Below are 72089 nucleotides of genomic sequence, written 5' to 3'. Positions count from 1 at the left end.
CTCCCACAGATCAGCACCCACAGTAGAGAAGTATACAATTTGCAGTGGCTGTTATCAAGATATAACTCTAATTCTCAATATCTAGAGTGCGTCTGCAGCAGGCTTGGATGTCCTGTGCCGGTTTGCCGTGGATGTAGTGTCCATGTGTGCTGGTGGTGGCGGTCTAGGGGCTGTGTGCGACGGTTCAACTTCGCAATCCAAACCATTAAGGTCTTGGCCATTTTTCCACAGATCAGCACCCACAGTAGAGAAGTATACAATTTGCAGTGGCTGTTATCAAGATATAACTCTAATTCTCAATATCTAGAGTGCGTCTGCAGCAGGCTTGGATGTCCTGTGCAGGTTTGCCGTGGATGTAGTGTCCATGTGTGCTGGTGGTGGCGGTCTAGGGGCTGTGTGCGACGGTTCAACTTCGCAATCCAAACCATTAAGGTCTTGGCCATTCTCCCACAGATCAGCACCCACAGTAGAGAAGTATACAATTTTCAGTGGCTGTTATCAAGATATAACTCTAATTCTCAATATCTAGAGTGCGTCTGCAGCAGGCTTGGATGTCCTGTGCAGGTTTGCCGTGGATGTAGTGTCCATGTGTGCTGGTGGTGGCGGTCTAGGGGCTGTGTGCGACGGTTCAACTTCGCAATCCAAACCATTAAGGTCTTGGCCATTTTTCCACAGATCAGCACCCACAGTAGAGAAGTATACAATTTGCAGTGGCTGTTATCAAGATATAACTCTAATTCTCAATATCTAGAGTGCGTCTGCAGCAGGCTTGGATGTCCTGTGCCGGTTTGCCGTGGATGTAGTGTCCATGTGTGCTGGTGGTAGCGGTCTAGGGGCTGTGTGCGACGGTTCAACTTCGCAATCCAAACCATTAAGGTCTTGGCCATCCTCCCACAGATCAGCACCCACAGTAGAGAAGTATACAATTTGCAGTGGCTGTTATCAAGATGTAACTCTAATTCTCAATATCTAGTCAAAAAGCTGAGGGTTCAGCTTTTTCACCAGCAACAAAAGTTTAGCAACATTAATGTTCATGCAGTTGTGCAGACTTTACCTGTAGGGGACGGTTGTGCTTGCTCGAGAAGCGGGGAACTTTTTTGTGCCTTTTGAGGCTGAGGGGCACTTCTCGCCTGTAGCATTTATGCAACTGCAGGCGTAGAAAATAACATTTAATAAATATATGCCAGTAACACTATAAATAAATATAAAGAGCACATAGAATAAGATGTTGTGCTATCCGCGTCAAATAAAGCAAGAACAGCCGCAAGCATTAGAAATGGTATAGTGCACGCCGTCCAGATCATTGACACTTTTTAGAGGTTCTACCAAAGCAGCATTTCACAACAAAGATATAGCAATATAAGAAATGGCAATATACTTACTCATTGAAAGCTTCACGTCTATTCGATCAATTCTTTCATTGATTTTGGCAACCGCTTGTCGCAGTTCACTGCGCTCTTTCAACACACTCTCATAAGGCTCCTGCCAAGTCTCTTTCCTCATTTGCTTGTGTTTGCGTTCTTTGTTTGTGGTGTCTTCATTGAACACCACACGCCTGTTTGAGGATGTCTGTGCACAAGAAAAGAGAGTAAGGAGTTGAAAAGTGCTGAATAAAACCGAGAAGTGTACATTTTAAAGCCCACTTGAGAAGCTCGGGCGGCTTTATTTTTTTCTAGGACAAGGGAGGCATGCTTGCTCAGAATTTCCTCATAAGCAGCACTTTTTTATGCTGCCTGATCCTGTTAGATTTTTTTGTGTGCTTGCAAAAAGAAATGAAAACCAATAAGCAATTTTTGACACAGAAACGTGCCAAAAGTTTAGCGCTATTAAGGTAATACCTCTTTTGCAGTCTGCTTGGTGTTTACTGCTGACAGCTGCAGGTCAATGGGCTCTTCCTTTTGGTCAAAATCTGACTGGTGTATCAGAGGCCGTGGAAGGCGCTTGCTGCCCCTTTGTTCATGTAGCTCTTGTTCCGAGTCTGTTAGGCTCAAGTAAGAAGTCAAAATGCGCCAATATTAGTCTGGAAAAGCTGCTATATAGTATATAAACACTCTGTGTGTGTTTAGCAGTTTTGTGCCAGTCAGAAACGCAACGCAATTCAGCATAGGTATTAAATTTAGGATAAAGGCAACAAGCCATAATTTGTATCAACATTACTGAAAGGACATACTTTGTGATACAATAAAAATGTCCGAATTTTTCCGAACAAGAGTAATGCTGGTTAATTCAACGCGGCCGGCACTGTTCAGCAAGCAACATAATTTAGATGATGATTCCTATATTGATCCTGCAAGCATATACCAATAACGAATAGCGTTAGTTGTAGATCACATGACTGTACGCACGTGGAAGCATATGCCGGCCTCTCGATCGCTCAGGCGCTATCGCGTCAGCGCGGGCACAGGTTGTGGCCAGAGCCCCATGTGATGGGTGATGGGTTTGGCATGCAATGACACTACCTATATAGCATGTGTCGAATCGCAATAAATTTCTAGCTTCATTTACTTACCTGCCAGCAGCAGAATTCAACATGTGTACGATCCTGTGTTTTGCGGGTCTTCATCATCAACCCCCTCTGTCCTGTCGACTTTACTTTTAATGAAGTCCTCCTTTCTTTCTGTGTAAAAGTCCTTAATGTTATTGGCAGGTATTATATACTCCTTCTTATCAAAACTGTTCAAGAACCGCACTAACGCGAACATCCTGACGCTCACACGCCGTGCACCACGAGACAAAAGTGTCCGACCGTCACCAAAGTCAAAACGTGGTGCTTCGTCTTTGGCTTGGCTAGAGATTACTGTTAAAACACGTCATAACCTCAAAATATAAATGGCTATTGATTTAATGAAATGAACAGAATATATAATATAAAGTACTGCTTGCAGGCGCCTAATAGTAATTTGCCTGGCACTGAAAAAATAGTCCACGTATCTACATAAGTGTTCTGTGTATCTACGGTCAAGCCAAGGCCAAGCCGTGTCAAGCAATGTCGGTAATCTTTGCCACTGTCTTTGCACGCGCACGCGTGCGTACGTGGCTAATGATGTTCTTTTATTGTTGACTTTTTTATTATTCATTGGTGACTTGGACGTCTTTAGACCGCTGCAGTGTGCTCACCAGCAAGAATAGACAATCTGTGTCAGGCGTGATGAACGCGAGTAAAAAAAATCCGCAAGCGATATATGGAGCCTAAAGCCTGGAATGACCGCTTGCCAAAATCGACGCAACAAAAAGTAAGGAAGAATGCTCCTGCACAGCCTTCAACGGACGTTTTTTTCGGGAGAACGTACGGTCACAAGCGCTTCTGAATCCTCGGACGATAATGAAGCTGGTGAGTCAGCCGAGGATATTGGACGACAAAACTACGGGAGTTCATTTGTGGGAGATGAGTCGGCTAGTGACTGCGACACTACTGACGATGAGTTCGCACCCGCCGAAGATAATCTGTCTAATGCGACGCAGCCGTGTGATGGACTCCCAAACTCGGACTTCTTCCGATTGGAGTTTGCGCGCCCGCTTGGCAACGCAAACTCCTTGTCTGTTGGGGATGCACTTGTACTTGTTATGACTTCGCCATAAAGCATGGTCTGTCATGGACCTCTGTAGAAGATCTCCTGAGATTGTGTAATAATATTTTAGGCTGAAGTGTGCTTCCAGACAGCAAGTACCTTTTCCAAAATTTCTGTGCAACCTCACCAGAAGACATGAATTTCTACTTTTACTGCCCGTTTTGTAATCGGCTGCTGGCCAAGACGGGCGGCAGCTTAAGTGAGCGCAACATTGTGTCTGGCATGTGCTGTGGAAAGGGCTACACTGGCCGGAAGTTGACAGCAGAAGGCTGCTTTTTTGTTGGCCTGCCATTGAAAAAGCAAATTGCATCTGTGCTCGCAGATGATAATTTGAGAGAAGAGCTCTACAAATTTTTGAGTGAAAGAAAAGACACAGAACACGGTAGTGTGTCAGATTTGACGAACGTTGCCTTCCATCAGAACCAGCGAAAAAAGCTTGGCTGCGAGAAACATGACATCACCTTAACTGTGAGTGCAGATGGTAGTCCGGTATTTAAGTCATCAAACTACTCCATTTGGCCTGTACATGTGACCGTGAATGAGCTGCCACCACACAGACGTTGGAGCAACATCATTTGTGCGCTCTTGTGGTATGGTAATGAACATCCAGACATGACATTGGTCCTCCAGGCATTCGCAGAACAAATGAGCGAACTCTCTACTGAAAGAAACTGCTGGAATGTGAATGGTCCACAAGTGCATTCAAAGGTATGCTGTGTCGCCTTAGAAATATGGTACCTATTCAATTATCTTGTTTTACTTGGTTACATAGATGTCATGTTAGGAACTAAAATGACAGCCTTCCCGCACTTTCTAGGTGTACTGCATAACTGCTGTTGCTGATGCACCAGCCCGGGCTTCCATGCAGAACGTCCTACAATTTAACGGGTACTATGGCTGTTCCTGGTGCCTACATGCCGGGGAATTCATTGAAGGTATATCATACATCATTGCAGGTTATGCAAGTTTATGTGTGTCACCTGCTGTGTGTTTGACCAAAGCTACCTAAATCTCGTGTCAACTTGTGCAGGATGTGTCAAGTACCCTGCAGGTTCACCTGTTGAAGACAAGAGTGCAGCTGGCAGGTTGGCTGACATGCAGATGGCAGCGACATCGAAGCGCACCATCAAAGGGTCAAGGGACCTTCCCCTCTCCTCAACGTCCCTGGATTCGATATTGTCTGGAGCTTTCGGCCTGACTACATGCATGCTGTGTTGCTTGGAGTTGTACGCCAAATCACAGAACTCTGGTTTTCGGACACGGGAAGGGCATGCTATATTGGTGGTCCTCAGACATTAAGGGAAGCATATGAGCGTCTCCTAAGCGAGGGACCTCCCATGTGCTTTAATAGAACACCGAGGTCCCTTAAGCTTCGAAAGTATTGGAAGGCATCGGAGTGGGAGTCTTGGCTCCGCTTCTACAGCCTGCCATGTCTAAAAGGCATTCTATCATGTTTTATCTCCCTTACTCCTTCCCCCAGCACAGGGTAGCCAGCCAGTCTAAGAACTGGCTAACCTCCCTGTCTTTCCGCTTGTTTCTTCCTTCCTTCCTTCCTTCCTTCCTTCCTGCCAGCTAAGTTTCTTGAACACTTTGTTCTCCTGGTGTCGTCAGTGTACACTTTGTTGAAGAGTCATGTGACATTGCAAGAGACTGACGACTGTACTCCAAAAATAACAAAGTTTGTTGTCATCGCCGAGTTCACCTATAGAAAAGCACAGATGACTTCGAATATGCGCACTCTGCTCCATTTGCCGAAGTGTGTGCTCTTGCATGGACCACTTTAGGCTATTTCATGCTTCGAATTCGAAAGTAACATGGGCAACCTTGTAAAACTAGTGTCATCCTCAAATGTCACCCCTTTTTAAATCTTGTCGCGAATTCTTCTAACGAGCAATTTCAACCCGCTTCTTTCAATGGCATCTGCAGACGTTAAGGAGCTGTGCTTACAAACAAAAAGAAAGGAGCGCATGGGAGTACTTCTCGGGAGGCCCCAGGTCCCTTCACACGATTTGATAGACTGTAAAGAGCAAGATCTCTGGTGTGGAAGAGATTGAAGAGTATAGCCGTGTCTGTGTGGATGGATGCATTGTGCACAGTGATAACTACGATCCAGCATTGAAAAAAAGAAACTCAACCGCCGCAAAATTAGGCAATGACTATGTGAAAGTAGAAAATTTGGTGAACGTTTGCAAAGTTGATGGAAGCTCTGACATTTCCATCATCTCTCACATCTACCAAGTGAAAAGTTTTGAAGGAGTAAGCCACTTAAAGGGAGCACGCAAATCTAATTCAAAAGTTATTCATCCAATTTCAAGGTCTCTTCGTCCATGCATATATCTTGAGTTGAATGGGACAACGTTTTTTTTACGGAATTGTGCAACCGCTATGGATCATTTTAGATCTTATGTTAGTCCTCGTCGTGTGCTTTCCTTTGTTTATTTAATCTTGTGATTGTGGAGAGTTTGCTTTCTTGTTGGCTTGGTGCCTTATCTCCAACTTCAATTGCTGCTCCAGAAATCAGTGTAGTTAGTTTCATTCATTCCATCTATGTTGAAAAGAATTATATTTTTTATCTAGGGATGTAGTAACTTTGTTTTTACTCCCTGCTGTATTAAGGGTGACCTGTTTTTTTGTGTGTGTGATTAATATTTCTCTTGTTTTCAAATTCTATCGTGGCCCTATGGCCTCTTGCTTAGCTAAAATGACTGTATCAATTTCTGAGAAACGTCTTGTTCGAAAAATTTGTCAGAATATGTTGCACGATCGCAACATGCATCCACCTTTAATGGTACTCAATTACGCATTTACATAAGCTCTACTGTTGATTATTTTGCTTGGATGAGTGTATATGTAACTAAAAGCTCCATAAGTTCCCTTTTTCACATATACTTATGGCATTACTTGTGTAAATTGCGTAAATATCTGTTTCTGTTCCTTTTTGTACCGAATAAATAAATTTTTTGAAGTACAGCAATGTGTCAATAGTTAATGCAAGTGCATGTGGCATGCGTTTGATGTAGCAAAACTTGAGCATGTTTAACTCGTTCTGTAAAGCATGATTACAGAAGCACGAAATACCAAACCGCTTGGCAGCAAATGGAACCTGTTATGGTCCAAGCTGTAGCGTCTTAATATCCACTTCAAAGCAAGTAGGACCACTTCAGAAACTGCAAGTGGAACAGTCTCACCAATGTAACAAGTGAGACAGAAAACCACGTTGTGGCAAGTGGAACCTGTAATAGGTTAGTCATCTTGCAGAACCTGGAAAGTTTTAACGGGGCAGAAGGCTGTGGTCACTTTCCTCAGGAAAGCTCCGGTCTGCATTGTGAACCACAAGAACAAGTATGTAAGCTTTCAGAATGATGTGGTCTACGAGATCCCCTTGTCGTGTGGTAGAAGTTACGTAGGCCAGACCGAACAATGCCTGAATGACAGGCTAAGACAGCATAATAACAACGTCAGAAATGGCAGAGAGGGCCACCTCGCGATACACTGCCCAGATTGTCATTGCGTGCCTGACTTTAGCGCCTGCGCGGTAGTCGGCCGAAGCCCCGATAAATCAGTACGACTAATTATTGAGGCCAAGAAAATAATCGAATAAGGTGATCTATGCGTCAGCATTGCCTCCATTTCATTATCGCCAAAAGAGTTACGCTACTTGAATGCGACTGCGCATTGAGGCACGTTGACGGCGCGTGTGGTGTATAAATATGTTCTGTGCTCTTTCGAAATAAATCTTTGTTGGAAGTGGCACTCCGTGTGTGTGTTCTTATCTTCGTCCGTGTCTTATTCGCGCCTTAAACTTCAAATACGTTAAACCAACAAGCCCAGTCTGCCATTCTCACAAAGAAATCCTTGCTTGACTCGCTATAGCTGCATCGCATAATCATCGCGTGAAGCTGCTTTTATAAATAGGATGTTAAGCTTTGCGTTAAGCCGTGCGGAGTGTATAGATGCTTCGGCTACCTTGCCGATAAGCTTAGATAAGCTTGGTCGAGACAAGTTATTCATAGCTCATGCTAAATAAGCATTGTCAAAACAATCAGTAGTAATCGATACAAATCAATACAGATTGATACTCATCGATACCAATCAAGCCGCCGGATTAAACCAGGGTAAGCTTAGAAAACGCCTAGTTAAGCCAGTATATCGCAGCCTAATTGAATTTGGACAAGCCAATTTAACGCTAGTCGATACCAATCTATACTGATTGATACCTATCAAGTGGGATTAGGCAAGATTAGTGGAGATTATGTCGGATCACGCTAATCCGGTCCAAGATGAGATGGCATAGCCATGAGGTACATTAGACCCGAGTAGGCTATGTTCTTTCTGATTAAGCATGACTAAATAAATCCGGGTTAAGCTAATCTTGAACAAGTCAATGTTGAGTGAATTGAGAATGACTAGCCGTTTGGATGACTGCGTATGGTCACATTAGGCCGATCCGATTACATTCGATTAAGATGGATCAAGGTAGTCCGAATCTTGAACCATCCAATTTTGAGTAAGTTGAGATTGCCTAGCCAGTTGGATGACAGTGTATGGCCACAATAAGACAATGTGGATTAAGCCGGATTAAGCTAATCTACATTAAGCTAATCACGAGCAAGTGAACTTGGAGTGAGTTGAGATTGTCTAGCCTCTTGGATGCCGGAGCATGGCCACGTTAAGCCCATCCGGATGAAGCCGGATTTAGCTCATCCGAATTAAGCTACTCTTGAGCAAGTCTCTTAAGGTAAGTTGAAATGGCCTAGCCATTTGGATGACTGAGTATGGCCACAATAAGACAGTTGAGATCAAGCCGGATTAATCTAACCTGGTTTAAGCTAATCCGGACTAATGTAATCCCGAACCAGCCATTCTGAGTAAATTCAGTTTGTCTAGTCAGTTGGATGATAGAGTATGGCCCCAAAACAGGGTGGATTAAGCCGGATTAAGCTAATCCGCATTAAGCTAATCACAAACAAGTGAATTTGGAGTGAGATTGTCTTGCCTGTTAGAGCTACAAGACCGGGTCATATTAGAGCATGTTAGAGCTCCATGACCGGGTCATGTATGTCATGACGTACATGACATGATTTTCATGTTATGAGGAGTCATATATATTCATCTTACGCTGTTATCATGCCGTGTCAATATTGGCATACTGAAAGTTAATAAAAAAGCCTTTAGAGCTGTATTACCGAGTAATGTATGTCATGGCCTGCATGACATGATTTATGTGTTATTACTAGTCATTTATGTTAGTACAAACTCTCATACCGTGCCATGTCAGTATTGGTCATCAACAAGTTATTAAATCCGCCATTGAAGCCCCATTACTTGGTAATGCGTGTCATGGCGCACATGACATGCATGACATGATTTTCATGTTAGGACCAGTCAGTTATGGTAGTTATGCCCTCTTATCATGTCGTGTCAATTTTGGTAGACACTAAATTAATAAAGTGGCTATTAGAGCTCTATGACCGGGTAATGTATGTCATGGCCTACATGACATGCATGAGAATTTTTTCGTGTTATGATCAGCTATTTATGTTATTCATAATCTCTTATCATGCCATGTAAACTTTGGTACTCAACAAGGTAATAAAATCGCCATTAGAACTCCATGACCGGGTCATATATGTCATGGCGTACATGACATGCATGACATTTTTTGGTGTTATGACCAGTCAATTTTTTCATCTTACGCTGTTATCATGGCCTGTCAAATTTCATATACATAAAGTTAATACAAGGGCCGTTAGAACATTAGGGCTGTGTCATGTGTGTCATGGTGCACATGACATGCATGACATGATTTTCGTGTTATGACCAGTCATTCATGTTAGCCTTACGCTCCTATCATGCCTTGTCAGTTTTGGTACACATCAGGTTAAAAAGCGGCCGTAAGAGCTCCTGACCGTGTCATGTATGTCATCGCCTATATGACATGCATGACAAGGTTTTCCTGTGATGACGAGTCATGTATGTTTCCCTCATGCTCTTATCATACCATGTCAATTTTGGTATACATGAAGTTGACCAAACGGCCGTTGTAGCTCCTTGACCATGACACGTATGTCATGGCGTACATTAAAGGCATGTCATGATTTTCATGTAATGAGTGGTCATTTATGTTTCTCACATGTTCTTGTCATACCATGTCAATTTTGGTACTCGTGAACTTAATGAATCGGCCGCGAGAGCACGAGGACCTACGCAGCCAGTGAGATAGACCGATAGATACGCTCTAAATGCCTTTATTTCGCCATCAAATGCTTCGTGCGTAATAATTAGTGCCTAATCTATTTGTTACCAACATTATATGTGCAAGCCCTACCGCCAGAAGCGATAAAGTGAGCCAAATTACCGCGCATTTCGCTGAAAGCGTTCAATCTTTGCATGCCAGGCATTGCCACCGAACGCGAACGTTTGACCCAATATGGCGTCCACAAAAGCAGTATATCTACCCTGTTCCGGAGGAGCACATCGAGGCACCCTCATCGAGGAGCCCGTTGGTTTATCTCGAGTGTTCGAGAAGGGTGAAGTGTGAGGTCTCCGCAAGAAGAAGCTGCCCGTCGGACGCGTCAACGGGAATTGTGGCCGGAATGGCCACGACAGCGCCGCTATGATCCAGAAGCCCGCGCAAGAGATGCCGAAGCTAGTGCAAGTGAAGGGCAGAAAATCCAAAGCTTCGAGTGAGAGAAGTTTGGGTTAGATGTGACTGGCTTGCATCGGACCCTGAGTTTAGAACGAGGCAAGACGTAGCGAAGGAGAAGGCTTCAGTGTTTCATCAACCTTCGCGACGTTTTCAGTGGAGCAGGGCTAATTTTTGCTCAGCCGTAAACAGCCAATTATTGTTGCTTTGTAGCTTTTTTTGCCTTACTCTGCTTCGCACAAATCCCGCTTCCTTATTATTCCTCACAAACTAAGCTTTGAAACGATCAATAGGGGATATTCAGAATGATTAGGGTTCCGGCAACACTGGGTGCGTCAGCCATTTTCTTCTGGGCACAGTCGCGACATCGTCTACTAGCGGCTCCATAAGAGAGGCCACGGAGAGGCTGAGCAGCATTCGTTGGTGGAACTTTCAGACCATGAAAATGCGGCTGTTTCTTCCGACATCCAGCTCCGTGCGGTCAGCGGACCTCAGTGTGCTGCCTCAAATCGACGAAAACACAATATCGGAGTTCTGCGCCCCTAAAAACCCATCAGGATGGCAGCTGAAAGAGGTGCACCGCTTCGCAAAGCGGCACTGCTGTTCTCTAGTGGCGTGCGCTTCCGATCTGAGGTAGGCGTCCACGAAAACTCTTCGTTGCAGAGGAGGTGTGACTGTAAAACTTCTATGGTAACATTGCACTAGAATACATCTCCATTGTATTTCTCAGTTATTATAAACACGCGTGACATATCGAAACCACTTTGTTTCTGCGCGACCTGTGAAACGCTGTGCTGCATTCCTCGGCATATTCCTTTAGCAACAGGTATCTCTGCACCCTTCGCAATGGCGTGTTTCATATTTTTTTCCAAAGAAACAAGTCATGGACATGTGCGCGAACGGTGCGCCGCAAATCAAAGAATAATACTGATCACGCGTTTCAGCTATAAACAAAGAAAGCGGTCTGAGTACGTAATGCTCTTTTACTGCGCACTGGTTGTTTATAATGCGTTCTGATAGTATTGTCGTTCTGGTTTTTTGAACGCTATATGTGCGCGTTCCTTGACATATCTTTTTTAAAATATTGGGCTCTTTGCTTTAACATCCCACGGCGGCGTTGCATTACCGTGGGCTATTCGCAATGCCCCCGAACTATAGGTGGCGCACTGTGCGATTCAAGGTGGCGCCCGGAGGAGGGTCGATCCGTCTGCAACAGTAGGTACAGATAGGACGTGCGGACGCACGCCCCGTGCCGCTTTTACTGGATAAAGTCATGAGCTGCATTGAAATGAATATGAGACAAAAATACTTGCCCAAATTGTGGAAAGTACTAAATGCTCGCCGCCTAATTATTTGCCGCGGTATGAAAGGATACATTTTGGCTCCCATACCGCGCATCATCGATGCTTTGCGAAATCTTGTGCGTGCTACAGAAAATTGCATGAACTAGAATTGACGTCTGAATTGAACGGCACTCCGAGGTAGCACTGACGGATTTGCCGCAGTAATTGGCGGTTAGCGAGTAGCGCCATCGCTGCGACACGGGACCGCATTTTTAACGCGACGACGGTTTCCAAACATATTACGCCGTCGTCATTACTTGCGCAGTCAGGAACGCGGCGTGAATTTTTCAACGGAGCACAAGCATTCAAAATCCCATTCAGTTCTGCTTAGGTCACAGACATGCTTCGACTCTGGCCATGCGCAATTCCCTTCTCTCGGATGTTGCAGGTTCGATTATCACCTCGAAACATAAAGAAAAAAGAATGCACACGCATGCTTTTCGCGACGTCGAACATTTGTCGAACAGCAACGCCATTCGGACGGGTGAAGTACAGGTGAAGTTAACACAGTGGCGTGGATTGTGGCCGTGACTTCGCTTCCGCTGGTCGAGCGTGTTGGTGGCATGCGGTGCCCCATAATATCCACGATAAGTTGCGCTACATGCAATGCTAAAGTAAAAATGTGTTTTTATTTTGATCTCACTCAACAGCATTATACATTAAATACAATGAAAGTGGCTGACGAGCGTGAAAAATACATTAACGCAGGAGAGGACGTGAAGTCTCACTGGTTTCTCGAGCGTAAGCAGCTTATCTCCATAGTCGCTATCACTGTTGGTGCTTTCACAGCCTTCTATGTCCAGTGAAAAGTCCTTGTCGTCAAGATGGTTGCTTTCAGCATCACTGTTAAAAGCAGTCTGAAGAATTTTCTCCACCAAGAGCTTTGGACTTCTCCGCGTCACCGTGTTTACAATTCGAGAAACGTCTGGACTCGGACAACATTTTGCTCTCAAAACTGTCAACAACAATATCGCTTGCAGTGTGCTGCCACTTATAAACAAGATAACAAAACAAGCGGCGCAATGCTGGCTATGAAAGCAACACACGGGTGACGGATGACGTTGAGAGCGTTCGCTCCGGGATAGCCGGGAAGCGAACGCAGCCTCGAATGGCTCAATGGTCACTCGCACAATTTATAACAGCGCTTGTCTGACGAGTGATAAACAGCCCAACTTTAAAGTATCGCCTATTTGATATTGCTCAGTTGTAAGAGAGTACATCGCGTGCTCGCGCCACACCCCGCGTACAATGTGATGGGATTACTGCACTACAAAAACACCGACAGATTCTATACTTAAGATGTCAGACAATAACATTTCACTAAGCTACGCGGCTACAGAAAACATCGCGAAGGCGGAATGTGTACTCTGTGTGTTCTCATTGGAAGCGCGACTTGCCCATGGTGCCTTACGACGTACTTTCACGAAAACGTCGCTTGTCGCAAGAAAGAATCAAACTTATCGTGTCACGGAGGACCCCGTTTGTTCACTGATGCAGGAAACATGCAAAGTCGCGGTGTTTCTTACCTGCGAAAGTGTTAACAATCAGGCTAGCACAGCCGAACAAGGGAGCGGCTGCCAGAGCTGCCAGTTTGTCATCTGCTGACCCTCTTCCTTGGGGTTCTCCTGACATCCGCTTGGTGGCGTGACAGTCTATGGGCATTGCGAATTTCGAACAGCATACGCGAGCCCGCGAAAGATGAGTGCGATGATCTACCGAGCAAATAGCTCCATCTACTGTGTGGGCTCCATAACTTTTAGCTCCAACGTGTTCGCCGCGCAAGCTGACTGAAGAAAACAAAAAAAAAAAAAAAAAACGCCAGGCCTGCGCTGAAACCGCAGCACAGTCACAGCGAAAGCTGGAAGAGCTGCGTTTCTTGAGCCCGTTGTAAGCTTTCTTGGGGCCACAATATAAGTACATTGCAAGTACCCACTACCCCATAAATAACAATTTTTGTGAAGTTGGGAAGCACCTACTAAGCCATTATTCGTCATTCTGCAGAGAAACGAGGCACCAGCTACACGTCTGTAAGGCATTATGTGGACTTTGTTGACGCGACGACTGATGACGATGAAGAATTATGGCTCAGCCCTTTGTAATAGGTTGGAAGCTTTAAACGGCCCACCAGGAATGTAATTTGCATTGGGTGACGCCCGGTCGCTATTTCCCTCTCCCGTCATGCTGTATAACATACGTGGAAGTGAGAGAGAGAGGGGGAGGGGGCGAAGAACTTTACTGAGACCCCGAGGAAATGGATCATGCGCTTATGGGCTATGGATCATGCGCTTATGGGCTTCGTTGGCAACCAATACAAGTGCACTTGCGAGGAACCCACTACACTATAAATCATTGTACTTCTACTGAGACCCCGAGGAAATGGATCATGCGCGTATGGGCTATGGATCATGCGCTTATGGGCTTCCTTGGCAACCAATACAAGTGCACTTGCGAGGAACCCACTACGCTCTAAATCATTGTAATTTTACTGAGACCCCGAGGAAATGGATCATGCGCTTATGGGCTTCCTTGGCAACCAATACAATTGCACTTGCGAGGAACCCACTACGCTATAAATCATTGTAGTTTTTGAGAAGTAGGGCAGCAGGCAGTGTGCCATTTTTCGTCATTCTACGGAGAGCCGTGGTACCTGCTAAACGCATGTAAGGCATTATGCGCACTTTGTTGATGCTGTCCCTGATGACGACGAAGAATTATGGCAGAGCCCTTTGTAATGGGTTGGAAGCATTCAACAACCTACTCGTTGCGCAATTCGCATTGTGTGACGCCTGTTTACAGAATTCGCGTTGTGCGACGCTTGGTGCTTATTTTACTCTTCTACCACGCTATATTACATATGCTAATGTGGTTCCTTCCCGACATGAAGCCTGTATAGGACCTTTTTGCAAAGCAGTTTCAAGCACCGGCATGGCCCAGAGGTTGAATACTGGGCTCCCACACAGAGGGCGCAGGTTCGAACCTCGTTCCATCCTGGAACTTTTTCTCATTTCGTTTTTTTTTCTTATTTCGAGCGATACTGGTTACGGACACCGGCGGCTGCGGCGGCGGACAACTACGGCGCCAAAAACAGCCGGTGAAATGATCTCATAACAGCTTTCGCTGTAATAAAAGGGGAGGGGTAAGGAGGTGTAAAGCGAAGGGCAGACGCGGCATGTGGCCTATGTACTTCGGCGCACACTGCTCTGCGAAGCTTGCATAGAGTTGCCTGTTGGGATCTTCGAGCCGACCTCGTCTCGTGTGGCGGCACTTCTTTTAATGTAGACGTGCGCAGCTGCGTGTGTGGCACTGCTTACACTCGTTTATATATGTAAGTCATCGCTTTCGTCGATCAGCAACACCGACAACATAATCGTGATCAATCATGCTCTCTCGCGCAGATGCGACGTCGGCCGTCTGTTTTAAAATGCGTATATCATAAGAATGTTCTGCAAGTCTAGCTTACGTTGCAAGCAAGCAACTAAATACCACGGAGCAATGAGAACTGAGGTTGAAGCGCGCGCCGGTCATTTCAGAACAAAAGCGCAGTGGCGATCTCATTGACGAAGCAAGTTCGCGTCGGTACGTTCTTTTTCTTCGTTAAGGTAACTGATACATTCGATTAAAATTAGTGTTACCTTGTTCCCAGCATTATCCCGGCTCCCTCATAGTCTGAGCAACGCACGAAGCATTGGGAAGTCATCGCAGAACGAAGATAAAAAACCAGCAGCTAGCCCCTGAAAGGCTCCGATATGCTATGGTTTTGTTTTCGCGCCCAACAAAACATGGCGGATCGAGCTTACGGGCTTGTCGACAAGTGGCACTATAAGTTTTGAATATCCCTTTTTGCTTTGTGTCCTGTTAGTTCCTCATTAGGAAAGTCTTGTATGCGTAAGATCGAGAGATCGAGCAGTGCATCAGCGTGCAAGTGAGTCGTGTGACCAGCTCGGGTTTTCTAGACATTTTTCTGATTGATTTGGAAGGTACGCTGTCGAAGATGTTCAAGAGCACAAGCGCTGCAAGCTTCCATGACGGGCGGTCACCAAAAAAAAAGTCACAATATAGCCGCAACGGGGAAGCAATGAATGCGATAGGAACATATTGGATTGTTATACTAAGTAAGGCTAGCAGTTAACTTCTTTACCTCACATAACTCAGCAAAACGTTGGCGTATAGAAACGCGGCCGCTGCAGCGAGCGAAGCGACCTTCGTGTTGTCTTGTCACTTCATCGCAAACCCAGCATAGTTACCAGCACATATGAGCCATCTGCTGATCCCTGGAAGATGAAGCACTTGCACTTACTGTGCGTTGTTTCTGCCGGAGCCATGCAGTCGCCCGGCACGTTTCCTCTCCGCTTGAGCCCCGTTCGTCGCACTCTTTTACTCGTACAAGGAACATACGATGTGTGGAGCAATGTTACCGGTTTAGACTCTATACGGAAGCTCACGGCGGGGCCAACGCCGATGACGACGGCAAAAAACGTGCCGCGACTGTCCGCATAATTGCCACCGTAATAAAAAATATTACTATTATGCCGTATGTAGACAGGGTAATGAACAATCTGAAGAACTTCGGCCAAATAGAGAGGGTGGACGTCCCTTTCACAACCCCTTGTAACCTATCTCCACTGTGCTCCCTGGTTAAGGACCAGTGCGAACGAAAGGTGAACAAGCTAGCACACACGAATACCATACTAACATCTTTGGTATGTGCGCTCATGAGGTTGTACAGAAGATGCTGCTGAGTTGCAGAAATGTTTACATCGATCTGACTAAGGGAGCATTCGTTGTCTTTAAAGGTTGAAGCCAGTGGCTGACAGCCGTCTGCGCATTGTAGAGAATGCGGGTACACTCCACTGTTTGTAGTGCGGTCGATTTTGAAAGTCAGAGGACATACTGGCAATGTAGATTACTGAAGGTGGCCATATTTACCCGCATTCTACCTTGCGCCCGGGTGTTACGTCTATAGGCCTCACGGTTAAAGAAATATCTTTTCTGAGTAATTAAATTCGTGATGTTTAAACACTTCTTTATCGTTAGCCGTTTTGGCCCTGCATGGCTACACCTCGCCACGTGTTTGACTGTACATGCGCGCATCAATTATTTCGTGAATAACCTTCGAATGTACATCTCTCCTGTCAAATCTTTGTACACTTGAAACAGCTCATGCATTTTCAATGTGCGCAGAAAGAGATGCGTCGAGAGAGTCTGAAGCGGGCAATGTAGGTCGCGGGACTTCACCTCCCTGCGACGGCAGCGCCTGATATTATCTTTCGTTCCACGTGCGATTACAGGCTGTCCACTGTAACTAGAAAAGAACTCCCAGTTGGGAGTAAATGCTTGTGCTCTAGTGACCTCCTATTCCGAGGTTTTTATACTCCGTACCTCGGGTATAGAGTTTTTACTCTGGCTGGCCGGAGTTGTTATTGCGTGGCGCTTGCAGAGTAAGTTTCAGAGTTTTTTAACTCCGGTTGGCCGTAGCTATTGCGTGGCGCCTCTGGAGTACTTGTCGCTAATTTTACACACCGGTTTGTGGAGTTATACACTCGCGCCTCCACAGTATTTTCGCTGTACTTTCGTTCCGGCTGGCCAGAGCTATTACGTGATGGCTATAGAGTACTTTTTGCTCTTCGTTCACTCGGATTGAGCGAGATTTTTGCGTGGTGCCTCCACAGCATGTGTCCCTCTTTGTTCACTCCGGATGGCAGGAGCTACTGCTTGGCACCTCCAGACGGAGCCGTGTACTCCGTGAAGAACGGCATCCAGAGTCACTCACATGAGGTAGTATCCTGCATCCGTAAAACTGAACACTAAGGTATAAACAATAAAGCAGCAGCTTTCACTGTGTAGAGAAATAATATTTTATTTAGGAAAATAAGGCGAGATACAGCCGGAATCAAGCGTCCATGTGCGCTCAGTATTTTCCCCTAGTAACCATGATGCCCTGTCGGCGCACTTGTTTTACATTATTATTGTTTCTTACTTGAATAGGACGCCGCCTGTGATTGCACTCCGAGAAAGGAGGCGTCGCTGAAGCTCCTCCATAGCAGGCACTTAGGAAATACAAAGGTGCTCCCTACAGTACAATAATACGATCTATTCTCAGGGCACTAAGTCTAAACAATCACACTAGTTTCTGTGCACAGGGAAACTCTATGACTAATGTTCAATTTATTGGAAAAGAAAACTTTCACAAACCAACTTCTTGCAAGAAAGCGCATCAAGATGAGCACTTCCCTACAACAACGCTCATGTCAAGAGAAAATGTACGCAGTCTCTCCTGGGCACACGTCGAACCGTTTCTCGTCCCTTGCTGCGGTGTGAAGACCGCCATCGATAAGACATGGTGAAATGAGACTCCTTATATGAGCGTGAACGAGGACCATTGAATTTAGGATCCCGCAGAGTGGAGCAGCAGCCACAACTTCTAGCGCAGAATGCACGATAGCTGGGTGGGTGTACATGGAGCAGAGACTTGTTGTGTGGAGGCCGCTTTGAGCCGCGGATGGAGATGCGTTAACTACGAAGATGAGGCCTCATCCGACTGCGCTGATTGGCGACCGCCCTTCTTGTGCGTCTGGGCCTTTTTCAGCGTCTTCACGTCCAGGTCTCCGTAGTAGTTTTCACTGCGAAGTAGAAACACAAACGCATGTGATACATTAGGAACGATAAGCGTCCCAGAAGTTCCCAGGACAGGGCGCGCATTGAGTTCACTCAAGTGGAGGAAACGAGTACTGTGCATTCAAATACGTAGCATAGTTTCCGCGAAGCGACAGAACAATTTGTCCGGCAGATGCCTTTGTTTCTAGTAGTTAATATCACTGTGAGAGAATGCAATATAATGATTTGAACTGCTTTCACAATAGCTTCCATTGTCCAAATTTTATAAGAGTGGCACTTTGTGTATTGTACTTTGACCAGAGCTGAAATTAAACTTGCTATTCTCAGATTCTTTGATTCTCCAAAGCAGCGATCGAGCATTCATACATTCAACAAATTGTAATAGCCCACGCTCCTGGAAAACACCTTCATGGGGCGCCTGAGGTATTGTAAATAAATAAAATATGAAAAACCACGGCACCTACTACATATTTGTAGCGGCACTGATTTTCTTTTGTGTAACCACTATAAACAACATACGACGAAGTACTAGGCGCTTTGCCCATCAAACTGGTTTGAGGACTTTTCGTTTATTTAGATTATACGAGGTGCTTTGACTCACCTCCATTATGGCCTTGTACAATCTATACTGATAGTTCGTTTCCCACAAAAGAACTTACCTTTTCCTTCGCGTTTTTTTTTTCGGAACGCATACTGCCAATAACGTATATGCCCAATATCAACTAACGACTGCCATGACCATTAGATCTAGTGTAATGACATTTCAGCGCACACCATCAAATCTTACACAAATGTAATTTGTTTAAAACTGAACATGAATTACATAGCACATATGGATGCTTTGCTCCTATCATCAATGAAAGGCAACAAGTACACACCATCGCAACTGTAACACTGTAACCGTTCCATGTAGCGAGCATTCTCTCTCTCTGTTTTTTTTTAAATTCTGGTTATTTAGGATCACTTCCGGCATTGCAAACTCGGCCAAGAGTACAAAACCAATCCAGCAAATCTGCATCATGGCTTATTTGAAACGTAAGTTCGGCTTCTGTAGCATGAGCATCTACTGAATAGCGACCACCCGTATAACACGGGTCACGGTATGTGAGTACAGCATAGCGGCTATAGTATGCGGGGGTTAGCATAGGAGGACGTGAGTCGATGACGAACACGATTCGCAGGTCATGAGGCGGAGGGGCTGAGGAGAAGAAAAGACGCTATTCCGGCAGCCCTAGTTGCATAAATAGCGTATTTTCCTCTTCTCAACCTCTCCACCTCCTCCTCATGTCATGACCTGCCAATCGTGTACGTCATGACATGAATAACGTGACTTCCCTGTCCCGCACGTCATGAAATCCTTTCCACCGGTCACGTATGGCACATGCCCGCGTACCACGGAATATGAGGTTATGTGCCACAGTGGAAAGTATTTTATGACGTACGGGACGGGAAGTCAAGCTATTCTTGTCATCACCTGCGAATCATGGTCGTCATGCACTCATGGCCTTCGATGCTAATTTTAGTACATACCAAGTTAAGACGACGACGAGAGCGCCAAGGCGTAGCCGGCTAGATAGATAGATAGATAGATAGATAGATAGATAGATAGATAGATAGATAGATAGATAGATAGATAGATAGATAGATAGATAGATAGATAGATAGATAGATAGATAGATAGATAGATAGATAGATAGATAGATAGATAGATAGATAGATAGATAGATAGATAGATAGATAGATAGATAGATAGATATGGTCAAAGATCCATTGGTTCGCTAAGAAATGCTTTGCATTTTGTAACGAGATGACTCCCGTAGGGCTACACGGGCGCGCATGCAGGTGTGTCCCACAATATAATAACACTCGCGTCCCCGCGAAACCTAAAGATACTGTAACTCGCTTGATCACTGGGGCATACCACAATCACAAAGAACAAGACAACTGCATCAGCCATCCATAGATCGGTGTGACAGAAAAGGAGATACACTTTCTTCTCAAGTGGCAAACGCATGGGCTGTATGTACAGTCAACCACAAAAGTTTACCGACCGTGCGAGCGCATGCCAAACTGCCTGTCCGCGCCACCTAGCGGTGCGCCATCTACCGTCGACCGCAACGCTCGGCCGGAAACGGTTATTCGTGTTAGTCACTGGTATATCAATTTGCTGCTACCACGCAGAACATTCTTAGTTCACGCAAAACGCTAATCTGCCGTAGGAGCGTCACACTTTACTTTCATAGCAGAACCAAAGCTACCACGCCGTGTTTCTAGCGGTGTGCCGTTGGGTAGATATCACTTTGTGAGAAAGATTGCGGCTGATAACACTTATGCTGAGAGCCTGCTCCCGAGACAGAAGCACGTGGCCACGACTGCCGAAGAGCACGTCGCGTTAAAAACTCAAAGGTGAAAGATATTCGTGTCCAGTGGGGAAATAGCCAGCCCATCGATTAAGGGATGAATGCGTCTTGGCCGTAGCGCTGCTGTTGCACAACGTCTACGTAGCTGAAATGCCGCGAAGAGGCTCTTGTCCACGCGCTCGCGCGGTCCGTAAACTTTTGTGGTTGACTGTACAAGAGAATGGTGCGTCATGTGCGAAGTGTGAACACTGGGTGATGTTCCGATGTTCTTTATACTGTTACCATGATAAAAATTTTGCTTGAGAGTGAGCGCATGGGTTCTGTATATTTGTTCTTACGTTTCTTGCGCTGTTTGATTTTTGATCATCTATATGTACCAACGCGCTCAAATGCTTACTCGTATGGACGCCGAGCGTGAAGCTGCCGCTTAAAGGTGTGATGAACAGACCCTGGGGCTTGATGAACAGCAAACGCTGCTGTTCAGCCGAAGTAGTCGTGCACGGCAAGTAGAGTTTACAAGCGGAGTTGTCACTATTTCGTTGTACAGACTCTCGCTCCCCACTCGCTTCGGAGCTGCCGGCGCCAGTTCTCTGACATGAGTGAACAAAAATCCCGACATCCTGATATCAGAAGCGGTGTTGGATCAGTAGCGCTTCTTGCCACGGGGTGTTGCCATGTGCCGGCGTTGCGCTCTATTGTGTGGTAAAATTTGCAGTAGCAACTCTAGCGATCGCCTTTCATGAAGCGCCCTCAAGGTGACTTCTTTCCCGTGTCATCCCTTCCTGTGTAGCTACCAACGCGCTCCTCTGGACGAAAGATAGAAAGTGCATAAAGCATGCTCTGCAACTCCGCTTATTCTTGACGGATTCGAAAAAAATCGACTCGTGAGGCAGTCAACTCCGATGCTGAAGTCACTCGATGATTAATTGAAAATGTTGTTTAGTAACCTTTTAAGGCACCGCGCGCTGTGAAAGGCGCGCTTCCTCACACAAATGAATATTCGTATGCGTGAAAGTTGATTTGATATTTCGCAAACACAAATAGTGCACGCCAGTCGCGCTGTGAAATGTTCTTTGGCGTGCATAGAGTAACGCTACGCGTGAATCTTCGCGTTTTTACAAAGTTTTACAAAATTTGTAAAAGGGGTTCTCATAGTTGCACAAACTTTTGGTATTATTATGGGAAGCCCTTTTGCACCAGTGTACGCCAACATTTTAGGGGCGAAGCTCCTTATAGCGGCACCCGTTCGTCCCTCGTAGCGTAGTATGTAACCAGTCTTACGCTTTGACCTGCAAGGTGGTGCCGGTGGGAGATTTCTCCTGTGCGTTGTTGAACAATAAAAAAAATTTGCAGCGTGCGCGTTAACTAAAAGCCGAATTCTTCTGTCTCTCATTCCCCATTAGCAGCCATTGGCACGTTCCACTAGGAAACGTTAGTAGAAGTAGAAGTGTAAGTGTTAGCTAAAAGCCGACTTCTGCTGTCTCCCATTCCCAGTAGCAGCCAGTGTTTACCTCCAAGGTAGTGCCTGGTGAGATTTCTCCTGTGCGTGATTAAACAATAAAAATTTTGTTCAAAACGCCGTTGATTGATGAAATAAACCAACGAAAGACGCCAGATGTTTTGTAAAAGCAAAACGAAAGAACGCCAGATGTTTCTAAAGCAAAACGAAAAGACGCCAGCTGCTTAACGAAAGACGCCAGATGTTTTCTAAGCAATGGTTTTCTAAACAATGAAAATTCACAGCGTACATGTAAAATTAAAGTGCGTTGCAAGTCGTCATAACTCATCGAACCTTTAGTATAAACGCGCCCGATCTCACGTCGGTGATGATGTACTGGGCAGAATTCACGGAAGATTCACGGTTTACCGATGAACCTCCGCAGCTTCGCCCACTCATCATCATTCACTCCGTGGATATGCTGTGATTTTTTTATGAGATTGAATCAGAGCTCTTGAAATCATCTCCGCTAAAGCCTTGAACCTATCTCCACTAAATAGATGGCATATTTAATATATGGGAGCATGTCGAAGGTGCATCAAACACATTCATTGACCATTTTAACAAGTTTCCTTAGTATTAAAAATACAATGTAGCACTTTTCCAGCGACATGAACTTCCCATACATGATAGTACCTTTTGAAAGAGGAAAGTTAAAGACGACAACCTACAGAAAACCAACAGATAGCTAACAATACCTAGATAACACTAGTCATCACCCGCGACACTGCAAATAAGCGATATTTGTCAGACAGGCGAGGTATATAAGAAGTAGCGACAAGGGTGACTACGTTCACCACTTAAGCAACTTAACGGAAATATCCAGTGAAATAAATTGCCCGCACGACGCTCTAAATAAGGTCTAAAACGAAGCATGTAAACCCTAAAGCAAAGCCGAACTAACCGCTAGTCATTATCATTCTCAGCCTGCTTTAGTCAACAGTAGGATGAAGGCCTCTCCCTATGATATCCTGCGCCATATCCTGTGCGAGCCCCCCTTTCCATTTGATATGTGCGAACTTCTTCATTTCGTCACTCCATCTAACTCTCTGCCGTCCTCGACTGCGTTTCCCATCCCTCGGTAACCATTCTATTCCTCTTACTGTCCACCGGTTGTCTGTGCTACGCATCACGAGGCGAGCCCAGGTCCATTTCTTTCGCTTGGTGTCAGCTAGGATCAGGCACGTAGCCAAGGCCTAATTGTTTGAAAGAAAGTCTTTCCATTGTAAAAAGAAAAAGAAAGTTGCCCGGGAATATATAAGGCTGGACAAATTTGGGGGGGGGGGGGGGGGGGCCGGGGCCCCCCTTGCCTTCCCTCCTTGCCTACGTGCCTGGCTCGGATGTCTGCAGCCCCTGTTTGTTTCCAGACCCGTTCTGCCCTTCTCCGATCTCTTAATGTTACTCCTATCATTTTACGTTTTATTGCACGCTGTGTGGTCCACATTTTTTTCTCTAGCTGCTTTGTTACCCTCCATCTCTCAGCCCTATATGTTAGAACTGGCAGTGTGCAGTGGTTGTATACTTTTCTCTTTATTGACGGTGGCAGATCTCCTGAAATTCTTTGGGAGTGCCTTCCGAATCCTCTCCAGCCCGTTCCCTTCTTCGGTGAAATTCTTTTTCGTGATTAGGTCCTCCAGCTAGTAGCTGTCCTAGGCACGCATATTCCTCCAATATATGGTTTGCAATCGTGAACTCTTTCAGCTTTACCAGCCTATTCAGCATTCCCTTTGTCCTCATGGTATTAAAACTAAATGCTCAAATACGCTCCCAAACATTAATAATATCCTCCGCAAGTATTATACAATATTAGCAAGCAGCGAGCGCCTTAGAAGAGCGTTTCCCTAAGTACCAAGGTTCGTGTATCGCCGTAATAGAAACTTTAAGGTCATGTTAGGGCAGAAAAAAGTAAACCCTCATTCTGCTGCCACCCGCAGACTAATGGCCTCACCGAGGGTCTAAATAAAACGCTCGCCGACATGATCGGACACGTCGATAACAAGACATGGGACGCTATCTCTAATCCCGGCCGCGGCGACCACATTTCAATGGAGGTGAAATGCTAGAGGTCCATGTACTTAGCTGTAGGTGCACGTTAAAGAACCCCAAGTGGTCGAACATTTCTGGAGCACTCCACTGCGGCGTTCATATCACGGCTTTGGCACGTAAAACCACAACAATCATATTCTATTGGGTAGAAGCAACGAATCGTTTACTAGTGCCTAACTAGCGCATATGAATATCGGTCAGCTACAACCAAGCGCACTGTTTTGTAGGCATCTCAAGCGTTGCGATCTGAACGGCATAACCTACGAAGACCTAACCGGGCGCCTTTACACGACCTTCCAAGTCACCACGTCCACTCCTTGCGTACGATAAGGCGTTGACGAGAAAAGTGAGCCTATAAATAAACAGAAGCCAGACGGAGAACAACCCGTCAGACAACTGCTTCTGATATCGCATGACGTAACTGCGTAACGGATTCGGCCCACCTAAGCCGCCCGAGGTAGCGGCCGCTGGCGTGAGACCAACACGGCGGAGCGAGGGAATGCCCTTTTCCTGGAGCGCGCCGAAGCAATGTATTCGCCATGTTGCACGCCGAACGCCCGACCATGCGTGCCGCTGAGCCCGGCTTTCTCCTCGTGCTCGCTGCTGGCTCCCTGAAGCGCGCCCATTGCGCAAACGATGGGCTGCGTCGACAAGGCCACGCTCCAGCCACTCTCGCACACGCGGAGCATCCTGACCTTCTTTGACATAGTTCTTTAAACCCACACGCCGGGTCGAAATTGAAGCAGGTCGTTCCCAGATATGATCTGCACGCATAAAGCAGTCGTTTGCTAATTCAGCAAGATAGAGATTTGCCCCAGTTTTCACTCACTCAAATCGTACGCTTCGTGATGAGTGAAAACTCTCAATAAGCAGCGCACGTGCCCGAGGTCATAAATAAGTAAGCAGCTTACCTATGTAAGCTTACTGATTCGCATGCATGTGATCCCCACAATGCGTGGGATCTGCCGGATTTTTTAACAACCTCACTACGTCAGTTTTCAAGTACTGCGTAAATTCTTTTTAAAACAAACATGTGGAAAACAGTGGAGGAGAAAAGTATGAAAGAAGCTCTGTAGCGGTGTACGAAGGACCGCGATTGAAAATACGTAAATGCTGGATAGGATATTTTTTGTTTTGTAGTTTAAGGTCTGAAGTCGACGAGTAACTCTACTAGCTTATTTTTTAGCATCGAAAGAGCACATACACAGAGCAAAGAAACACACAATGACAGGACGGGCGGCACTTCCAACTGAATTAGACTGAGCGCAAACCCAGAAATAAATAAACAACATACATACATGCGTAGTCTCAACACAGCCTTATGCTATCCAGCTATCGAACAATCACTTTTCTCATCCGTACAACGTCACCGACGTATCACTCCTTTCTCCTTTCTTTTTCATATAATAGGCTTCCATCAACTCACGCGCAGTTTGATACTTGCTTCTGCCTATAATCTTGATCTCTTTAAAACGTGATTCACACTTGCAGGTTTTGCAATGCATAGGAAATATGCCAAGCTGTCCTTCATTGAATTTAGTTCATGCTCCCTGGCTCGTTCATTAATACAGCGCCCGGTCTGCCCGATGTAGGAGTTGCCACAAGAAAGGGGAATTTCATACACCACACATTTGGCACACTTCCCGTACGTCGTGCCATGGTCCTTGCCGCATCCCTGTCGGCTCGCTTCCTCCCGAGCAGTTCTCGGATACAACTGAGCCAGTTTAACGGGCGCGGAAAAGGCAACGGGTACCCCATACCGGCTTGCTACCTTTTTCAGGTTATGGAAGATTTTATGAGCATAATCTATCGCAGCAAGTACCAACTAGGCCAACAAACAGTCTTGTTAAAATATAACTCTACTAGTTTCCTCCTCTGACAACCAATAATGAAGAAATAAACCGTAAAAACGTTTTAGCAGTAATATTACCCTTTTTCGCTACAATGTATGATGGCTTAAGAAATTATTAACTCCTATGGATGTTTACTTGTCAACTGGAGACCTACGCTACACGCAACCAGCAGTAGTCTAACAGCCGAAATATATTCGCCGAATAAAAGCAGCAGAATTTCCCCTGTTTAATCGGTGACTAGGGGTACAAGGACAACCCGAATTTTCCATAGCACTCCGTGGTGTTTGTTTAAATGTGCTGTCGGCCACCAAAGTTTGCGGGATCTGCAGCGCGTGGCGGAGCGACGGAAAACAGGATTTCTGCGCCACCTACCGTCATGCCACGTGGTGTTAAGGCTATCGGCCGTGGCCTCTGCGATTAGTCCTGGCAACAATGCGTTGACGGAGCTTATTGCGGAGGCCACGGTCGATAGCATCAACACCACGTCGCGTGATGGTAGGTGGCGCAGCAATCCAGTTTTCCGTCGCTCTGCCATGCGTTGCAGATTCCGCAAACTTTTGTGGCCGACAGTACATAAAGTACGCGAGAGTATCTGCTGAGACGTCTGCAGTGTGGAAGCAGTTCTCGAACTGTATTAATTTTCAGGAAGCCCTGTACTAGGCGAGATTCGGGAATTATTCGTTCGCCTCTGTTAAGCAAGAAGGGGGGCAGTGTTCACTCACCATCCCTGGACGTTCTCGGGGTCGTCGCACTGAAGCGAGTCGACGTTGAAGACGGTGCCCAGGCTGCAGCCGTACGGCCTGGCCTGCCCCTCGATGCACACGTAGAACTTGCGGCAGTCGGTCGGGTGCGCGTGGCGGGTGAAGACTCCTGGCTGGTCCACCTCGGCGGGGTCAGGGCACACGAAACCTTCGGCAACCTCGCGCTGGTCGCAGCGGTCCACCAGGTCGGCCCACACGCACACGCGCTGGTCGTTGTCGTAGGCCAGCCCCGGCGGGCACTCGTAGCGCGAGCTCTCGCCGTTCCAGCAGGAGAAGAACACGCGGCAGTTGTGGTTGTCCGGGAAGATGCCGTACAGGCGCGGGCAGTTGGGCGTGCTAATCGGCGGCTCTGCAGGCACGAGGAAAAGATCTCAGGTGGCCTGTTTGCTTTGCGCGAGTCAAAACAAAAATACTGGATTGCATCAAATCACCACAGGCTTGCATGGCAAAGGTCATGCAAGCCAGGTACGGATCAAGGCAATTTGCGAAAAAGAGCTGCACCACAGCGCAGTTTATTCGGAAACTGAGCAGGCGTTTACTTTGCATAACATACCCTGTCTACAAAATATTGGTATTAGGCAGAGAAAGATCAGCAGGAAGTGTTCAACATGCGGAGTGTTGACCAAACACAAGCAACCATAAAAGTAGACAGATAGAGCGTAAGACCAACGTTCAATATCGCTGTGTTTCGGGTTTGCTTAAATGTGTATTGCAAGTAACTATCGAAAAAAGTTGCATACCATATGAAACTACAATGAATCAGTGGCAGAATCGACAGAAGCCTTCTTCGTAAGTGCTTTTTGACATTGGCCGACCGGCTCGTCTAATGATATACACAGCACTGGGCTAACATATTCTATTCCTAAGGTGTGAACAGTGCCGGAGCTGCATGTGATACATAACGAGATGGCAGATTACCAAACCGACATTTTGCAAATTGATCGAAAGGCGTTTTCTCAGACGCCACGAAGTGGCCGAGAAGCCTAATAGACTGGCTTCTTAAAATTTCTTCCTGCTATGCGTGTCGTATCATGTCGAAAATAACTGCTTCAACTACGTCATCAGTGCGAACAGGTGTGTCAAAGACCGTTGCCAGGTTTTCAAGTATAAATCGCTGACTGCATGCACACAACTTTGTCGAGGACTACGCGAGTCAGGAAACTGAAGTTTCGACATGCGAAGCAACGATGTTCTTTCGGCGTTGAAATTATGCTTAATATACTGTATGCTTTTTCATCGGTGTATCGATTAATTAACAGACAGAGAGCTCGCAGTTCATTATGGACTGTTCGCTACTTAGCAAAAAACGGCTTCACGCTTTTTTGCATCATAATTAGATATTGGGCGATGTTTTCGAAATAGGTTATTCAGCCTTTTGTATACTTCGTATGCGCTTACACAGACATGGGGACGCTGAAGAGTTGGATTGGGCCCTGGTTTCCTACATTGCGAGCATAGGAAACGGGTAGCTGCTATATTTTGGTTTCTACTACAACTATGAACAGACGTTCACTCGGTGAGAAAATGTTGCGCAGAAAAGTCTTTTACGCATGAAGACTTTTGCCAAGCGTTTCGACTGGGCACGGTCTCAACGACGGAAAAACATCTACATACGTACTTTATTCTCATTTTCTTTTGTCCTATTTGACAATTTAGTTAAACGCATTGAAAAGCTGCAGTAACAACTTGGACAGAAAAAATAGGCAGGCCAATATGTTGAAGGGGGCGATGTTTATCGCATGGGCTCCTTCAAGAAAGAGCGAAATTACAATGACAGTAAGGCGCGCGAGGCATACGGCTGAAAAGCGAACGTTTCGGAATGAATTTTTCGCACCGTAATGAGCGCTACAACTGCATGATGTATACTGTTCACAGATATAATGGAGAAAAGAGTGCTCATTTCATTTCAGCGTTGTCGGGCAGATAAGCACTGTTAGTTGAGTGCACTTTAGTGAAAAAAGAAAAAAACAACGTTATGCTGCAATGTTAACGTTACAGCGTTTAGCCGGTGCACGACCCCTGCTGTTCGTCGTTAGGGGGCCAGTTGCCATAAACAAAAAGCTGAGATGATGGATGCAGAAGAGACACCATTACGAAGAGAACCGATTGCTTGAACGGACGTTAATTTCTCATGCGGTAAGTTGCTTGCGGCGTCTTTTCGGTGCCTATCATGTTCAGCACAGAAGTCAGAAGAAGGTTGTTTTACAATGAGACAAAACAGTTACCGAGATCCGTTCGGTCGCCGCAGTTGACTGAGAATGGGTAGGCACAGTTCTCCCTGAGTGGGTCGACATCGTCGAAGACTAGTCCATTGCCGCAGGTCTTGAGAGACGCAGTGCCGTTGCTGCAAGCATAATACTTGTCGCAGCTCTTGTGGTGCGGGTAGAAGCCGAACTGGTCCGGGCACTGGAAGTCGTCCCCTTTTTGGCCGGCAACTGCACAGCAGAACCTTTAAGTTATGACCGGTTGTCTGACGACTTAACAAGAGCCACGAGTACGACACCTTCACACTGTTTCTCATTTCTGGAATTGTGTTTCGGCCCGCTCTGATCTCCGTAATACTTTTCGAAACCAAAAATCGAGCGCGAAAGAAGACAGCAATGCTTTATTAAATTTATTTGGCTGGCAACGGCATATCTTTCGCTCCTGCCCACGTCACTCTCAGCATTAGCATATCGTTTTATGTCACTTCATCAAACAATAAATATTAACTAGATTACTTTATAACAGCTTTCACTCAAGTGTCTCTGCATTATATTACGAGTACAGCCGTCTCCTCTTTTATATCGACAGATTTTCTTTCTTCCATTTTGATAAATTTAAAATAAGAACTAACAAAGTGTTCGTTCAGCGCATGTCCTGCGTCGTCCTTCACTCCGTGTTGCCATGTTCTTGCGCTGCTTGCACCACGAAGATCAACCAACTAGCCCAGTTTTCCATGCTATTAGAGCGATCGCTCTACTCACTAATAATAATAGCAGTAATAATAGTAATAATAAACAATAATAATATCTAGGATTCTACGTGCCAAAACCACGATGCGATTGAGGCCAAAGTGTAGGCAATTTTGATGTAATAAAGAACTTCTACTCGTAGAATGGCCACAGGCTTCTTCTGATGTTGTCACGTTGTCTTTCCCAGAGTTTTGAAACTTAATAAAATGTGTCGCGGAACTGCAAACGTCACCCACGCTTTCGTAAGCACATTTCACATCCACCCTATTTGCCACTGTGCTCCGTTCTTACAATCTGATAAATTTTAATGCGCTAACAAGCACAACCTACTAACACAACACTCTTCCTTTCGGAACAATTGATTGTCTGTTGGTTCTCATTAATGTTGTGTCTAACAAAAAAAACGAGCCGCTAATTCCCCTTCTTTTGTTCTATATGGAGCAATGTGCTTCTCATCACGACTACTGCAATGTCCAGCAAGCATTCGTTTGAAGTCTTCCTTAGGACATCACCCAACAAGTTTGCCGAAACTGTTATGTACGCACCGATTTTATTCGCGTTTATTCCCATGTTCATCGTTTGACCGGCACTCGGTCAAACGATCAGCTTCACGAAGGTGCTCAACAATTGCACAGGTTTACGCAGCAATCTTTGCGCGAACCATAGCAACCATTATTTTCTTGCTATTTCTGTTTTCTCTACGCCGCCAACTTCATGCGCTTTTTCACGAACATTTCAAGCAACACTTCACTCCAGGCTGCTATTTCGATCGCCTTCTCAGTTTGGCCGGAACATTTTCGCGCGCCTCTCCCGGCTTTCGCCGGAGTGGGGCCGTGCGCTCCCGGCTCCGTACTTCGGTCTACAGGCTGTGGTCGCCCGTGCTCTCGAGGGAGGAGCTTTTTACACGTTGTGCTGTCATCGCAAGGTTTGCTTTAAGCCACAGACCGCACAAAAGTGACTTCGCTCGCTGCAGTGGTCGGCTATTGCTAAAGGAGTGAGCTGCTAGCGTTTCTTCGAATGACGTTCAAATTTGTTGCTATTGCATTCATTGCTTCGCCCTTGCGGAAAAACAGTGACTTTTTTGCGCATCAGGGATGTAAGCAAACGTATATTCGGGCTTCAGAAAAAGGAACTGTGGCTACCGAATGGGGCCCAGCGTAAGTGAGAGCACAGCCTGCATTTTAACGCTGTATGTATAACAACACGACTGCGAACATAAGGCGACGCACTCAACATTATGCGGAATGCGTGTCGCGGGTGTTCTATATTTAGATGCGATGGAGAACTTGCGCGATATGTCGTCGCGTTTCGGCATATAACGCGAGATGAAGGAAGTTCGCGGCTTTCTTTACTCGATAGCTGCCTGCTTTTGAGACCGTTCGTATCCGTGGAGTGCATGTGTTTCTCATCATGTTCTCTCTTCGTCACACCCGCCCATGCAGCTACCTCTTTACCGACTGCGTTGTAATATCGCTCAACAAAAATAGTTCCAGCTACATAGGGACAAAGCATAGAGTAACAGAGAGCCGAACCTCTTTTATAGGGACAAAATCGTGGGCGTGCCGGGATACGGACCTCGCATTTGACTCACGTTAAAGAGGTCCACAAAATTATTCTCCAGCACTTCAATGCTGCATGCGAATAAACCAACTACAGCACTTTTACTCCCTTCAATAATATGTAGAAGCTTTAAAGTGATATTTACGAGCTCAACGCAGCAAGGACTTCGAGCAATGTCCCCATCTCATGATCTGGAGAGAGTAGACCCTTTATAATAAGCGATCGAGCTCAGCCTCGACACGGAACGTTCGTCATGTAATGCATGTAATTAAACTGCTGTTACGTTTCCCTTGAGTATCTGCATCCAGCCTCTGCATATTCTTCCTAAGGTTCCGGTGCCTGCCCTGGCCGGTCAAAACAGCCTCCTGAACAGTGCAGAGCAAGGGAATACGTCGTGGAAAGTTCTCGGAGATGGGTAATGCGAATTTCCTTTGAACGAAAGTAAGTTGCACCCCGAATATCTAACCAAAACGCGCTCAAGTTGAGACAGGAAGAATACGTATTGTTTCATAACGCTCGGTTTGGCAATGATACAGTCAAATGCTGCCTTTGATGTTCCCAGCGCGTGTAATCTAGGGCGACTATTGGCGCCATCCGTGATGGATGGATGGATAAACAACGTTATTTTAGTCCTTCGGTACGCGCGATTAGCGCGCAGCGGGCCGCTCCCATTCGTGATAAAATGACCATATTGAGCAGTACTCAACCTTTTCCCAGTTTCTACCGTGCAGTGGTATCGCCGCACTTTTCCAGGGTGATTGCGTGGCTATTTGGCCTACGCAGCTTCGCTGAACTAGGCGACCGTTCAACCGACTTCATTCTATATCGAATTGAAAAGCACGCGCCGCCGATTTTCGTGCACCTGGTTGTTACAGCTGGATATTATGCCTAGTAGACACAGGGCTCCTTAATTAATTGTATTTTTTGTAGATGTCTCTAACATTTAAAATAAGAATTGTGGTTCAACGTAAGTTTTAAAACGAAAGACAGTGTTAAGTAGGACACTGAATTTGAGGGCTCTGAAGTCCTTGCGATCACCCTATGCGGTTTGTTGCCTTCCACTGAAGTGCAGCCGCTATTCTAATTGTCTTCAGAGGACACCCAGCTAGCTGTCACGTGGTTCTTGAGGAGTGACGTGCAGCTCGAGGACGCTACAAGTCAGACGCGCGTCGCGGCAACACTCGCTGTGTTCATCGTGCTATTAATTGCAAACCTCATCTTGCCTCTATGATGTTGCCTCCTTAAAATTGTGATCTCCACGAAGCTGTACCTGCTTTTTTTTGTTTTGTTTGTTCTCTTGTCGGGCCACCCACGTAACGCCCCTACAAGTCACGCCTACAACATCTACAAATGCCATGAGGAAGAAGTGAATTTTTTCGTTGTCAGTAGCTTCAATCGTGCAGGTCGTGTTCTCGTATGCTCCTTCGACTTTCCCATCAATTCACCCGCCCATGCTGTTTTTAACGTGTCTTACTACTTCCACGTGCTGCCACCGATGCTTCGTAATGTAATATTACTCATTGAAGCACAGGCGAAGACTTAGGTACACCAATCTCACAGTGTGGTCATGATTCATGAGCATACTTTGTCCTAGAAAATTGGTTCTGGTGTTTGGATAAGGCAATGAAAAAGAGACGACTCAGGCTGCCTGCCAAGTTTCATAATACAAAAGACTTTCCAAAAGGGACATTACAGAGGCAGCACCCGCTCGTAAAAGTGCTTCCTTGGGGATGTGGGTATCAGTACTGACAGCGCAGTATTTCGCAAACATGTCATAAGCGCCATTTGTTATCACAGTATCTACCAATTCATTTCTGAAGCATAATGTTGCAACATTTCTAGCAAATCACTCGCGATTTGGCATCTTCAGTACTTTGGGTATTAGCAACAAGTTGCGTGGTCCTCGCCTACGAGCCGTCATATCACATATGCATTTGGTCCTCCCAATCAGCCATATTTCAGCACTGTTCTCCACAACATGCGGTAACTGCTAATGAATCACAGCTATATCTTGGCTGCCATTTGCAGGGTAAAGACAACTTCTCATTATTACTGATGTGGCAATATGTACAGGTTGCTGAATGACTCGGATTGCAATTATGTATACTGTGAAGTTAACAATGTAATAGTGCAGAATGAAGCGGGAGTTACCGCTGCAGAATGTCATTTTGTCATGCCTTTTTTTCTGATGAAAAGGGCTGCCTTTGGTGGTGTGCCGCCTTTGCCCGTAAACCCTCCGTTGCTCGATATGTACTCTGTAGAAACAGAAATAAAGCTTCCTACGTGTAATGAATGCAGAGTGTTACTCTAAAAGTTGGTCGAAGTTAAAAAAAAAACTCTGTGTTTGTCATGTCAACTGGACTTGCAAGCACACTTTAGTAAACACAGACGAGGCACAGTGATTCAAACGCGACGGGGTGCATGTGGTGGTGGCATTGCTAGAGGCGACTGCCTGCCAAAACCACCTTAGTGATCATAATGCAGCATCGCCGATACGCGTTCGTCTCCATAATGTAACGCTGAAAGACAAACAGCTCACAATGCAAGTCACGTTCAATTCCGACAAAGTAATGCTTGCCGGTATATCAGAGGTTCCTTACCGTCAAGTAGCGGGTTGCTCTCGCGGTTACGGGCTTTGCGGAAATGTCGACCCTTGTCGCATCGCCAGCTCATCCAGCAACAACATGCCGTGAAGCTGCTGGCGTACACTGGCACTCTCCAAGAAAAAAAAAAAAGTCCCGTGTGTCGTTCTCACAAAGGATGGGATAGTCACGCTCTCCACGTCAAAACGGCCTTCGCCCGAAGCCGCATTCTAGTTTACTCCTTTTCCCACTCAACAGGTGCACGCTTTCCGCACGCTGTCATCGGTCGCATGGTTTCCGTGCGAGGCCATTTCCGGGAGCAGCGTTGCGCTTTCCGCGCTGCCCTTCTTTGACATCGCTTTGCCGAAATAGACTCCACGAGGCTGGCTGATTGTTCTTCGCCGTTATCACGCTTCTGCGCGCATTCCCTTTCGAGCACGTTACGAGTCGTGCACTTTTCATGCGACGCTCCGCCTCGGCCACGCAAAACGTGACGAAAGGCATTGCTGCATTTTTTTTCCAGTGTTTTTTTGCCTGTGTTGTCAGCTTCGACTTTCGCAGCACCATTCATCAATGACGCATTCCGAGTTTCATAGTTTAGCTCTTAACCACCTAGTTCTTGTTTTCTCGCTGTAAATGTTAACTATGAGCCCGACTTTGCATATCTCTGGAATACAGCTAGGCAAAACTGATTCACTGATTATTACCGGGATTTCACGTGCCGTACCCACATAATTATGAAGCACGCCGTAGCGCTGAACCCATAATAATGACGTGTCAAGCAAGCAGACCAAACAGTACCGCGAGCAGCGCCACCTTTTTAGCTTACTCAAAATATTTAGACGATTTTTCATGGGATTTCGATACTAAACGTATATTAAAATACATTACACCTGGTTATCTTGAAACGATGACGTGCGCCACAAAAGAAAAAAAAAAGACAGGTGCGATATACGGCTGCTATCTGGAAAATGGAGAGTACGCCCGAAAAGGTGGCGATCGATCTATCTATCTATCTATCTATCTATCTATCTATCTATCTATCTATCTATCTATCTATCTATCTATCTATCTATCTATCTATCTATCTATCTATCTATCTATCTATCTATCTATCTATCTATCTATCTATCTATCTATCTATCTATCTATCTATCTATCTATCTATCTAGCCGCCTACGCCTGGGCGCTCCCGCAGCCGTCTCCTTAACTTAGTGTATAACAAAATAGACCGATCCCACCAGACCATCTGCGCATGCGCGAGTTTCCGACAGTGGCACTGTCGCCATCTTAGTTGTAGTTCTCGGAGCGCTGCTGGTGCGGCTGCTTGCTGCGTGTTTCACGTATATTGGCGTTTTGCACCAATCCTCGACACGCAAGACGATTGAACGCGGTGGAAAACTGTGTCCGCACCTCCAACGTATGTTATTTTATTTCAGGTTAACTGCATCCTAGCGCTAAAAGAAAAAAAGAACAGTTGATAGTGCTTACGTGTGCCGAGGTGGTCTCGTCGGGTTGATGAGCTTGCCTCGTTTTGCTGAATAAATATTAGTAATAAAAAAAGAAAAATCACGTTCCCATCATCATGAGAGCAAATATCTTCTCCAGTGAAAGCAAGCACGCAAGCGACACAAGCTACAGTATCCGGAAAATAACTTGCCCAAACTGCGAAAAAAGCCGAAGGGGACCAAAAAAAAAAGAAGCTTATTGCGCTTTTTTTTTTTGTCGAAACGACACTTTCCATGTAGACTGTGTTGTCAACGCAGGACTTCAATCACAGTAATAAGTTAAACGTGAATGAAGATAAAACGGTCGCTGTGAAGCAGGTTAGAGGCGCGTCCGCTGAACAGTGACTGGCCGCTCATGCCGTTTGGCAAAGGTTAACATCACGAAAATCTCGTGAATGGCATAATATTTCCTGCTGTATAAGGGATGGATGAGCCAGTAAGAGATTTTGGCGGCACACGCAATGCGGCGGACAAGCAGTAGCTCGCTCCGGCTGGCGGCGGCGGCCTCAGCCGGTGGCTCGGCGCCGGTATCGTCGCTAGGCCTACCGCTTCGAAACGGCGGTGTACGGTTAATAGCCTACGCTCATAAAGAAGTCCAGCTATGCTACCGCTGTTACCCGCTTTACGATGCGTTCACAATAATATCGCATATTGAAAGGAACAGGGAAATCCCGGCGGCGGAGTTGGCTGCGATACCGGCACGGCTGAGTTTTCGCCGTGCGCTCCACGGCGCGAGCTGTACACAGCATGCAGTTATAATCTTGGCTTGTATCACAGGTCTCGTTCATGGTAGACGCTTGACAGTCGTCATCGCATTCTGTGAGAGGTCGGTTTAGGTCTTCCTATATATTAAAGCGATATCTGTTGAGCCCGGAAAGGACGTTGTATCCAACCTGTCGCCGCTGGAGGCGATCGGCCCGGCAAGGGGATCCAGCTCGCGTTATATGAACTTTTGCTGTCGCTGATCGGTCCATCGTTCCCGCAGTAAGGTTGTTATGACGCAATAGGGCACTGCTAAACCACGATGCATCATGCACAGGGAGTTCACAAACACGCTGAACAAGAAAGTGCGCGGTAGTTGCCTCTCTGTCCGACTTCGTTGACTGTCGCACACATTCCTGTCGGAGCTTGAAATCCTTTGAGAACACGCAAAATCCGAGTCATTTTGCTTCAGGCTCCTGTTGTAGCATTCCAGTACACAGCACGTCAACCCAACTATCGTAATTCCTCCAAATAAGGCCGCTAAAGCTCGTTAATGCAGCTCGCCAATGCACCAGCTGTAGGCAGCTGAACGTACCGAGTACTACAAGTACCGGCATGCACTGCGGCAGCGGTGGCGTAGTGAAACTCGCGGTGAGATCGGTCTATTGGTACAGGAGGGGTATGACTGCATGACGAACATGACTAACAGGCCCTGACTTGCAGAAGCGTAGCCAGAAATTTTTTTCGGGGGGGGGGGGGGGTTCAACCATCCTTTTGTATGTTCGTGCGTGCGTTTGTATGTGCGCATGTATATACGCACATGCAAAATCGAAAAATTTCGGGAGGGGGGGTTTCAACCTGCCCCCCCCCCCCCGAATCCCCGCCTCGCTACGCCCCTGCTGACTTGTATAACATGATATGCCTGTCACGTAGCGTACATCACGAAGCCCTTTCCCGTAGTCACATGTGGCTCATATCCACGTACCGCGGCCCATGGTATGCGGGTACGTTCCACAGGTGATTCAGACTCTGTGTCAACCCAGGACAGCAAAACTAGGCATGAAAACTTTATAAGACATTTACACGCGAGACCCTATTCACGCCCGTGTTTTCAACGGGCCCGGTAAGCCGACGATATGCACACTACCATATTAAGATTACACAAAGACCCACCAGTAAGATCCACCCAATAAGACTTGGCTGAAGGTGCGGCGTATAAAGCTACTCGCTGACTGTTTCGCATGAAATCGATTCCCACAATGTGTGAGATCTACTGGAATTTGTTTCAACTGTGCGTAGCCCACGTTCTGCCCCCAATGCGAGCTGCCACTAACAGGTACTGGCAAGCGTGAATTCTACGCCGGTTCCGTGATTCTTACTCTGTTTCACTACATCTAAGAGAGCGCAGGCTCTGCGGCTGCAGGAACTATGATGCGAACGCGGAGAGAGCTTCAAAACGGGCGCAGTATGAGCTAAACAGCCGTATAATGAGTGCACTTCTTCCAAGCATCGACAGCGAGAAGACCGCCTACTGGATTAGTTGTTTATGTAGGCACAGCGATTCCATACTAGCGCTGCACGTGTGCCGCTTCTTCCGCGCTGGCTTTCTGGTCGGGCGAAGTCGCTTGCCGGCTCGTGCTCAGCTGTCCTGAATAATTCATCGCCCAGGGTAGGAAGGAAGAAAAAAAATATCGGCCACCGGTTTCTTGCGCATGAGACTCGCGGTGTGACCCGCAGCCAGCGGTGCCGGCACGACCGTGTCGCGCCGACGTCGGCGACGACCGGTCTTTCGCGTTCGTATCGAGCTGCCGGTGCTTAGCCTCCCAGGGAGGGCAGCCGGAGAGAGCGAGAAAAGAAAAACGTTGTTCACTGATGGCCGGCTTGTGCGCTCTGATTGAGAGCCCACATTTTTTTTTTTTGCGTTCTCTTGCTTCCTTTCGATTCGAGTACAGCCCTTGGTCATGGCTTTCCACCATCAGCGATTTTTCGCTCGCGTTCCTGCGTGAGAGGGCTCCCAGCGATTTGCAGTCGCCGCACACAGCACGCACCACGACTGCTGAGCTGCCGGCGTCGAATGCTCACCGATGGTAATAAAGAAGTGGTCCACAAGAGCGAGCTCAAGTTTTCTGATGCACCGATTTGCGCGTGACATAGGTCATTTGTGAATCCTATTGACTCGAAAACGCGTACACGGCTCGCAGATTGAAATGCGACTATTTACGGCTAAGCAATGTCCGTACTTTTGATTCCAACGTCTTCAGTTCGTGTCCCACTCGCGTAACATTGGCTCCGGCCCTTACATCAGAGCCAGCATTTGTGGCCACAATCGTAGCGACATGACGTCGTTTTCTCGAGCGCCTACTAAACGTTTTTATGTCGCGTTTCATTGTGTGAGCAATGCACATCAAACGCTCTGAATTTGTGATTTGTAGCGGAAGAATTCAAATATGGAAATCCTGAGCGGTTTCCGCAATTTCACGTGTTCACGACGACCTGCGCTTGCACTCCGAAACTTGAGCATGCGGCAAAGTTTAGCACTCAGGCGGTTCTCTGAAGTTTTCAAATGTCAAGATTCGTTGTTTCAGGCAAAAAAAGAAGAAAAACAGATACATGCACACACTATTGCTTAGGGCACCATAAAAAGGCCTAAAAGGCTGCTAAGGCGCCTGCCCCTAGCAAAGCCTAAAAGTACCCCCATAAATGACACGACGCTCAGTGTTTAAGTAAAGTTCCAATGACTTGTACCATTACACTTTTAATTTTCGTGGTCGACCGCATCTCCAGCACCCTCATCCCCTTCGACGCCGGAACCAAGCGTGAGTGGTTATGGCGCTCGACTGCTGACCCGCAGGTCGCGGGATCGAATCCCGGCCGCGGCGGCCGCATGATCGATGGAGGCGAAAATGCTTGAGGTCCATTTTACTTAGACTTAGGTGCACGGTAAAGAACAACAGATGGTCGAGATTTCCGGAGCCCTCCACTACGGCGTCTCTTATAATCAAACCGTGGTTTTGGGACGTTAAACCCCAACGAATATTATTATTCTTACTGTCTATCCTTCCCGCCACGGCCGCAGCCCGCCAACGCGGCAGATTCACGCCAGTGTTCCAAGCACTGAACAACACTGTCATCGCGTCGCGTGGGGTCCGGTCAATGACTCTAGACGTTGCTTTCAATGACTCTAGACGGTTAGCTTTCATAAGTTCTGTGGGACTCAGGCGCCTGCACAGATGGGTGTTCATGACCGCCGACGTCAGCTTTCTCATACTGGGGGCGGACTTTTCAACCTGGATGTGAGTGTTCGCGATCAGCGCCTAAAGAAAAACGTGCCATGCCTCGCTGTACTTGACCTGCGGTCCAACCTCACCTCATCTGTCATCTGTACGTTTCTGCCTGTTTTAACGTACGATAGCTGTCGTGGTTATTATTATTATAATTCAACGTACGACAAGATTGCTGAGTACCCGAAACTCACGAGGCCCGAAATGATGAGCTGCCCATGAAACACAAGGCGACCTATGAAATCACCATCACCGGCCCAGCTGTGCCCAGAGGCTTGCGGATTGAGGTTGGAAGTAGCCCACCGTGAACACATGTTGGGCTTTGTTCCTCCTTCCTCCTGCAATCTTCCTCTCTCAACCTGGCACCAAAGCAGGACAATGGCGTCCTTGCGGAGATTGCCGAACTTCGAATGCTGCCACTACTCCGGATCAATATCGCCTTCCCTACAGACGTGACTTCGGCGCTCGTCTCGCAGGAAGCACACTCTACAGCAAGATTGATTTAATGACACGTACCATAAAGTTATTTTATTTATTTTATTTATCAAATACTGCGGACACGAAGTCCAAGCAGGGAGGGCGATAAAAATGGTACAACAGTCAACACGTTGGGAAAAAAAGTTGAAAAGAACAAAGGAAACAAAGACAATATTACAAAAATAGAGCCAATATGTTTGGCAAAACGCTATAAAACAAATCAATAATAATGAGGATTATGATGTCGATTCGACTATACAATTCCATTCGGTTATAGTATGAGAGAAAAAAGAATTCTTAAATATGTTCGTTCTCGCAAAGTAAAGTGTTAATGCATCTTTTCTGTGGTGGCGGGTGGGTCTGGTTAATAGGGGTGACAGATCTAGAGATGAGTCTAGTGATGAATTGTTCGTGTAAAGCAGTTTAAGAAAATCCACTCTCTTTTTCTGTCTTCTCATCTCGAGTGGTTCAATATGGTTAGCTTTCATAAGTTCTGTGGGTGAATCCAATCTTGATGATTTGTTAAATATAAATCTAACTGCCTTTCCCTGCACTCTTTCGAGGTTATTGATATTACTTTTAGTGTACGGATTCCAAGCAATACATGCATACTCCAGTTTAGTTCTGATTAGGGTGTTATAGCATAGCAATTCTGCATCGGAAGGGGTTTTTTTTAAGTTTGTGCCTCAAGAGGCATAATTTTCTGAAGGCTGCGGTGCAAGTGTTACTTATGTGGTCATTCCATGTTAACATGTTGTTAAAGGTGACTCCTGGATACTTATATTGGGTTACTTCATGCAGACGGGATGAACCTAATTTATACGTAGGAAGTCAAGGTGATATCTTGTGTGTCATTCGCATTAGTACGCTTTTGTCTGTGTTTAGTGTCATTCTCCAGCACCATGCAGCATTTAAGAATATTAAACTACCACATAAACTAACTTGGTCATTGACAGAATTAATAACTTTAAAAAGCACGAAACTGTCAGCGAATAATCGAATCTGCACACCACTTTCAACCATGTGACATTGTCGTTAATGTATATAATAAAAAGAAGAGGGCCGAGGACACTGCCTTGCGGCACACCCGATGTGACTGCAAGGGAGCCCGATTTTGCACCATTAATCTCTGCGAATTGATTCCGGTTACACAAATATGCAGCAACCCAAGATATAAACATTCCCGGAAATACTGCATGTTCAAGTTTCAGAAATAATTTATCGTGTGGGACACTATCAAAGACTTTTCTGAAGTCCAGAAAGATTATGTCGATTAGTCCGTTTTTGTAAAGAGTTGATGCAAAGGAATGAACAACAGTGACTAGCTGTGTGACAGTCGAATGCCCCTTTATAAACTCATGCTGATAATTAGTTAACACAGAGTGCTTGTCTAAATATGTAGTTATGCTTTTTGCGATAATATGTTCAATAATTTTGCAGCATTATGACGTTAAAGAAATAGGACGGAAATTTTCTATGAGAAGACGGTTTGCCTTCTTATGAATTGGTGGAATGCGGGCTGTCCTCCAGTCACTCGGTAATTCTGAGAACAACAGTGACGTACGAAATATCATAACAAGATACATTTGTAAAGTTACTGCATATCTACGAAGAAAGAAATTGGGGATATTGTCAGGTTCACTGGAACATTTGGGTTTCAGATTTAGCAGCATAGTAAGTACACTCGGCTCTGATATAAAATTTACATCAGAAAACTGCGGCACTGCAGGGTTGTGTGAACAATCACCAGAATTAAAAAAAACACTGTGGAAAAAAAAACGTATTAAAGTGATTGGCAAGTTCTATCTTTTCAGTAACCATCTGTCCATTCACTGTCATTTCTGATATTGTTTTTTTTTCTTCTCCGCAATGCAATTACAAAACTTACTTGGGTCACTTTTAATGAAATTTGGCAGAGACGAGTTACAGTAATAGTCCTTCGAATTATGCGCCGCAAGTGCAAGCACGCCTTGCAATTCGGATATCCAGTACGACTGCGCATGGGCCTTCTGTAGCCGCTTAATTTTGCGCTTCATATGAATAATGTTACGATTGATCCATGGTGTTTGCTTGTGTACTCGTTTTCTTTTTTATTCGGTATGAATTTCGGTATAAATTTTTTTCCGGAACGATAACTGGCACACTTGCCTCTTTACTAGGCGCCAAAAAATGCTTCCGGCAATGAATGGCCTGTCTAAAACGGCCACAGCACGAACTTTCTTTTACAATCCACTTCCTAAGTCAGAAAAATCGTGGAATGGACGGAGGAGCCGGGACGTTTTATCGGATGTTACTGCCGAGTGTGATAGATATTTAGCGCTCTTCCCACTGCATAGATAGGTTTCATGTTGATTGTAATCTTGTTCGATAAATACATGCGTACTTGGGTGTTGACTTATCGTGCAGTTTTGAAGCGTAAGCGATGATATTGAGGGCAATCAGTTACGCAGTCGCCCTCTGTCGGACGTGCCTCGATTGCGTGCTAAGTATTGACACCGCCGGCGCGCTCCCCATAGGTTTTGCTGTCGGCGCTCTACAGAAACACCTCGCGGAAGCCCTCCAGGGCATTTCAGGGGTACTTTTGAAACTAAATATCTTCTTTACTGTCAAAAGAATAATGCTCGATGAACAGAGAGCACAAGGTACTTTACAGTCGCTGTCTGTTTGCAGAAAACGGAGCGTCCGCTTCACGCGGTCACCGCGATGGAGACCACTGAGCAGGCTTCTTGCGTGAACGGTAGTCAGTCGCTGAGTTCAAACTATGTGAAAAATCTTGTTAGAGTAGACTGCCTGTATAACCAAATGGAGCATACCAGAAAGAAGCCTCAAGGCACGGGTTCGCGGCGACCGACGGTGCTCATGCATCTATGTGCGTCTGCATGTGTGTTCGTACTGATGGTTTCGCTTTCGCTGCGAGCGCTTTTTCGCACCGTGCTGTGAGCTTTAGGCCGCAAAATACGAGAACATCTGAGTACATAAACAACTATTTTTGCGCGGACACTATCAGAGCAGTTCAAGAACAATTTCCTTACAACTGCGGCTTAGGCTCGCCTACGGCAACTTGTGATGTGCCGTCCTGACGATTCAATGCTTTGTTGTTGTTGTTGTTTTCGGTCTAAATTCGTGTACGTTTCAATGTCATTTGACAAATCGCTTCGCACTGCACACTGATCGGTCTTCTCAGCAAGGAATTGCCGCTGCTTCTGTTTCTTATTTCAGTGCGGTCGTTTCGTTTGGTGCTCACACAAAGCATCAATAAATTCGATGCCTTTTTTAATATGTTCCTTAATTATCGTTTCCTTTGCATTCCAGTGAACTTGCCGCTCTCATCTACAAATTCGTAGACCGAAGCTTCACTACATCGAGACTGCTGGTGGAAGGAGAAGCGGTCTACGAGGCCAATCACGCAGTAGCATGCAACGCAAAGGAAAACAAAGAAAATACAGCAACGTTCGCCGGACTTGCTCTGCAAACGTCGGCTGTGAACAAGGAGTCACATGAACTTGAAATAGTGGCGAAATAAAGAGAAGTTATTGCAGCAACGTGCACCTGCAAAGCAGGGTAACAACGCGTAAAGAGGAAAATGCAAAGCTTTAATGCGCAGCATTGTTTGGCGAGTTACCCAGCAGTCAGTGGCGTAGTCGGGGGGTGGGGGTACACCAGGCCCGTGCCCCCCCCTCCGAAATTTTTGTTTTCTATGGCATACAGAGCTCAAAATGACACTCGTTCACATTTGCCTGCCCAAACCCCACTTCGGACCAAAGAGGTGCCACCCCCCCCCCCCGAAAAACATTTCTGGCTACGCCCCTGCCAGCAATTTTGGCAGTAGACTCGTGTCTAATGCAAACAGCGCAGCATCTTTCCGACATAAATATATTAGGCTCGAAAAAAATACATGGGTTTGGAGCAGCCAAAGTTGAGTTCGAGAGTGGCACAAATAAATTTGGGCTTTGTAGCACGTAGTATTTGCGTCAGGAGAACGCAAGCTTGAGTGAAAGAATGTTATTGACAACATAAATGCAGCACACATCAGCCGCAGCACTTGACTCGCTCGCTATGTACATCCACCAGCAAACGTCGTGCAGCTTGTGAAGGCGAAAGCCTTAGATGCCTCATCAAACGGGAATATTGACCGTCAGCGTCCAGCGTCGGCGGGGTCAACACGAATGATGAAAAAAATCATCGTATGATGACGTCACTAATGAAGCCATTATGACGTCACAGGTCGACACAACTTGCGACATCATTATTACGCCACTAAGACGCCATATAACGTGACGTCACAAAGTGACGTATTCACACGACATGGTCGTCGCTTTGCACAGCCTCCGTGATCGGTGGGCCGATCACGGAAGCAGTGAAAAAACCGCATTAGGTGCAGAATACTTTCGGAAGGGGCGGGGGGAATCAATACATCGACTGACAAAAAGATGAAGAAGAAGATGGCTTTCGCCTTCGAGTCATCTCAGGGGAACGCATAAGGGAGTTTTTTAATCCAACGTGTCTAAACAATGACAAGTATCTGCGGCCGATTTTGTGGGCGCTGAGCACGGGGCCGACGATCAAGAGGTCGCACGGGAAGTTTTTGAGATGGTATCGCACCAGGTAAAAGATAGCGCATTCTCCATCCTGCAGGAGAGAAGCACCATTAGCCGGCTGGAAGCGCGCGCGAGTGATCGTCTCAGTGCGCGCTTTCTGCTACTCGCCGAACATCGCAGCCCCGATGCAGTAGCGAAAGTCTTCCCAGAGGAAGGGCTTGTTGCACACACGAATCGTAGCCGATGGCTGCCTGCCGGTTCTTAGCTTCACGACCCACGCTTCACGCAGTTTCTTGTCCCGTGGGTACCGGTGCAGGCTGACGCCAGGCTCCGTTGCGTAAGTCGGACACTGCGGCACCTAGAAGTAGAGCAGCATGTTCGTCGCCTTCGGAGGCAGCCACTCATGTTACAATGGTTTCAATTGTGTTCAAAATGCGAGAAAGCACCCGCATTTGAACAAACCGCAGCGCAGGTGGAACTTGAAACTTGTTTTCAAAGCACGCGACAGAGTCCCAGAAGCAGCCGATGCGGCTGCTGAGACCCCCTGTTCTTCCTGCCAAGCACGTCACGCCGACGGTGGCGCCGGCGTTTCCAGTGGTCGGCCTCGCGTTCAGTATTGGAGTACAGCGGCTGTAGTCGTGCACTGAGAAGCCACTATACCGAAACTTGCATATACGTGGCCATTGGAGAAAGCACATTCAACGGGTTAAAAAAAAAGTCATCATATTTGTTTAATAAGGCCTACTAATCCCCATATTAAAAAGAGCGCGACAATAAAAAACGTGGGACAAGCTTCCTCTTCTTGTCCCATGTTTTTCGCACTCTTTTTAATCTTCATGTGCATTAGTAACTCGTACTGGTCGCGCGATATCGCTTTTGCAACACAATGCATGCTTGATAACGGCCGTCCAGAAGTGCTTCAGATGTGATCAAAGTTGACCGATTACGTAGCATCATGCAAACGTCTGTCCAGTTTGAATCCCATCCCATGCAGAGGGGCCGCTGGCACGATTGAATATGTGAAGCAATTTGGTGTTGCTGATCTTACAGATGATGAACAATGTATTTTTACTTCCTCAAATGGAAATTCAGCCGAAGCTAACGAAACGTGTCCCCTCCTTGGCACTCAACTTGTTCGCTCCACATTGGACTGAGAGCATGCGATTCAGCGAAGGAATTCACCTCATGCAAAATTTAGCCAAGCGGATAAGCGGAATGCGCAACCTTGACGGCCAATACACCCAAAAAGGGTGGCAAGCAACGTTACACATCCGTATTCCAGCTTCCGTTTTGCTTTGAAGCGGAGTGAATGACAGGCTCATTACTGCATCGGCCGGGTGCAGATGGAGAAAAAAGAAATCACCTTGCGCGTTAGTAAACAACAATGGCATCCTGTGCCGACTCCGCCTACTTCCCCTTAAATGCGCACCTGTCAATTAGCCGCGCGCATTTTTCTGTCAGTCTCTTCTGCCTCTTTCAGGGAAGAGGGGTGGAAAACAGGCATCCGCGCGTGGCCGGCAAGCCCAGAGCCGGCGGGTGGAAGATTCGGCTGGGGCCATAAATAGACGCCGCCAGTGCAGGCAGTCTCCGCTCAACCACTCAAGTCACCTTGCTTGGGGTCACGGGGAGGGGTCAACAGCGCCGCACTCGAATTGGGCCACCACCAACGCATTCTCCCGGCCTTTGCCTGGAGCGCCGCCGCGCACAGTTGTGTGCACCATCCGCGGGTATACCTACTGCTCATTGTGGGAGCAACAACTTGCCACGGATGCACTCATATGCAAATTCGTCACATTTAGATTGGGTCGCCGTGTGCTTCTAGCAAGACGCCTGGACGCAGAGGTGATCTTTGCGAGCGTTACCTTCCTGCCACGCAGGAGACCGTCACTGACGTAAGGAATACAGGGCGAGCATTTCCGCTTATGCTATCCATGTGTCTTGGCACAATTGCGTGCACATTTTGATTTTTTTTCGAACTTCGAGAGGGCATAGCTAGAAAAAGGAGTATATGTTCGTGCGCTTGGAGTAAACTAATGTTATGAAATATTGTGCGAAAAGAAAAAACAAATTCAGAATGACGAAATTCCAAAAGGCAATTTTCCACTTAGCGCAGATGGACCTTGCGAAGCGGGGTTCTGGCTGGAGTTAAATCAGTGGCGATCTTTGGCGGGTGCAGCGATGCGTCTTGAGTGTCAATTCAACACAGTTTGGCGAATGTATGTCGGTACATAGAATAACCGACCATTAAGAGAACCATATTAGCATTGGTATTCAGACTTGCCGATCCCTGGCCGTCTCCGAAAATTGGAGGAACGGCTCCTGCCTTTTGTTTGCATCATTTAATGCAAACGAAGTTACAGAGCGCAGTGTCTCGTTGTCTGAACATAATTACGGCGAAGCACTTTCACAAGCACTGGATACCTTGATGCGTCCATAGACTCGCACATAAACCTCCGGTAACCCTGGAAGAAGCTAGCAATGCTCCAGTGGAAAGAAGAAGATATCCCTGGCGATTAAAAAAAAAAAAAAAACCAGCTGTGCTATGTATTGGCAAACAATACATTTAAAACACGCCTGGTTCTGCAGCCCTCCACAAGTCGCCTTTGCTGAGTTAGTGTTTCTCACCACCACATTTTCTTTTCTAGTGTGTCTTGGAAGAACTGAATCATAGAGACAGGATGTTCAGTGCAATGCAAACTTGACGTGCCCCAGTGCACAAATATTGCTTGAACCGCGCTTGCGTTAACGCTACGTTAAATAAGTCGTACCCATTGCTCTCAGTGTTCCTGGTCATACAATGAACGTTTTGGTTTGAGCAAGGCGACTAGGATGCTTTTCTAAGAGCTGAGAGATATTAAACGTGCTCGAATGTATTTTGCTATACATTCTGCTCATGTTGCAAAGTGTAACGTCACAAAGTGAGGCAGTCAGCATCTTAGAATGCAAATGCTTCACGAAATATAACAATATTAGACAGTGAAAATAAAAAAATAAAGATACAGGGGATAAAAGAATAGGTAACAAAAAAAATGAAAACACTACTTAAGCGGGAAGGAAAAGGCAGTGCCCTATCCTTGATCCAAAAGACGAGGTGTAATGATAGGAGGCATTGCAATGGATAGCCCAGTAGTAGTGAATCCGTGTAATTTATCGGGAATAGCATCGGTGAGAATTATAATAATAATATTTGGGGTTAACGTCCCAAAACCACGATATGATTATGAGAGACGCCGTAGTGGAGGGCTGCGGAAGTTTTGACCACCTGGGGTCCTTTAACGTGCACGGGCCTCAAACATTTTCGCCTCTATCGAAAATGCAGCCGCCGCGGCCTGGATTCGATCCTGCGACCTTCGGGTCAGCAGTCGAGCGCCATAACCACTAGACCACCATGGCGGGGCATCGGTGAGAATTATAGAACTAAGGACAGGATCTATGATATAAGTTATTGCATTTACCGTTCCCTCACGTAACTCCATGTGCACCCAAAACTGAGTACGCTGCACCACGAGCCCAGTGTTTCAGATTTCGGCTAGAATTGAACAACCGCCGAACAGCGATGGCAACGGAGTCGTATGAGGACTTGTTTTCCTCAGGGCTGCCTTGACAAGTCCCGTTCAGTTTGCTTAAGGATTTTGATCTGTTACGTGCATAAGGAGTGGGGTGAAACAGTGACTTCGCAGATATGGTAATACATGTACTTTATTTACGCATTTACTGTATACATATATAATCAGGCCGTCGCACATAACTTGACTGAAGACTCTGAAAATGAAAGACGCCTCGGAAGAGAATTGAACCAAACGCAGACTATTCGCACTTGCTATGCTTACTTAGATCTTAATTTCCCCTTTACCTAACTCATTAATTATATTTTTTACTCAACGTTTTAATTATTGTCTGACGACAGAGTATTTACGCAGAGTTGTATAGCAGCTGCAGAAACGACCGGCTGAATTGATTCCTGTACGATGCGATACGATACGCCGTTTTTCCTCCTTTCAGAGAAAACCCGCGAAATGTAAAAACAAAGAGAGAGAGAGAGAGAGAAAGCTACGTGACGGACCATATGCTCACTGCTATCGTGTTGCTCTCGACGTGCATTCGGTGAACCAGCTCGTCTGCAGCGCCTTATTGGCGTTTTATTGCCTCAAAAGTGCTCGGCCAGCAGCACGCCTTTCCGCCGTCATTCGAGAAAAAGCCGGAGGCCCAGATGGCGGCCACCATCAAAACAGTGTGCCGCTTTCTCGCGGTCACAGTCACGCGCTGCAGGCGATCTTGTTCATCTTGTGATCTGCCGGCGATCCGCGGGCTTCCTGATTAAAAACTCTCGTATCATTTCTCTCTTGTTTCGCTTTCTCTTAGAAGCATTGCCTTGCGGAACAAAGAATTTCATCTGCACTAATTGCAATGCACAGCCATATGACTGCTACATTTATTTTACACATTGTCGGTGTGCTGCCTAGCCTAGTCACGCATGTCCACACTCTGCGAAAACTTATGAATTTAAGGAACAACATGCGACAGTCTTTGCTCTTTTTCGTTTAAGATGACATAATTTTGGCGTGAGTAGGCGTCATTTCATTTTCGTAAAGCTGAATCACATAAGGAATATACACTTTCAGCCACCTGAATATGTGCGAAGTAATTAAACCGCGGAGAAATATGAAGTACGCTATTGCTTGCTTAAATCCAGCTGTCGAAGATACCATGAACGCAAAATACAAGTTCCGAGTATAAAGTTTCCTAGTACAACCAAGGCGAATTAAACAGGAGTACACTTAAACACCACTGTCTAGTCATTAGTCTATACTAGTTTAGCTGGCGTTTACTTGAAGTACACTGGCCAAAGACTCGACGACTCGCCTAGGATGGCAATGACGCGAGTCCTTGGCGATCAGGGGCCTTACGAATACTACTTTGAGGTCAAGGTTGGCGCTAGTACGAACAAAAAGACGTTACCTTTTTTTACCGGATATTTCATCACATCCGCTTGATTTGTTTGTTCCATCGGAACGAAAAAAAAAAAAAGGTAGTGGGGTCCTCACACAGATGGCGCTAAACGTCATGAGCATTAGATAAACGACCTTTTTGTGAGCTTCTATGGAAGCTTCGCTAGCAGTGTAACGCGTTCCACGCAAGCGAGAAGGGTTGCCAGGTCGCAAAGACAAAACGTAGTCCAAAAATAGGAAATACTTGAGTCAAGGGCAGTAAAAGCAGGCGAATGTAGCTACGTGTGATGAAAACACCTGGAACGTTTGCAGTTAAATTACAAAATATGCAGAAGTTAGGACTCCTAAGACGGTCTTTGCGTAAGCTCACCCCAAAATTCAATTGCGTACAGAACTCTCATCCGTCCAATTCTCGAGTACTCATCCGTGAATTGGAATCCCCATAGGCAAGTAAATATTAAATAAAAAGAAAAGCCATCCGGTTTGTCTATAATCGCTACAGTTTCTTTACGTCACCCAGCGAACTGCTAAAAAATGCCGACATAGATACATTGCAGGCAAGACGACAGCATGATCGATCGAAGTGTATGTTTCTACTTTATCGCGACAAGTTGTGCATAAACAAGAATGCGCACACAGAATCAGTTCATCGCTGATGAACTCGTTCCGAGAATTAAAAAAAAAACACTGAAGGAGTATTCTTGCAAGAGAAAAGCGTTTCAAAACTAATTTTTTTCCGCGCACCGTCACTAATTAGAATGCTCTATCTGCGCATCTGGTAAACTGCGCAACTGTTCAATCGTTCATGGCAAAACTTAGACAACAGTAACCGACTTGACTTTCATATTTCGTTTTTGCTTCTCCTATTATTTCATCTCGCATAACGCATGCGTAACAGGCTTCAGTTTATGTTGCACCTTCTAGTGCTTTTTCAAATACCTAAAATATTTTCAGGCATCCATTGCATTTATGCGTGTCACCAAGGTGTTGTATTTTGAAACGTTGCTGATCTTGCCCCCTTTATAAGGTGTTTTTTTTAGATGTTACTCACTTATCAGTTGTTTATCAAGAGATGTTTCTCGTCATTGTATTTTTATGTTTTCTTTTTCTTCTGTGCATGTACGCGAAAAACTTGTGAACTGTATAAGGGCTAGCATTTCAGTTTGATGCACTAGTTCTCGATGGTGAATGAAGTTCTGCGTGATATTTGTTTTTCTGTAGTATTTCCGTATCTGGTGTATTTTATCACCCACCCCTGCTTAATTTCTTATATGAGAGGGCGGAAGTACTTCTGAAGTAAATAATAAATTCAGAAATACAAGAGCCTTCTCGCGCAAATATGAATAAGTAAAGAATGAACCATCCAAAGTCAGAATTGATGAGATTCACTCATATATTTTCGACTTAAGGAATCATTTCGTGTTGGATGACGAAGTTTCTTGCGCTGTCTTGCGTGGCACAAAGAAAAAAAGGAACACTGGAAGCCACTACCCCTCTCCTATTTCCCTCTTTCCAGGCACACCCAGAAGAGCAACTCATGACGTAAGCAGGAGGAGCGACGCTGTCGGAGAAGTAGGAGCAGCGCGCGCACGGACGTCCTTCGACAGCTACAGTGAACTGGAAGGAGGCTAGTGAGGCTCACTGCGGGGAAGCGGCAACGGGCGAGGTGAAGCCGCTTGTTACCCCTGGTCACAGACGCTACGTTGACATCGACGGTCGCGACACCTGGTGCGCAGTAGTGCTAGAGGGGAGATGCGACGCGAAAGCACGAATGATGCTTGCACTGCTGCGCACCACGTGGCACAACCATCGAGGTCAATGTAGCGTCTGCGGCCAACGCTTGCACCCAAGGAGACATTGGCGACGTCACGCGTTGGACACTAGTGAGCCCACTACCCCTCTTCTAGTTCGCCGTGCCGCAGCACACACAGAAGAGCGATTGGTGACGTACCAAGCGCGCGCTCTTATATGGGCGACGCGCGCGACACCAGCTGGCGAGCGCCGGAGCAAGTGCACTCTACGCGGTTTCCGTCCTGTGATCCGGAGTGATATTGTCACGTGGTCGTGACGGTGAAGAAGGTAGCAGTCAGTGGGTTTAAGATGAAACTTTTTTACTTGGGCGAATCTGTGCACGAGAAACGGAAAGTCAAACTAGAAGCAACACACACTGTACACTGAGAGCGGCAAACAGAGCGTCGGCCGTCGACAATCTGATCCGTGGCAAGGCGCGTCGGCATTTATACATGCGGCATCGAACACTCGAGCCTTATCGCTGGTGGCCCCGTTAGTTCGAGAATAATCTTAGCTGTTAGCGTTTGCGCGCTCCAGCCTAACAGAAGGTCCGAAAATAATTTGGAATGTTCCCAGCCATTCTGGCGCGGTTTGCGCAACGCAGTAGCTACATGTGCAATGGGCCGGAAACATGAAACATAGAAAGAAAGGAGGTGTGGCAATATCATAGTCCTTCCCACTATGATAATATGAGAGGGAACTCGCGAGTGCGTGGCCAATAGCCTCAACCCCAGTTCGACCTACACTCGGATGGCGCTCTCAAAAATAAAGTGGAAAGGGTGGCGCTTTTCCGCGAACTGTTGTGACTCCCAACACACATGGACGCTCCGAAATATGTGACACAAATACCAGCTTGATATTGTAGCGCCGGTTGTGTTCAGGCGCAGAAAAGAGCACTGCCATTTTTTTAAATCACATTTTGCTGTATCTTCATTTCATGTATTACACGCACAGGCACAAGCGAATGGAAAATTGGCACCTTGCGCGGAGCTATAGCCAGTGCTAGGGATACCCTCCTTTTACGCGCGAGCGGCCAGTGAGACGCAATCAGTTGCAGTTTGTATCAACACTAGCGAGAGTTCGCGGGGCCCACATCATCTCTGGCGGCGGCTGTCAAGGTTGTGACTAGAAGGGGCAGGGGGCCCCTTCTAGTCACCTACGAGAGGGGGGGGGGGCGCAAAGTCTGCCCCATACATTGTCCTAATAGGGGGGGGGGGGGGGGGCTGCCATGAATATTCGCCCGCCTTCGCCCCCCCCCCCCCTTTAAGGGGGACCTTGCGCACGCTTATGCTCACGATAGTACGTGAAGCGGACGCTGCGCAGCCCGGCGCACACTTGGCACTGTGCCCATAAGATTTACTAGTAAATATTCCTGCTCCGCGATCATTTCGCAACCACGAAATCATGATTGCACTATGGATATCTCCAAACCTCTTATGAGAATATGAAGCAACTCTGCAATGTTATTTACACATTTTCTCTTTGTATATTGCCAAGCACTCACACCGCTCTCAAGAAAGCCGGGAATTGTCTCTCGCTTTATAAGTGATTATGACTAGCTGCTGCAATGATGACGCAATATTTAAATGAGAAGTATCCACTCATCTGCAAAGCCAAACAGCTCTTTCAAGAAAGCTGAACGTCGTTTAGGCAAATTCATGCAGTGGCCACAATTGCCAAAGTTGCTATATTCTCAAGCTTGCCGCTTCCGCGTGCGCTGTGTCACAGACTTCGTGTCACAACTTTTGTTGATTATTTAGCCTCTCTATCCGTTTTGGCATATTTACTCCTACTACTGTGCACCCCTGCCTAGATGCATTTCGTTACCGTATTACAGAGAAACAATTAAAATTTTTCCAAATATGCATACCGTATCAATCAGTGCCTTACGTGCAGAACGAATCCGTAGAATGTCAAGGGACGGCCCGACACATGTACGCGTCCAGAAGGCCAAATGAGTCGTCCATTGTGATTGCCGAGGCGGCCCGGCTAGCCCGTAGAATTACGCGAACTACTGACCCAACTATGCCGCCGTCGCGAGGTCATTTCGCCTGAACGTGTGTCCGCTCGACAGGACGCGGCGCTGACCTCGACGCTAGGCAGAGAAAGCAAACCCTTTCTCGTGTACAACGATGGCAAAGAACGGGTTTTATTCGGCCTGTCGCTGACGCGAGCTCATCAAGGCTTCGCAGTGTCACTATTCCTCGAGGTTATCAGCGCGTCCGTCTTTGCGCGCTGTTCCCGTTATATGTAGATACCGACTAACCCGAGCCGTCACACGGCCACATACTGCGTTTCGCCAGGCAAGGAACAGTGACGTGGGGCCCTTGGATGCAGCGGCTTCACCTCGCCTGCTGGTGGTCTCCCGGCATCTAGCTGGGCCCTTCTTACCCGTGGCCTTGCTTCACTAGAATTGAAAGTCGGGCCAGTTGGAATATTTTCATGGTTGATGCAGCGCTGAAAGACGAAGAACTGTGTTTTCTGGTTCGACGTCTTCGTCTTTAAGCGCTGTATCAACCGTGCCTAGCTTCACCGCTGCTGATGGATTTTGAAATCGCTGCAATGTTGCAGATTCGCTGCAAATGATAACGATCACAGAATAAAGAGCGCTTCCTTGTCGAGCGCATGACACTGCCTCTCTCAAAGCGCACCCCTTCATGGTGCGAGGCTTGCTTATAGCGGCTCTTCGAGGCTATCGTCATTCAATACACCGCTGTCGCTGAGCCTACAGCTCCGAAAAATTTTAGTAAGGCTTTTAGAAATGGTGCCACGTCGTCATGAATACTTTTGATGTCGAAGCTTAGGGATATAAGTTTAAATAAAAAAGCAGCGTCAGTTTGATTATTGCAGGCCACATAGTGCGCTATGACGACTTGAAATATTCGAGGCGGACGGCCGCACAACGACCTCGTTTCTTTTTCCGGCGCCGTCATCTTCTCGCCCTTCCATCTTGTGGATTCGCTGCGCAGCCGGACGGGCGGGGGAATTATGCTCCACCAGCAGATTTCTGCGGATCCATCCGTGATGCGGATGCACCATAACTGGCGTATGTAATGCGGCCCTGCACAAAGGATTGGGGGCCAGAGACCGCATTTTCTGAATTTTTGACTGATTGCCCGAATGGCCTTGGTTTGTTCTCGCAACGATGCCCGGATGTTCTCTTCTGTGTGCCAGAACACCGGATCAGGCTTTTTGCTCAAGGTCGCTTGAAGGTCACCGGCAACGGGCGCTAAAACATTCCGTGCTTAATCATACTCCTTGAATCTGTTTTCTTCCGCTTTAAGGATAATCTAATCTATAACTAAAATCCACATTTGCTCACTCCGTGCATCTGCATGTTTGTGAACTAGCTTGCTTCGTGGAAACCAATCGGAGAGAGCCGAACGATTTTGTTATTTATACATAACACAAGCCGTAATCGAGCCCACGATGGTGTGAAGTATAAAAAGAACGATATTTACCTTAATTACATTTAAGAATGAAATGTCACAGGTAAAAAATAACTGAAAATTGCAAGACTTCTGTCGCAGAGTGTTCTATTTGAGTACGTTACACAGCAAAGTTGCTGTTCACTTTCAACAATGAGAGTATGGCTTTTGCGACAAATTTAATTAATGCGTGCATTGCAACATACATAAACAGCAAAAGTTACTTCCTAAACGAGGTTCGGGTTAGTGTTCTGTGCTAGAGCACGCTCCTGAACATACGATGACTGTAGCATCGCACCTGCGCTTTAGGCGCAGCGTTTGAACGGTAAGGAACGCAACGCGTCATACTCTGCAGTGCAGGTGCTGGAATGTTGGTTTGCACAACACTGGAATTAAAAACTTCCAAATGCATGGAATCTTACTTCACTGGGACTTACACTGTGGAACGCAACAGATCACCATGACTTTTGCTGACCGGTCTAAAGCGCTGAAGTAAATGGTGTATATAAACAGCTCGCCGTTAGCATGCTGAGAGACGTACGGCTCGTGTTCTGTATGGTAGAACGCCTGACTGCCACGCACAACGCCTGGGTTTTGATTTTTATGCTGCGTATCGATTACGATTTTTCCCTCACGGACCAACACCGCCCACGCACGCACCAGAAATTCTGCAACACGAGCTCTTAACGCTATAGCGTTCAAAGAAGGTCCACTTCAAGCCTGCCTTTACATATCCGTGCGAAAAAAAATTACTCCGCTAAATATAATGATAGCTTTATAAATGCGGCGCCTCTACTCATACGCCGCAGTCGCGTGGGCCCCCATAGTTAGCAGACAACTTCCCGGCACGGATAACGGATCCATCCACGATAGAGAGCGTAACCAACGCGAAATCAAAAACGCACAACATAAAGGCGTCTCGTCAAGGACAGCGGCCGACTCCCAAGCCAGACTTGTTTCGCCACGTGGCCGTATAGCACGCCTGCATTATTCACTCGCCAACGTGCTTCATCACGTTGCAGGTTCAGTGTAGACGACTGCGAATATTCGAAACACTCGAAGGTCGAATGGAAAAACGGCATTCGCCTTTCGATTCGACTGAGGATTGCACGGTCTGACGCTTCGATCGAAGAATTTCGAATACTGCATCGTCGATACATGATAGCCCGTACACTGGAGACACCCGCGTGCTTCGCGATTGTTTTCTTTAAAAAATGTGCGAAAAAATTTTTATAACACTGTCATCGGAGACGCACGCGTTCTTTTTCGTGCAAACGTTGTGAGACAGCCATTTGCACTTTCACCACACTCTGTCAAACTATTGCGATTTCGATTAATAAACTCTACAGAAGAAATTTTATATATGAAGCCAGTTCTTTTCTACGGAGCCATTATTATTTATCTGGTTTTGTAAATTAGTGGCAATTGCTGACAGCTGCTTAGCTTGTGAGATCTTAGTAATTTCGCCTCAGTGTTTGTAAGAAGTAGCACGCAAGGCCACAAAATTAGAAGGTAGGTAGCCTCAACCATCAATGATATTCATTTTCCATCAAACGCCGAGCTCGTAACTGTGGCACACGATATAGAAGTATGCGCTCTTTGAGAGCAGACGCCTCGTGTGTAACCTGTAAAACCTAAGTTGCATTTTTGTCGCCTCAAAGTTGATGCAGCGGCACTCGTTCATGCATAAGGAAGTAACGAAGTGCATAGGAAGGTGCTAGAACTATAGCTACAATAAACAGAGGCTAACAATCTTCAATTTGTATAAATTTATAAAAAATGCCAATAAATATGTATTTTTAATGTTTGTACATACTTTCTCACTGCCATATCCATGGATCACATTGGCGACATTGTTTTTGTGTACTTCAAAAAGTACGCGAAGAAATAAACGTTCTTTTCAGCTAATGGAGGTATCTTTTGATATTTTTGTGGGGGAAAATGAAGGTGAAACCGCTGTCGGCCACACATTGCTGTTCACAACGTCAGATGGCTAGGATTGATCCGGCCTCGGCGGTCGCATTCCAACGGAGGCGAAAAGCTAGACGCCCGTATACTGTGCAATGTCGGTGCACGTTAAAGAACACCAGGTGGCCGAAATATTCGGAGGCCGACACTACGGCGTGCCTCATAATCATGTCGTGGTTTGGCCCGTAACAACCAAGATATTGTTGTCACTATTAATATAATCTTTCCCCTTGCGTTCACTTTAAAGAACCCGAGCTAATGAAAACTAATGCGGTGTTCCCCCACTTTGGCGTGCCGTCTAATAACATTGAAGTTTTGGTGTAATGGTGTTTATTGATTGCAGACAAGGTGGTCAGAACAAAAGCTGGACGGCCGGTAACGGTCAACTTCTTGGGCATTTACGAGTTAATCCACGATGGGGACGTGACGTAGAGCGCGTCCGCAGTGCTGGCGTGCGACATTTCCCGCGATATCGCAGGCAAAGCATATGCCGTGTGCGCTACGAATGTGAGTGCTGGAAATACTCAGGTGGTCTCTGAAGTACAGGTAGAGGCACAGGGCGTGGGGGCGTCGTGTATGGTGGGGTCACTGGTGTAGAGCGTGAAGCAACTTCCGCGTATGTCGGCGGCGCGGCAGATGGAGCTTGCTAGAGGCCGGCGGGAAGCAGGAGACGTGCATCGCTCACCAACGTCTTCCGGTAGTGGGCGAATTTCTCGGGCTCTGAAGTTCCAGCGTGACGGCTTAACCGCCCCCTCCACCGAATTTAATAAAAATTTCTGATCGTAGCGAACGACCAGCGTTAAGCAGTCCTAGCGTAGCCACACGCCGAGGCTGGAGTCGCCATCTTCTTCGATCACTTCGGAGTCAAACCATCCTGGTTAATATAACGACACGTTATGCGGCAATGCATAAGGGGATACTACCACCAATTCGCTTGCGCGTCACCCGATAGTGTAACTTTTGAATGCCTTATTGTCTGTTTATATTTTACTTCTTGCTCGTGTTTCTATTGCACGGTTTGATCCCAGAGTACAGGCCTACTGGTGCTAACGTAAGACAATTATTGTTGAGTAGCACTGACAATTGGGCGAGTTGGTACAGATGCATGGCTTCAGAACGGCGCAACAAGGAAGTCGAAAAGACGAAAGATCACACGATCTTTTCGTCTTCCTTGTTGCGCCATTCTGAAGCCATGTAAGACAATTAATTATGCCCCGTTATCGCAGCGCCGTTATCAAATGCACAAACAGTGCGGTCAGACTGCGCACTTTACCCCTGCGTTTGGAAAGAGGCCACTATGTGACCGCATATAGGCCTGGTATTGCAGCCCGATAGTTACGTCTCGAGCGTGTCTCTGGAGTCGGTGCACATGTTCCGCTGACAGACTACGACACGAAATATTCCGACCACTGGCCGCCTCGCTGTAGAAAAGCTAGGTGGGGCTTTACTATAGCAAGCACCAATGACCAGCAGAGCTGAGGCAAAAGCCTCAGCGACGTAATACAAGGTAGTGCAAAGGTAGGGGAAGAAGTGCATTGTTCAGCAAAGCATATGATGAAGGTTAAGCAAGGTTTATGGGAATTAAGCACTGCTTGGCTATCGTTTCGCTTGGCTATTGCTTGGCTGTACTGGCGGCACACGAGTGAAGAGCTCGAACGCAAAACCGAGCGCAGAAGCAGCGTTTTCCGATGCGTTTGCCGGCCGCCGTCGCACGAGTACGAAAACCGCGTCAGCCGTGGCGACAATGACGACCTGGACGTCGAGAGCATCCGGAGCGAGAAAGAGGCTTAGCGATGTGATAGCGTGTCTTTTACCGAGGCGTGCGGACCTCACTACTAAGGCCATACCACGTGCTCAAAGCGCGGCTGCCCATTGGCGCCTCGCTTAACCCCTGCTCACCCGCTTGGCTATGCTGCGAACGGCATCGCTGTACACGGACTTAGCACGGCTGTAGCAGCTCCTCTTTCGAAAGCATCTGACCACCTGTGGGAGTCGAAAACTGCAGTCGCATCATATGGAGTGTCTTTCTCTTCGAAATATGTTTGAACTTAATGGTTACATCCAATGCAAGGCCGACGGCCGTTGTTTGCCCCGTTCGCAATGGTCGTGGCCAGGAATCAATTTTGTGCTTAGCCACAGTCACTAAGGAACCGCGGCGATAAAAGACCGTTGCTCCAAGTGTGGTTACGACAGGTAGCTTCAGAATTGATAGGTCTATGAGAAAAGAGGCCACAGCCGAGGACTGGGAAAAGTCAGGGCACACCCCTGTTGCAGTAATCAGCCACAATTAGTGTAACACTAATGGGTGGTACGTTGACTCCGTTGGCCAGGCAGTACACGTGCAACTTATGTGCAGTGGGTTCTTCTGACTGTGTCATACGGGCATCTTTTGCACAAATGTTGCGTTCTTAAAGGGACCTAGAAACGGTTTTTCAAACTTTCTCAGCGTTTACGCTAGAGCATCATCAAATCATTCGCACCGTAAATGAAAGGAACACTTAAGAGATGTAATTAGTCATTTTAGAATTATTAGTCAAGACAGAATGATTACTCAAGGGAGAATATTAGTCAGCTACTCTTTCACAATTCTAAGACCATCACGCTTGCCGCGAGAAGACGCTCGGTAGGCGAGAGAACGCGCAAAATTAAAATGCGGGTGGCGACGCCACCTTGAAATTCCCGCACCGAACGCCGTGACGCCATCGATTTCATCAAGGCAGCTACGGCCAATTATATGGTTATCCTCCTTCTGCCCCTCCTCCACTGCCTTGCCAGGGGCCCTCCAACGCTACTAAACAGCCCCCCCCCCCCATTTTTTGCTCACGCGTTGCGTAGACTGAAGTATGGACAGATTAGTGCAGCAAGAACGACAGCGATAGGAGCGTCCCGCACGTTCGCCACGAGGCAGGTCTGAAACGTACAGATGTAAGAGGAGAGAAGAGAGAGAAGCCTTTCGTATGGACACCCGAACCGCGCAAGCAAGATGCCAGCGGCGAAGTGGCAGCCAGCGCCCCTTTCGTACTTCGTAGTTGTAGTGACCTTTTTTTGTAGCGACGTCGTCCTATTTGGGGTTCAATGAAAAAGCGCAAAAAAGAACGACACCCAATAGCAATCTCAGTCCTGATGCCACACCACGATCACTTCTAACGTTATATTTATCCAATCATAGGCCTGCGCTCTTCTCCGTCATTTCCGGCCGCAATAGTTCTGGCGAGCGCCACTACGCGTTGATGTAGTCGGCAGCGATGCAATGATTATGTTGCGTGATTAAAATACTAAATCGTTCGACATCGATGCTTAGACCTATGCTAAAATTATCCCCAGCCATCAGTGTACGCAAACCACAAATAAAATATAGCTGCTTCAAAACTGTTGGAGGGCCCATTTAACTCATCGAAACGCCCAGCCGTCGCTGGCGACGGTAGCGCACACGAAGGGTTGAGCTGCACTGCCCTCTCCGTGGTCTCCGCAATCGACACTGGCAGCGCGACCGGTGCGCGCCGTCGGGCAACTGACCAAAGCGCGCAGAGTGGTTGATATCTGCTCCGCCAGTTGCCGCCACACTACCAACCGCTCTTATTTTATTCTCCTGTGCGTCGACACTCTGCAAAGGCCATTAAGTATGCGGACAAACAAGTATTTGAGAACGATCACCGATAAGGGTAAACTCGGTCAATGTAGTTGTGTCGGTAGAGGTGAAGTTACAGCCGCAGACGCGTGGATCCTGGCGTTCATCAGCTAGCGAGAGCCCAACACTCTCTCCACCGACCAGCTGAAGCGATTCTGCTCGCCAGTTGCCTTACAGGAGGTCACTGTTGTACAAGTCACCAATCGCTAGATTTGCAGCCCACAACGCAGCTAGGGTAAGTGATGGTGTCGGAGAAAGGAAACATCGATATAAACTCTGTAGCGCAGCTCGTGTTAAAACGGATCACGTTGTAACACAGGCAGATTACGCTTGCTGTTTACCGGAGGTTCAGTGACGTAGACTGGACATATCCAATCATATTGGTCGCCGGTGCTACGCATGATGGAACAATGCTACGTAGAATGGACGCGGGAAGTTGAAAACTGGTTTGGCTGAGCCGCTGCGATCTGTAGTGATGCTCATGCCTAAAGTCTTGTAATAAATTGCACATTTGAAGCAGACCGCTCAGATCGGTCTGCATTATTATTAGGACTTGCTTCATCGGCTCAATGCGTTTATACAATATCGTGAAAACCATTTCAAGGTCCCTTTCATAAAACCGGGTGACTTCGGTCGGAACCATGTGCGAACGATGTCTCCAGCATGATCGATAGCACGCGCACCGTCCTGATATGTGCGCGTAACGCATGGGAGCTAGGTTGATTAAAATGGAGCGGACGGCCGACGTGGAGCGAGAAATTGTTTTGTAAAAAGCGTAAAAAATGATGAGCCAGTTATATCGTGTGAGAATGCCTTAAGAAGGAATAAGTGAGACGTTTCTAAACTTCCAGAAAGGTGAACACCTGCACCGTAACCTGACCATTGAGAATATAGGAACCGTTAGGAGCTGCAGTGCATGTTCGCGCGGTCCACGACAGAGGCGCATGCATCAAACGGGTTAATTCAGCTACTGAGACTATCACGCCTATGTGTTGTCTCACCGTAGCTAAAGCGCGTGCCATGTTCCACAGGAAATGGTAATGCACTCGAGCGAGCACTAGATATCACGGTGCGTCAGCATGTACATGGCCACGGAATTGTGTTCCGACTAGCAATTCTAAGGATAATGGTAAGCATTATTTTATAGTCGTCATTGATTTGAGTGTGGCGATATTTCTTATAAATAGCCATAGAAGTTCCTGCCGAATTGCTAGCACAGCACTGCGTAAGCTTTACCAGTGAATAGTTACTAAGCCTCGTAGATCTCGACTGCATCTCTCTCCCCTGAAGCTGATCTAACGCTGAAACCATTAATAAAACCAACGGTTCTCGGTCATACAGACAATGAGTGCATTCCAAAATTTTCATAGCTACACATCATCAGCCCCTGTCTTGTCTTATGATAGCATCATATGGGACGGAGCAATGATTACGTTTTAGCCGTCGTTGCCGCACGTCGCGTAATTGCATAAACTCGTTCGTTTTATAAGGTAGATATATCTCCTGTGCTCGACCATGTGGGCCACGCCCAGTCATATCTGGTAACAATAAAGCGTTATGAAGAGAGGTAGAAAACGACAGTTTAGCTAGTTGGTACGAATTCATCCTGAAAACTGAGGCGGAAAACAGGGACACTCGCAAAGCGCACAGCACACATTTCCGCCGCCCCTTTCAGTTGCCAGTCGGCGTGTGCGTTGTCTCGTGCTCTACTCTTGGGCACACGTCTTCTGTTATGATGGGAAAAGTAACAGCACTAAAACGTTTTCCGTGACTGCAAGTTGCATTTTGTGCTATTAAGGCCATTCAGTAAACATGCCCCACGGCGCAGCTACGCAGTTTGAAATTATCCACTGAAGCAGGCTGCCAGCCGTCTCCTGTCAGAGTGCTGTCTTTCTCAGAGACGCCTGGCTTGCCACACGTCATCAGAAGCACAACCACTTTGGTAAATTTCAATGGGTGTAAAGCCCAACTATTAGGAGCGCGGAGAAACGTTCAACTTTATTTTGGTAGGTCCTCTTGCAAATAGCCGAATTGTAGAGGCGGCGCAGTCCACGCTAAACAAGTGGCTTCAATTTAGTCCACCACTTCTTTTCATCAAATGTTCATATTCACGACTCTTTCTCGATGCATCTCACTGCTATTTTTAAAGTTTTAACATGGAGTTGGCCTGACATTTTCAATGACTATGTTAAACTACGCCCTCCACCTCAACTGTTTTTTTTTAGTTATTGTATGCAACCTACCTCACATATTCTTAACCGATGCGGTAGCCTTCTTCTTATGCCACAGTTCATTGCAGTGTTACAAATCCCAGACAACCCTTCTTCTCGTCTGTAGTCTCTAGGGAAGAGGCAGCTCAAAATATTTGTCGCGATGCCTACTCACCAGTGCTTCTAACCATGACGTGTATCCAGAGCCAGCTATCTAGAAGGCGTTAAAACACAAGTGCCATAGACCCACGTTTTCGTACCCATCTGTTAGCCCTAACCTTGACTTTGGATATTCACAGCCACCAGTTCCACAGGCAGGGGGAGGGGGGTACTACCCCCTTCCCCCCACCCCCCCATATTTCTATATTTTGCATTTGTATATAAATATAAATATATATACATATATGCACACATAAACACACGCACGCATAACGGGCGGTTGAACCCCCCCCCCCTACTAAAAGTTTCTGGGTACGCCCCTGACAGCCGCGGCACTTCGGTGTACACCACCAGACAAGCAGATGACGAACCAGCCAGTATAGTGAGATGCAACTCCGCGCAGTAGTCGCTACCACAAGTGTTCAACTTGAAATGATGTACATCGCAGGAGATTGTCCGCGGCGAACGTTTTCTAGGCGCACCGGTAACAGCAGATGCCACGGCGGCGGTGGCAATGGCGACGGCCACTCACCGTAGGGCGCGCAGGCGACAAGCAGAGCGCAGAACAGCGAGAGCATCCCCATGGCAGGTCGAGTGGCAGCGGGCGTCTGAGCGTAAATGTACTGAGCGTTGCGCCGTTGGCCGCCTTTTCATACCGGTTCACTTTCCGACTTAGCCTCAAAACCAGGACAGCGCCGCCTCGAGGGGCCGGTCACGTTCGCCCCCACACGCTCGTTTTTCCCGCTCCCCAGGAATGCCAAACCACCGGCGGAGTCGCCGAAAGCAGCAGCTAGCGTTTGTCGTGGCGGTAGCCTGCGATCAGGCAACGCGATAGCGCGTCGGCGGACGCCTACGGCCTTTGGGCAACGGAACACGCATCCCCGTCCTTCTTCAAATGCCACCTTGGATGCGCTCGCCCGGAAAGCGCGCGTGGGGTGGTTAGCGCAGGTGTGTCTGAACAACGCGACGATGACGCATAACGCAATGTCCCTACATTCCGCGTTTATTCCACCCGTGAGCAAGTGGCGCCACGCTTCAACTGAGCGGCATCTATAACACCCTGGCAAACGTGACAATCTGGTTTTTAGCTGACCATTGTGTTCATGCAAATATGGCAAATGCAATGCAAGCGTCCGAATCAGCCATGGCAATGGCAGAGTTACAAAGTAAGGTGCCTGAACAAACGAATATAATTCGATCACCGACGGAAATTCGCTGTAACCGCACCATTTGCGTCTCACCGGAATCTGTCCATACAATGAGGTGAAGCATGCGCACGTGCCGTCGCTGCCGTATTGCCCTGAACGCCTGCACTACCGGTCAAGGCTACCGGGCACCACCCCTTCAGGTGCAGTGATTACGTTGCTCCTCACAAATTGTGCTTGGAAGAGAGGCCTGTACTTCCGTGAACAGTTAACAGCGGTTGTCATTCATCTTTCTGGTATTTGGCGAAATGTAAAGGCGTAGCGGAATGCCGGATAGTGCGTACCGGATGGCTCAGGAAGGCTTGCAGATGATCTTCAGCATACGTACGCCTAAAATGTGCCTTTAACACCCGCGTAGTTGCCACCTGCCGTGTGCATGTATGCGCAAAGTAAAAAATATAATATGTTCGCATCTGCGTGTGGGCAAACTGGAACATAGTACACAGTGTCAAGCCATGTTTGTCGTGCTCAACTATTTTGCCTTGCGTTAAACCGAACAATGCGACAAACGAAACGCCGGCATCAAGTGTCACCAGTTCTACAGAATAAAAAGAACAAGTCAACCCTTAATTATGTCCATAAGATTCCGGCAGACGTCGTCCCGATTCCTCAACATATTGCTGGTCGTGTTCTGCCGATACACTCGTTAAGAGCACGGTCATTTGTGTATGACTCTCAGGAAGGGCGCCGAATTGTCATGAAAACTTTGTTGTCGAAGCCTGAGGACACAAACTTGAAGCAAATACAAGCGAAACGCACGGGCTATCGAGTGCATGACGACCACTTGACGTATTCGAGACGGACGGCACCCGTTTCCCGTGATGCGGCTATGGATTTCCGGCGTATCGAGCGTTATCGCTGAGGCACGCGCATGCGCTGTCACGCCCGGTATTCCGCTTGACGTCAAATTACTTGAGTACAGCGGAATGTTGGACATCCTAAACACTTTTAATTTGAAGCGCATGCCTGTCATCTTCACGCAGCGGTATCGTGAAAGGTGGCTTACTTATTCTTCCCTCCTCAAGGACCTAAGACACTGCTGTTTTACCGAAGGGTGGGTGCTTCACAAATCAGCACAACAGTGAATCAAATGCTTTTAAAGTGAGACAAATCGCTGCGTTCAATTGCTCCAATCGCAGGAAGTCTGTTCCTGTCCGTGGCCGTTTCCGTGAAAAAGAAAAGTGTTTTTGTTCAAGCGTATATATAGCTTTCTGTGTGGTACGCGATGATATGTCCGCGAGGTACTCAAGAGGGAAGCACCAGCACTTTCTGCGTGCTCATAATCGGCATTACATATCCAACTGCGCCGTGCTGCGTGGTTTGCGCGTCTGCCCAAGACACGCAAGCATAGCAAAACTGGCTTCCCAACGGTGAGAATCTTCGGCCCAGACCGGTTACCATGTCCCGTTAGTGAGCGTTGCCAACTTATTTGCGTCATCCGGAATGCCGCGCGCAAAGGCTCCTTTAGCGAGCGAGCGTACAAGACGGAAGCAGCTACGTGTCGCCTTTGAAAAACACCCCTCATATTAGAAGGAGTATCCTAACTATTGCAGTGCTGTTATTTGAGAGCTAGCCTCATATTCGTTTTTAACATGCTCTTGCGCACTATGTTCCTCGTATCAAATTTGCTTTTCATATAATCGGCGGCTACCCGCACGATGTATTACATAATTTTACTAGCATTGATTTCTTCCATTCAGTTCCAGCACCTTTCCTACCTTCGAACCTAGAACTTTTCTATACACAACACTCCCGATACGGCTACATTCCCATCTATGTGTGCTAACCCAATCATTTTTTATTGACTGGTAACTTTCCGTTGTAGCTATTTTATTGGCGCAATTGTCCGTATTTATTGTCCATATTATTGTGCACATTGTCAACATGATTGTCCATATTTTTGTCCTTAATTTTGGCGCAGGCAAATATTATTTCGTTTGCATTGTAAAGATCCTTCTACAGTCAGGTTCGAGTGAAGAAATGAGCGCCCTACTCTAGATGATCGCGTAATACCCCTGCCGACGCTGCTACCGACGTGGTAGAGCCAGCCGGATGAATACCAAGCATCGTTTATCGACGTCACAGTTCAAGTCACAAGGCCACGTATCCGAATTGCGCTTGCTACAACTACAGTGCAAACAATAATAAAAATGCGGGGGATTTACATGTCCAAACCACGGGGACTGCGGATTAATTTCCACCGTTCTTGAACGTGCACCTCAGTCAAAGCACGCGGGTGTTCCTTGCATTTCGGCCACGTGCGGCCGTCGTGGCCGGGAATCGAGTCGAAGCAGCGCGACAGCCTACGTGTTGAGCTACCGCGGCGTCCTATCAGGCAAAATATTCACAGAACAGTACAATACTGACACATCAAAGTAGAATGCCGTCTCTTGTGCAGGGCTCGCCCCATCTTGCTCTGAAACGATTCTTCTGCACATTTAAGACATTATTTAAGACGTGCCTGTAGTATACGCAGTACCATCTACTGTGAAACACGTCAAGAAAAAAAAAAACTAAAAGCCGTTAAGCCCACTGGCTCTTCATAGGTGCTGTGTGACCACTATTGTCTTTCCGTCAAAATGAATCGACTCAGTCATGAATCGACTCAGTCATGTTCACTCAGACGGACCCGTCAGTCCCTGCTAAGCATAATGTTTGTATGCTTGTGTCCGAGTAAGCCAGAGGAACTATTATTTCGGTGGGTGTGAGCGCAGTTGAGTAATAATTACGCTGAACCTGAGCCCCGCCTGCGCAAAAATGTGCTCGCTTTAAGCTGTATTTCAAACAAAGGCCGTTTTTGGCACCGTAGTTGTCCGCCGCCGCCGGTGTCCGTAACTACTATCGCGCGAAATAAGAAAAAAAAAAAGTAAATAAGAGGAAATATCCGGGATGGAACGAGGTTCGAACCTTGGCCCGCTGCATGGGAGCCCAGTATTCTACCCCAGAGCCATGCCGCTTCTTGAAAGTGCTTTGCAAAAAGACAGGCTTCATGTCGGGAGGGAACCACATTAACATATGTAATCTAGTCTGATAGAAGAGTAAAATAGCAACGAGGCGTCACACAACGCGAATTCTGTAACCAGGCATCACACAATGCGAATTGCGCAACGAGTGGGTTGTTGAATGTTTCCAACCCATTACAAAGAGCTCTGCCATAATTCTTCATCGTCATCAGCCACAGCATCAACAGAGTGCACATAATGAATTAGAGGTGTTTAGCGGGTACCACAGTTCTGCGCAGAATGACGAAAAATTGCATAGTGGCTGCTTCCCTAATTCACAAAAATTATGACGATTTATAGCGTAGTGGGTTCCTCGCAAGCGCACTTCTATTGGTTGCCAAGGAAGCCCATAAGGCTCTCACGATCCATTTCCTCAGGGTCTCAATACAGTTAATTCCCGCTTTCTATCTCTTTCTCACGTTAGCGTATGTTATAAAGCGTGGTGGGAGAGTTAAATAACGACCGGGCGTCACACAATGCGAATTACGTAACTAGTGGGTCGTTTAAAGCTTCCAACCCATTACAAAGGGCTCATCCATAATTCTTCATCGTCATCAACCGTCGCATCAACAAAGTGCACATAATGCCTTACAGGCGGTACCTCGTTTCTCCGCAGAATGACGAATAATGTCGTGGTGGGTGCTTCCCAACTTCACAAAAATTATGATTTGTGGTGTAGTGGGTACCTTGCTGGTGTACTTGTATTAGTAGCCACAAGAGAGTTTATAACGGGCTCTAGAAGTGCCCCTGTTCCAGCTTTCGCTGTGACTGTGCTGCGCTTTCCGCGTAGGCCTGGCATTTTTTTGTGAACTTGAGTCCGAGTGAGCCCTAAAGAGAAAGTGAACATTATGAGTGAAGCAGAGTGAATTCTGTTTACTTCGCGGAGCTAAGGGAAACCGGCATAGCGTTGAGGAGACGGCGAGCGCCTTTGGTCGCACGAGTCCATACAAAAAGACCGCTGGCGTTGGCCGCGCCTCGCAACACTCTCCCTCACCTCACTCGAAGGGGAGACTCCAAAATGCGTCGTATATCAGAGGAGCAACGGAAGCGCACGTTAACGCCGCAGGTGGCTATCCTCGAATGCACTTCTTTGTCACTGGAACCTTTGTCTCAGTCAACTGATGAATCGCTGTCACGTAATCGCGTCTCCTTATGAGTGGTCCACGTCGCGCCTGAGCGAACATTTTTATCGCTCCAAACACCGCGGATAAGCGCTGTGAAGGTGGTCCTACTTTTCCCTTTATATAAGTCGTGTAGGCTTCGTTTATTAAAGAAACAAAACAAACGCCCGAGTGGTTCTCTCTTTACAAGTTTGCACCGCTGAAGCGCGACAAATCACCCCAACCAGCGACACCAACCAATCACCCCAACCATTGGGAGTGGTTATCTTTGATGAATATTTAGATGAAGCCTTGAATTAGGTTTCATTTGATGCTAAGTGCAAAAGTCACTGAAGTCAAGTTGAGCTCGCCTCACATGTTCCTGCTTTTTTACGATAGCCACTACACTGTTGGTCGATGAAAATTGATCACTAATGTACAGTGAATATTTTTCATATAGTTATGTATTATCATTTGGGTGTGCTTTGATCAGCTGTGTGATCAGGACTCTCTATCCCGCTTTTTTTTTAGGTGTTACCAGCCGCAGGTGGTATCACCCGTTCTATGTAGTTCAATTATTTTTGATAGCTAATTTATTCCGACAGGTGGGAAATATCTGCACGAAGATTTAAAATGAAAAATTGCCTAATTGCGAAAATGTTCGCAGTATTAGTCTACAACGCGTATTAATATTTACTGATTCTAGTCAATCACTTTCCGTCACATTCAGTTGGAACAAATTCTGACGAAGGCACCAGTTTAAAAAAAAATGCTTTCGAAAAGACAGCGAAGATATGCATTGGTGCTGCATTATTATGCGACTTTACACGTACAAAAAGCGTTTTCTTCAAATAAATAACAACATAAACTGCATGTTGGAGCGCAATCAGAGTGAACTTTTGATTTGCTCCGCTGGTTTCTGCGCATAATCTGACTTGTATGTTTTGTCTATAACTAAATTCCCAGTTGAAATACAGCAGTGCGTTCCGCCTGTTTCGTTTGCCTTGTCCTGCGGCCTTTGTTGCATTATGCAGATACGTATGCCTCAAATCAGTAGTTCACTGGCCGCATTGAAAGGACATTGAAACAGTGTTGACGCAATGTTGAATATCCACTGGAAGATCAATGTTCAAAGAATCCTAAATGTCCACGGAAATACTGTTCAGCTATGTAGCCTAATCAAGGTCATTCTTGCTCGAGGAGAACGGGCTAATATAAATGCAGGTACAGTCTTGCGCGATATGAAGGTTATTGCGCGAGCGTCGACCAAGAACTACAACAGCGCCACGGCCCAGAATCCTCTTTCGAGCAGAGGGAGTTACCGGGCCAGCTTTACTTTTTGCTGTTGCGTAAGCTGCGATCACTCGCGTCTGAGGAAGGCACATTTTCCTTTCTTTTTTTTTTCTTTTTTTTTGGTATCACAATGCGATATATTTTGTTCAAATTAGGAAAACGTTCAAACGATGCAGTGCCAAGCACCAGCTTTGCCAGATCTTTCACAAGAATTTTGTTATCATCCGCCGAGATAAGAGCCAACGAAAAATACACTTGATCGCAACGAATGGAAAGCTTAAAATAGAGAGAAAGGATGCAGGTTTCGTGGTAGGGTCCATTGTTGTACCGTGAGGCAGCCAACGATGGCGAGAAGAATGCGTAATCTTGATTCTCATTGTTCTGAAACGTGCCGCTAGGCCCCTCAGACGCTAGGCCGGTCGACGCTCGCGCGATAACCTTTATATCGCGCTCGACTGTACATCTGAACTATAGGCCTAGGTAACACGTACTCAATCTGCCGTACAAAAGTGCCTACACTTATATTTGCCCATTCTCTATACTAATAATAATATCTGCGGTTTAACGTCCCAAAACCACGCTATGATTATGCGAGACGCCGTAGTGGAGGGCTCCGAAAATTACGACCACCTGGGGCTCTTTAACGTGCACCTAAATCTAAGTACATGGGCCTCAAACATTTTCGCCTCCACCGAAAATGCAGCCGCCGCGGCTGGGATCCGATCCCGCGACCTTTGGGTCAACAGTCGAGTGCCATAACCACTAGACCACCGTGGCGGGCCATTTCCTATACTAGTCTATAGCTTTAATAATAATTGCGGTCAGCTGGAATGAAACCTTTAGCAATGTAGTTTATGAGCACACCACCTGATTGAGACGGTGTTACAACAAAGCAGGCAACCAAAGGAGTCCGACAGACAATTAGGCCAAGGAAAGCATACGGGACTTTAATTGACGTGTTTAACTGTAGTGTAGTAATTATGACACCACATGACAAGAACTTTATTTGAGTACCGAGGAACTGAGATCTAGGGGACCCGAAGGACCACCCAGATCAAGTCGGTGGCTCCGCGCAGAATGGGACTGGAAGGCAAAGTCCCGCCGCGATGTCGTGGGCCTTCTGGACGGCCTGGAGTTGAGTGCGGTGGTTGCGGTTAATTTTAAATCATTTAAAGAGGACAGAAAATCACCCTTTCCGTTGGTAGGATCCGAACCCACAACTTCGAATTACGTGTCTGGCGCTTTATCAATTAAGCTACGACGGAAGGCGCTCCACTGTCCGCCTCCTTGGGCATTTCATTGGGATACGTGTAATCCATGTGAATGTTAGCCACCGCCGCTCGTAGGGCGAGTGCGGAGCACTCATAGTGCCAGAGAGCGTCTGTGGCACGTTAATTTGCAGGAGGTGGCAGCCGACCAATAAACCCTCGCATGCTAACCTAAGGCATGAAGTCGGCAGGGATGACGCCCTCGCTTTGAATCAACGACGGAAGGGAAATTTTTTCGAGGGCTTGTTTCTTTGTTAGCTAGGCACTACCAAATGAATCCAACCGGCAATTAGACCAAGGAAAGCATAAGGGAGTGGTTCTCAAATTGGGGTCCGTGGACCCCCTGGGGTCCACGAAACTATTTTTTGGATCCCGAGAAAGCCATCCTAAAAGAAAAACAACCAAAAAAACGCGTTTTTTGGAGGCACAATATGTCCCGTGACAGCAGCCCTTTCTGATTTTTGGTATGCTTTGCTGCATAGCCGCATTGCATTGCGGCGGAGCTGAGTTCCGTTTCCCCTTCTCCATGAGATGGTTGTAAAGCTTATGTCGCAGTTTTCTACGACATATGCACGCGACCATAGTTTTTCTGGTCTTGCATATTTGACGAAAAAACACAGCTAAAAACAGCGCGAATCTGTCTGCATGCCGCGCAACCCATTGACAAGCTGTTGAGATCCAGTTTCGCATGACACTTTAGTTTCACCATTATTTGCCATATAGAAATAAAAGGCGCCCGTTTCACTCTGCATGTTCTGTTAATTTATAGCCTCCCCCCCCTCCCCCCGCCATACACACACAACTTTGGTCTGGCCTCACTGCAAGGCGTCCCTCATCACTTTCACCAGTTCACAAGGGGTCCCCGAACCTTCCGTGGCTTAGAACCACTGGCATAGGGGGACACTGATTATTATATTTAGCTGTAGCGTAGTACTTATGCCCTCAATTTGAAATGAATTCCCAGTCGAGAGATACACCACCCTGTTTCTGACGTGTTTTTTCCGTTTACATCAGAGCAGTAATTAAGACGCGTTTTTTTGCGGGTCTGGTGGGTCAGGCATATACCACCTGTTTTACGATATGAACTGGGCTGGTGTGTTTGATAAGAAACTGGCTGATGTGTTTTGGTAAGAACCGGGCTGGTGTGCTTTGGCAGGTGGATCTTGGTGTAATCCGCCTTTTACGCTTCCTTTTGCTGCCCATTGCCATCTTGTTAAGGGCCGGTGCGACCGGTGTAGCCAGAACGAAAGCCTCCGAGATCAAGAGATGTTTCCCGACTTTTACGCTAGGGCAAGGAAGCATGCGCAGTGCATTATTGAAAAATAGGACTTTACGTGGTCCTACCTCCAATTTCACATCGATCAGCACTGCCGCTAGAATTTGGGTCAGTGATGAACGTTTCATGATGCACAACGGGATCAAAATAGTGTAGATGTTTGTAATTTAAATCCAAAAAACTTGAATGACGCTTGAGCTTCACCTTGAAGGGTAGAACACGATAGCGTAATCCGACCCTGTTCGCAACGCCTTCTTAATCGCCAGCCTGGCTTCGCTTCTCGGTGGACAACTAAACCGTTCAGCAAGGAAAGGAACGTCTGTGGGCGTAACATTGGCCCTTTAAACTATCCTCGAATGCCTGCTGCAGGTACAGTTGCGAAGTGCCCACTACGACATAATTCTTCCTCTTGCGAGTTGGCGAGGTACCTACCACGCGTCCGTAAAACAAAACACGCACCGGCGCAGCTGCACAGGTTGTTGAGGCTGTTGTTGATAATGATAATAATTTTTACCTGCG

The 72089-nt window shown here is 46.8% G+C and overlaps 1 protein-coding gene and 1 pseudogene across 1 annotated transcript; one reads left to right on the top strand and one right to left on the bottom strand.

Annotated features, from left to right (window-relative positions):
- The first annotated feature begins 4462 nt into the window (after positions 1-4462).
- LOC125757521 (uncharacterized) lies at positions 4463-5968 on the top strand (annotated as a pseudogene).
- Positions 5969-17830: 11862 nt separating this feature from the next.
- Positions 17831-63141, bottom strand: LOC119390726 (protein obstructor-E). The gene is made up of 4 exons (XM_037658417.2): positions 62959-63141; positions 28917-29126; positions 26653-27040; positions 17831-18178 (listed from the first exon to the last, which is right to left on the bottom strand). Exons 1-4 carry the CDS (start codon positions 63008-63010, stop codon positions 18073-18075), a joined length of 756 nt encoding a protein of 251 aa, XP_037514345.1. The 5' UTR covers positions 63011-63141; the 3' UTR covers positions 17831-18072.
- Positions 63142-72089: the final 8948 nt, after the last annotated feature.

Source organism: Rhipicephalus sanguineus, chromosome 1, assembly GCF_013339695.2.
Source record: "Rhipicephalus sanguineus isolate Rsan-2018 chromosome 1, BIME_Rsan_1.4, whole genome shotgun sequence".
Taxonomy (NCBI): Eukaryota; Metazoa; Arthropoda; class Arachnida; order Ixodida; family Ixodidae; genus Rhipicephalus; species Rhipicephalus sanguineus.
Note: the sequence above shows the minus strand (reverse complement) of the source record. Positions and strands in the feature narration are given on the sequence as shown.

What these genes read in the sequence shown, in the direction of transcription:
- LOC119390726 (XM_037658417.2), bottom strand. Translation starts at nt 63,010, where the DNA reads ATGGGGATGCTCTCGCTGTTCTGCGCTCTGCTTGTCGCCTGCGCGCCC. An exon ending in TGTCGCCTGCGCGCCCTACG is followed by an intron (nt 29,127 to 62,958) that starts GTGAGTGGCCGT and finishes TCTGCTGTGCAG; the next exon opens with TTGCCGGCCAAAAAGGGGAC. An exon ending in CGGCGACCGAACGGATCTCG is followed by an intron (nt 27,041 to 28,916) that starts GTAACTGTTTTG and finishes TCGTGCCTGCAG; the next exon opens with AGCCGCCGATTAGCACGCCC.